General features: G+C 38.9%; 3 protein-coding genes and 1 long non-coding RNA gene across 7 annotated transcripts; 3 read left to right on the top strand and 1 right to left on the bottom strand.

Annotated features, from left to right (window-relative positions):
• Positions 1-16191: 16191 nt before the first annotated feature.
• On the bottom strand, positions 16192-18942 carry LOC311085928 (putative nuclease HARBI1; the record flags this gene model as incomplete). Its single annotated transcript, XM_084118546.1, has 5 exons — positions 16192-16466; positions 17711-18040; positions 18121-18232; positions 18314-18429; positions 18510-18942. The coding sequence occupies 5 exons, from the start codon at positions 18940-18942 to the stop codon at positions 16192-16194; spliced, it is 1266 nt and encodes a 421-aa protein (XP_083974672.1).
• A 12046-nt stretch (positions 18943-30988) lies between these two features.
• Positions 30989-35382, top strand: LOC311085250 (uncharacterized protein). Of its 2 annotated transcripts, none has more exons than XM_084117681.1 (5): positions 30989-31310; positions 32143-32223; positions 32383-32481; positions 32593-32748; positions 34736-35382. In XM_084117681.1, the coding sequence occupies exons 1-5, from the start codon at positions 31308-31310 to the stop codon at positions 34751-34753; spliced, it is 357 nt and encodes a 118-aa protein (XP_083973807.1). In that variant the 5' UTR covers positions 30989-31307; the 3' UTR covers positions 34754-35382. The 2 variants fall into 2 exon arrangements, with proteins under 2 accessions (XP_083973807.1, XP_083973806.1); XM_084117680.1 differs by lacking the exon at positions 30989-31310 and adding an exon at positions 31585-31693.
• Positions 35383-39581: 4199 nt separating this feature from the next.
• LOC311085088 (uncharacterized protein) lies at positions 39582-42948 on the top strand. The gene is made up of 2 exons (XM_084117501.1): positions 39582-40084; positions 41288-42948. Exons 1-2 carry the CDS (start codon positions 39733-39735, stop codon positions 42379-42381), a joined length of 1446 nt encoding a protein of 481 aa, XP_083973627.1. The 5' UTR covers positions 39582-39732; the 3' UTR covers positions 42382-42948.
• A 5975-nt stretch (positions 42949-48923) lies between these two features.
• On the top strand, positions 48924-52542 carry LOC311084395. 3 transcript variants are annotated; one of them, XR_014606508.1, is made up of 4 exons: positions 48924-48983; positions 49650-49746; positions 50646-50767; positions 52446-52542. It is a non-coding gene; the product is annotated as an uncharacterized lncRNA (long non-coding RNA). The 3 variants fall into 3 exon arrangements; XR_014606509.1 differs by having other exon boundaries at positions 50646-50762; positions 52446-52534; XR_014606510.1 differs by lacking the exon at positions 48924-48983 and adding an exon at positions 49282-49466.
• The last annotated feature ends 19547 nt before the right edge of the window (positions 52543-72089 follow it).

Below are 72089 nucleotides of genomic sequence, written 5' to 3' on the forward strand. Positions count from 1 at the left end.
GGCGTGGTTGGAACCGGGCGGTGAGTAAAACTGCTTCAGTGTCTCTGTGTGTTGTTAGCTCGGCGCGTTAGCACAGCTTTAGCTTCGCCCACACGGCCCGCCTCCAGCCGCTCGTTTTTTTCCGGAAAGACTCGGTACAGCCTATCTTTCTTTTAGAAATATAATAAAACTAAAGACTTTTTGGAGATATGAAGGATGCAATACTACTCTATAGGTACTCAAGATTAACATGAGATTGAGTGAAAATGAGCATTTCACCCCCCCTTTAACTGCATACTATGCATGTAATGTGTCACAGTGTGACTAATGAGAAAGGAGCGGCAGGTGTTGAAGAGGAGGAGTTAGAGCTTGATTAGAAGCATGCTCTCCAAGCTGGAGTATAAAAAGAGAGACGGAGGGGGAAACAGTGGAGTTTGGATGGAGAGTTGAGCATGGGGAGACGTGCTTTTACCAGAGAGGATTACGGGAATGAGAAGAAGTTAAGTGCCTGGTTTATGTTTAATGGTGATGGCAGTGGTACTCAGTTCTGGTTGGAGTGCATCAAGCGGGCGATCTGAGATGTGAAACTAACCCAATAATGTCTGATTTTCTCGAAGTTTGTGGTGTCCGTGGTATGCTCCTTTCCCACACAGCCTGGAGACCTTGAACCCAGCTACATGGGGGATTTCGGCAAAGAGACGAATGGAGGCTTAACTCACTGTGAGGTATCGTGGATTGCAGTGTCAAGTGTGGAAAACGAGCATCTGTGAGAGTGTGAAGTGTTTTGATGCATGCATGAGTGTGGGATTCTAAATTCTACTTCCACTCGTAGTCTTAGTTGCTGGCCTTGTCTATGTTGGGAAATGTCAAGTAATATTGATGACTGCTGTGTGTTGAGTGTTCATGAAACGGGAACCAGTTTACCACTGCTGTCTAGAGAATCAGTCTCCTCCCGACCATACTGATACGTTTGAAGAAGATCTGTTGTGAGATTGCTGACCATTGCTGTCCCGAGATTCAGTCTCCTCCCTGCCATACTGGTTTATTCAAAGAGGACCTGTTGAGAGATCACTTACCATTGTCATCCAGAGATTCAGTTTTCCTCCCTGTCATACCGGTACGTTTGAAGAGGATTTATTGTGTAATTGTCTACCACTGCTGTCCTGTGATTCAGTCTCTCTCTCGCTTCTACTGGCTTACTCGAAGAAGATCTGCTGTGAGATCGCTGACCATTGCTGTCCCGAGATTCAGTCTCTTCCTTACTGGTTTATTCAAAGAGGACCTGCTGTAAGATCGCTTACTATTGTCACCCAGAGATTCATTCTCCTCCCTGTCATATTGGTACAGTTGAAGAGTAGCTGCTGTGTGACTGTTACTTACTGTTTGTCTTGGAGAGGCGTTTCTGCACTACCCCTGCCCCTGCCCACCTTCGTCCAGTATCTACGGAGCGTCCCCTTGTCACTGTTCACCTTGAGGAGGTTTTATTGAGTGCATACTTACCATTGCCTGCCCTGGAGAGGAGCTATTGTGTGATCACTATCCACTGTTTGCCTTGGAGAGGCTTCACTGCGCTTACCTCTGCCACTGCCCACCTCCATTCAGGATCTACGAAGTGTACTCTTGTACTGTTCTCCTCGAGGAGGATTTGCTGTGCGAATACTTACCGTTGTCTGTTCTGAAGAGTAGCTGTTGTGTGGCTACTACTCACTGCCTACTCACTGCCTGTGTGGCTACTACTCACTGCCTGGCCCCGCTGTGCATCTAATTGTCCTTGTCCATTCCCAGCCGGATCTACGGAGCGACTGCTTGTTATTGTCTAACTTGAGGAGGATTTGCTGGGTGAATACCTACTATTGTCCGTCTTGCAGAAGAGTGCTTGTGCGATCATCCACTCAGCCTGTTCCTGCAGAAGAGTTCTGTTGGGGAGAGTCTTTCCCCCCCGTTGCTGGCCTGAAGAGAGGGGAGTTTGTTAGTCACACCCCGAGACTGGGCTCTGCTGTTTTAAATTTATCTTAATGGCAAAATAAAGTGAACTCTTATATTCTTATCTGGTTGTACTGACTCGTGGTGTTCTCTGGTATAGCTCCTCAGGGTGGTACTCTGTAACAGGGGGTCTGGTGTATACGTGTATACAAAGTAAAATGTATCTGGGACAGCATGAGGGTGAGTAAAATAAGAGAGAATTGTATTTTTGGGTGAACTATCCCCTCAACATTCATTAGTGATGGGAAGTTCGGATCATTTTACTGACTCTCTCGTTCGATCTCGTTCATCAAAATGAACGGATCTTTATTTGAGTCATTTCGTTCATTTAAGTGGCTTTAAATGTTATACTTTTAACAGCCAAATTCCCCGAAAACATCCACCTACGCAATCTCGATCATATTTTGAATGAAGACATCATTATAATGCAGCCAAAGATAATTTACAGGGAACATAAATATTTAATTTACCTTCCGAGTCTTTGGTTCATTTGTCATGTGACGCACGCAATGAACGGATCGTTCGCGAACGACACATCACTAACATATGCTGTTGGTATGCTAATCCAAGATCAGCATGGACTAATAAGAATAAAGTGCAACCTCTTGTGTACTTGAACTTGAACTGTGTTTGTTTTAATCTAGAGGAAATTGAAATATTTGCTAGTTTATATTAAAATAAATCATTTGTCTGAAGATCAAGATCCCAGTCATTCAAAGGTGATGTGTCTGAACAAAGTATGATTATTGTCTGACAGGGACAGTGGATCTCTGGTACTATCACTCCATCCTCTGTGTCAGCATCAGAATTTTGTTTATGGAAAAGTTGCTCCACTCCATGGAAAATGAGAGAGGAAATGTATTATAATTAACAATACAAACTGCTTTGAACTCCCACATACTGTAACAAATTGCAGACTTAAAATATTTATTATATATATATATATATATATATATATATTTAAGGGATTTTACAGTACTAAATATTTACCTCTGAGTCATACAGCATTTATCATCTGTAATACTGTTGTGTAACCAGTAGATGGCTGTATAGCAATATATATAAACATATATCCATGGCTGTGTATTCCCTAGTTGCTAGAGGTTTTCAGTCATAATTACTTGCATGTATTAAGTTTTTAATTTGGACATATATTTATTATTAAAGACTATTAAAGATTAAACATTTTTCTCAGAAATGTTCATTTGAAATGCACTTTTTTGCATTATTATTAGTCAAATATGGACACAGAAAAAACATTTTGTTACTCATACTAGCTACATATAATAGCTTTATCAGTCATATTTATCACACAAAAGAAAGCAGAATAAATATTGCATCCAGGGCGATACTTCAAAATAATTGAGTGTTTACATATTATGAGCAGAGACGTGTTCTGTGGTCAAGTCGTGTCTCTCCTCTTTCAAAAACTCTGCATCGCAAATTAATCAGCAATTGATAAATTCAGGTTTAAATAGCTTTATTGGCATGGTAAAAAAGGCTTTACATTGCCAAAGTAGAATCAGGCAGTGATTGACAGCGCTCTGGTCCTATGGCATCGGCCCAATGTTGTTTGGGGTGCAGCTAAACAAGTCATGTAATGATTGAGCTAACAGTTAAATCAAGACAACACAGCTGTATAATGTTATGGGCTCTCACTGAGCTCTAAAATGCCTCTCCACCTGAAAAAAGCCAGTACTGTATTATAAATAGTATTAGTATAATATTAATGAAAAAAAAAAAAATCAGACTTACCACGAGTAGGCTAACGTTGTGCAGTATCCTGATATAGTGACGATGACTAATGATAATGATATAATTCGTCTGTACTATTCATTCTATAAGAAGTCATCTCAACAATATAGTCTAGTGTAGCAGCAAATAAATACAGATATAAACTTAATATCACTCAAATGAAATAGAAAGCTGCGATTACATACGCTCACATCCACACATAAACACACCAATGGCGTCTTCACTTCCAGGTCAAGAAGCTGTCAATCAAAAACTCTGTAGCCAATGAGAACACACTGCTACTAGCCCCGCCCCCACGAGAGAAATGTGTCAGAACAGCTAACGAAAACCCAGGGAGTGTAAATCAAAACTTCAGAAGAGTAAATGAAAACTTCAGAAGAGTAAATAAAACACTCTGGAAGCGCATTTATAAGTTCAGATCAGCAATTGAAATATGAGAAATAGTTAGAAAAACATGCAGTGTATTCAAAACGAAGTCAAAAAAATTTGCCTGCAATTTATTCGGTAACACTTTATATTACGACCCGCAAACAACTGCGTAAGTAAACCGAAACTACGGTGTACGTTTCTGTAATTATAGTGTACTTCCGTGTAGGTATAAGGGAACAATATGTTAAGTTTTGGGTAATAAAGGGGTAACAAGCAGATATACAACCTGCAAAGAACTTCGTAAGTAAACCGAAATTACGGTGTATGTTTCTGTAATTATAGTGTACCTCCGTGTAGGTATAAGGGAACAATATGTTAAGTTTTGGGTAATAAAGGTGTACAACCAGATATACAAGCAAATTATTTATAATGTAATTATTTTAAAACTAACAGGTACCTATTCTGTTAATATATTCCAGGCAAAAATTGTACGTCTGTTGTATAAACGTTTTTATCACATTTCTGGAAAAATATGTTCTTGTGCAGGGTAATTTTGACATCTGTGGGTTGTAAATTAAACTTTTTGGCAATGCTATTTATTGGCTTTTCTTGCTAAACTACTTAACGTTAAGCCAAAAAAAAAAATAGTTTTTGCTATGTTTTTAATTTAAAACGTACCATGTAGTACTTAGTACTACCACTTACCTTATCACATTGTATTGCAATGACACTTAAATGTCAGGGCAAATATACTGTGTAATTAAAAAAAAAATTGTTTTGTTTTTTTAATAAGAGTACCTTTCTCTGTAATTACTGTGCAAATAGTGTTGTTTCGTATTGTTACATAGTAAGTAGTGTTTGTTACCCATTTCAACTGTGTAGTTACAGGGTAAGTGTAACTCCTGCGGGCTGTAAATTAAAGTGGAGCTTGTTACCCCCTTGTTCTGTGTAGTTACAGGGTAAGTGTAACTCCTGCGGGCTGTAAATTAAAGTGGCGCTTGTTACCCCCTTGTTCTGTGTAGTTACAGGGTAAGCGTAACTCCTGCGGGCTGTAAATTAAAGTGGAGCTTGTTACCCCCTTGTTCTGTGTAGTTACAGGGTAAGTGTAACTCCTGCGGGCTGTAAATTAAAGTGGAGCTTGTTACCCCCTTGTTCTGTGTAGTTACAGGGTAAGTGCAGTAAATATACAATAAAGGATCCAATTTAATTTCTGTCAAAACACTTTTTCATCTTAATAAAACATTATCTTTTCTACAGTATACTCAAACAACAAAGTAACACATTATACCCCCCCCCCCCCCCCCCCCCCCTTATTTGCGTCCCTTGCTTTTCTTCTTCTTTCTTTTCTTGCTCTTCTTTTTCTTAACTTCCACTGGGGACTCTGAAGTTGAGGAGTTGATGGAGTCCCATTGGTCTTGCTGCACTGCAAAAATATGAATATACAGTATACATGCTCTTAGCAAGCTACACCTTCAATTTTAAGTTGTCGAACAATCCTCCACTCTAAACATTTTGTGCCACCTGATATTACTGTAGTAACTGTAATTTTGAAGAAAACACATTTTGGTGAAGTTTGAGTCAGATCATGGGGGGGTTGTGATATTTTATAGTGATAATGACTGTAGTGCAGTAGAAAATGTTTTTTAAAAAGGCATAGTTGTTCTGACAGCAACAAAAAACAAACAAAAAAAGCATGAAACACAAACCTGAGGGCTGTGGCAATAGTTCAATAGTTCGGATTGAGCTGATCAACAAACGGACAGGGAACTACGTCATCACGTTGAAAGGTCACGCCTGCGCCGGCCGAAGTACCGCCCCACTGTTTACAATGCGACCGTACGTAGGAGGATAATTCAAATAGTATTGTTTGCGATTATATATAGAAATAGTATTCAGTGAATATGAATATGAATAGTATATGAATAACATTCTGATGAATATGAATAGTAGTTCAAATAGTATTGCCGGCGCAGGCGTGACCTTTCAACGTGATGACGTAGTTCCCTGTCCGTTTGTTGATCAGCTCAATCCGAACTATTGAAGGTAAAAAGTCTATAAATTATATATTTCTTTTTTTAAATGACCTATCGTTTCGCTAGATAACAACCTATTCTTCAGCTGTGATCGCGTACAGCCCGTTTAAACACTTAAAAGACTTTTGAAACTGCATTGATTTGGACTTAACGATGGTGACCAATGAAGTCCTTTGTAAATTTTCATTTTGGGGTGAACTAATCCTTTAACAAGTGCATTTATAATGTACAGTACCAGTGATGTTTAGTTCTTCAATTTGATGTTTTAAAAAATAGGAAAGTGGTCACAAGTATAAGCCCTGGAGTAGGGCAGGAGTAAAATTTAAACGTCAAACCTTTCTTTCTTTCTTTCTTTCTTTCTTTCTTTCTTTCTTTCTTTCTTTCTTTCTTTCAAAGATAAGATTATCACTCTTAAAGCAGAGATCACCTTGCTCAAAGATGAGTGTGATTTTTTGAAAAAGGAAACTGAAAAGATGAAGTCTGCTGTCCCATCTGCAATGGCACAGAGATATACTGTTACTATAGTGCCACAGCCCTCATGTTTATGTTTCATGCTTTTTTGTTTTTTTTGTTGCTGTCAGAACAACTATGCCTTTTTTAAAAACATTTTCTGCTGCACTACAGTCATTATCACTATAAAATATCACAACCCCCCCATGATCTGCCTCAAACTTCACCAAAATGTGTTTTCTTCAAAATTACAGTTACTACAGTAATATCAGGTGGCACAAAATGTTTTAGAGTGGAGGATTGTTCGACAACTTAAAATTGAAGGTGTAGCTTGCTAAGAGCATGTATACTGTATATTCATATTTTTGCAGTGCAGCAAGACCAATGGGACTCCATCAACTCCTCAACTTCAGAGTCCCCAGTGGAAGTTAAGAAAAAGAAGAGCAAGAAAAGAAAGAAGAAGAAAAGCAAGAGAAGCAAATAAAGGGGGGGGGGGGGGGGGGGTATAATGTGTTACTTTGTTGTTTGAGTATACTGTAGAAAAGACAATGTTTTATTAAGATGAAAAAGTGTTTTGAAATGTTTTTGTAAAATAAAAGTCAGAAATTAAATCGGATCCTTTATTGTATATTTACTGCACTTACCCTGTAACTACACAGAACAAGGGGGTAACAAGCGCCACTTTAATTTACAGCCCGCAGGAGTTACACTTACCCTGTAACTACACAGAACAAGGGGGTAACAAGCGCCACTTTAATTTACAGCCCGCAGGAGTTACACTTACCCTGTAACTACACAGAACAAGGGGGTAACAAGCGCCACTTTAATTTACAGCCCGCAGGAGTTACACTTACCCTGTAACTACACAGAACAAGGGAGTAACAAGCACCACTTTAATTTACAGCCCGCAGGAGTTACACCTACCCTGTAAATACACAGAACAAGGGGGAAACAAGCACCACTTTAATTTACAGCCCGCAGGAGTTACACTTACCCTGTAAATACACAGAACAAGGGGGTAACAAGCACCACTTTAATTTACAGCCCGCAGGAGTTACACTTAGCCTGTAAATTCACAGTTGAAACGGGTAACAAACACTACTTACTATGTAACAATACGAAACAACACTATTTGCACAGTAATTACAGAGAAAGGTAGGCTACTCTTATAAATTTTTTTAAAAAAACCTTTTAATTACACAGTATATTTGCCCTGACATTTAAGTGTCATTGCAATACAATGTGATAAGGTAAGTACTAAGTACTACATGGTACGTTCTAAATTAAAATCATAGCAGAAACTATTTTTTTTGGCTTAACGTTAAGTAGTTTAGTAAGAAAAGCCAATAAATAGCATTGCCAATGTTTTTCGAAATCAGCTGTTTATAAAATTGTTTCAGATAATTTTTTTATCATACTGTGCTTACATACAGCCATATATATATATATATATATATATATATATATATATATATTTAATTTACAACCCACAGATGTCAAAATTACCCTGTAACTACATTGCACAAGAACATATTTTTCCAGAAATGTGATAAAAACGTTTATACAACAGACGTACAATTTTTGCCTGGAATATATTAACAGAATAGGTACCTGTTAGTTTTAAAATAATTACATTATAAATAATTTGCTTGTATATCTGGTTGTACACCTTTATTACCCAAAACTTAACATATTGTTCCCTTATACCTACACGGAGGTACACTATAATTACAGAAACATACACCGTAATTTCGGTTTACTTACGAAGTTCTTTGCAGGTTGTATATCTGCTTGTTACCCCTTTATTACCCAAAACTTAACATATTGTTCCCTTATACCTACACGGAAGTACACTATAATTACAGAAACGTACACCGTAGTTTCGGTTTACTTACGCAGTTGTTTGCGGGTCGTAATATAAAGTGTTACCATTTATTCTTTTTCAGTTTCAGAGATAATTTTTTTAGTTTCAATTTATATTTTCATTAGTTTCTTGAAAAGCTACCTTCATTATTATTGGCACAAGAATAATTCCATATGTTGCCAGATGCCAACAAGGTTTTCCAGCCCAAAACCTTGTCAAAAACCGCAAGAATGAAAAAAAAAAAAAAACGGCCAAAATGCATCCATCCATCCATCTTCTACCGCTTATCCGGGGCCGGGTCGCGGGGGCAGCAGTCTAAGCAGGGATGCCCAGACTTCCCTCTCCCTAGACACTTCCTCCAGCTCTTCCAGGGGGACACCAAGGCGTTCCCAGGCCAGCCGGGAGACATAGTCTCTCCAGCGTGTCCTAGGTCTTCTCCGGGGTCTCCTCCCGGTGGGACATGCCCGGAACACCTTCCCGGGAAGGTGTCCAGGAGGCATCCGGAAAAGATGCCCGAGCCACCTCAACTGACCCCTCTCGATGTGGAGGAGCCGCGGCTCTACTCTGAGCTCCTCCCGAGTGACCGAGCTTCTCACCCTATCTCTAAGGGATCGCCCAGCCACCCTGCGGAGAAAGCTCATTTCGGCCGCTTGTATCCGGGATCTTGTCCTTTCGGTCATGACCCACAGCTCATGACCATAGGTGAGAGTAGGAACGTAGATTGACTGGTAAATCGAGAGCTTCGCCTTGCGGCTCAGCTCCTTCTTCACCACGACAGACCGGTACAGGGACCGCATTACTGCAGAAGCTGCACCGATCCGCACCGATCCGCCTGTCAATCTCCCGTTCCATCCTTCCCTCACTCGTGAACAAGACCCCAAGATACTTGAACTCCTCCACTTGAGGCAGGAACTCTCCACCAACCTGAAGCGGGCAAACCACCCTTTTCCGACTGAGAACCATGGCCTCGGATTTGGAGGTGCTGATTTTCATCCCAGCCGCTTCACACTCGGCTGCAAACCGTCCCAGTGCATTTGTAGGTTCATCAAATTTCAAATATTTCCCTAAAACTCACAAGGTCATAAATAACTCACATTTTCATCAGTGGATCCCCTTATACTCACATGGTCATAAATAATACCATTAACCCATTAATCAACGGTCATAGGTCATTGCCAATCCCCGAAGAATACAATGTCAAAGGTGACAATGTCAACGAGAGGGTAAGGTCAAAGCTAGGGCAGGGTCAGGGAAAGGGCAAACCCATCAATCAATCAATTTGCAGCCGAGGGGACGGCCAAAATGGTTTTGGCTTTTTTCCTGTTTAAACACATTGAAATCATAAGCAAGCAAAAGTAGGCTACACTGACCTCAGTCAGCCTATTTTACTATTAACAATAATAATAATAATACAATTTTATTTCTAATGTGCTTTTCTTAGACTCAAAGCGCTACAATACTCAAAAGAGAATAACAACAATAACATGCAATAAAGCTTGATGGCCTCTCTAATTGATTGATGGGTTTGCCCTTTCCCTGACCCTGCCCTAGCTTTGACCTTATCCGTTGACATTGTCACCTTTGACATTGTATTCTTCGGGGATTGGCAATGACCTATGACCGTTGATTAATGGGTTAATGGTATTATTTATGACCATGTGAGTATAAGGGGATCCACTGATGAAAATGTGAGTTATTTATGACCTTGTGAGTTTTAGGGAAATATTTGAAATTTGATGAACCTACAAATACTTTTCCAGATATATACACACACACACACACTTAAACAGAGGCCCGAAGTGCAGAGGACGGAAAGGACGGAATTCGGGGATCCATTGATGAAAATGTGGGTTATTTATGACCTTGTGAGTTGTAGGGAAATATTTGAATTTTGATGAACCAACAAATACACTTCCAGATATATACAGAAACACACACTTACACAGAGGCCTTGAAGCGCAGAGGACGGAAAGGACGGAATTCATGAATGCCCGTATATAGCAAAAAACAGTACCACAACAGCCGTTTTGAAAGTTTTGTATGACATTGTGGGATCAGTTGATAAGGGTGATTACTGCGCTTCCCTTTTTATCGATTTATCAAAGGCTTTCGACACAGTGGGTCATAAGATATTGCTGCATAGACTAAGGAGTGTTGGCTTAGCAAATCATGTTATTTTCTGGTTTAAATATTATTTAAGTAATAGAACTCAATGTGTTCAGGCTGAAGGTAAAAATTCAGGACTACTGGAGATTTTTAAAGGTGTTCCTCAAGGATCCATGTTGGGGCCTCTTTTATTCACTATCTACATAAACAGTATTGATTATGATATTCAAGATGTAAATTTTCACTTTTACGCAGATGATACTGTCATGTATTGTGGTGCACCTTCGAAACAGCAAGCCTTGCTTAAGCTTCAAGCGGCTTTTGATGTTATTCAGTCTCGGCTTCATACACTAAATATTGTTCTGAATGTAGATAAAACTAAAATCGAAAAAGGTGGTAGACAATTTTATATTTTATTATTTTAGACTTCACGAGGTAATGTGATTGAGTTAGTAAAAGAATAAAAAAATATTGGCATTATTATCAACGATAAATTATCTTTTGGGTCTCACATAACTCATTTAAAGAAAAAATAAAGCTTGGGTTGTTTAGAAACAAGTTTTGTTTTTCATTTAATGTAAGAAAGAGGTTAGTTTCTGCTACTTCCTTCTCTCAAAAAAATAATCTGTTGAACAAACTTAATTAAACTAAGGAAAGGTTTTCCACGAAATTGAATTACATTTTTCCAACAAAATGGAATTAGTTTGAAATAATTTGTTGTAATCTTGTTGTATGAATTTAAATTAATTTAGTCATTTCTGCTAGATAAAGTTTTGTCAGGTTAACTACATTTAATTTTTGTCCTGCCTTAAATCACCAACATTATAATTTGACTCTACAGTCACTTCTAATGATAGACACTATCATGAACATGAGGTTTAATGCACATATAGCGTAATACTGAGCCCACAGCCTAAACACAGTCGCCACTCATAACCACAAAATTCAAAAACATTACAGAAAGTCCTCTAAGTTTCTAACATAACTGAACATTAAACACTAACATTAACTAATAACATCTTTCCATTTACTGAAAAACACATAAAATAACACTTTTCCCCTAAATTGACCCTCTTAATGCAGTCCCTTGCAAAGCATGCTGGGAACTACAGATCCACTGCCCAGTTAGATGTCAACAACAATGATTCATGTAGTTTTCACACAAATGAATTAGGTTGATTGAACACAATTGAATTAAGTTGTGACAATATTAAACAGTTGTGTTACTTTTGCTTATTGTAATTAATTATTTTAACAAGAGGCCAAAATTCTTTTTTTTTGAGTGACATCCGGTTAAGATAAACGAAAAATATTCATGTTGACTCAATTTAAAAAAATTTGGTAAACCAATTTTTTTTTAAATTACATTGATTACATTTAATGAAATTAAGCTGGAATCATTTCCATGAAGGGTTGTGTCGTATATGCTTATTTTAATTAATGAAATTGAACAAAGAGCTAAAATCATTTTTTTGAGTGCCGCCTGTACACTGAAAAAAATAATTTATTGACTTAGTAGAATTTACAAAAAAAAAATTATGTTAATTGGTTCCACATAATTCATTTTAGCTACATTTAAACAAATGCATTACGTTGAACTAAGTTCAGCTTAATGCATTTGTTTAAATGTAGCTAAAATCAATTGCGTGGAACCACTTACGATAAAAACATTTAGAAAATTCAATGAATTTACTGAAATCATTGAATTTACTAAAAAAAATGATCGTAAGTGGTTCCACGCAATTGATTTTAGCTACATTTAAACAAATGCATTAAGCTGAACTTAGTTTAACGTAATGCATTTGTTTAAATGTAGCTAAAATGAATTATGTGGATCCAATTAACATAATTTCTTTTAGTAAATTCAACTAGTCAATGAATCATTTTTTTCAGTGTACTTGATTACGGTGATGTGGTGTATCAATTTGCTTCCTCTCAACTTCTTTCTTCTTTGGATGCTGTTTATCACAGCGCTTTAAGATTTATATCAGATCGTAAACCTTTAACTCATCATTGTATATTGTATAATAGAGTAGCCTGGCCATCTTTGTCTATTAGAAGGAAAATTCATTATTACCTAATTATTTATAAAACTATTCTGGGGTTGTTGCCTTTGTATCTAGGTTGTCTAATTCAAAAGAAAAGTGTTGGGAAATATTCCCTCCGGTCTGATAATTGTTTTACTCTCTCTGTTCCATTTGTAAGAACTAAACTGGGAAAAGGGGCTTTTATGTACAAAGCTCCATTTGAATGTAATTTACTCCAAACAAAATTGAAATGACAAACCCTGGTGCCTATGGAACACATCTATTATTCGGTCACTCGAAGAAGACTCATTGATTTGCAATTGTTTTTAAGTGTTTTAATTGTATATTTGTTGTTTCAATCTGTAAGTTGTGACTGTAACTGCTGTCCATTCTTGGCCAGGACTCTCCTGTGAAAGATATTTTTTAATCTCAGAGAGATTTTCCTGGTTAAATAAAGGTAAATAAAAACAAAAAACAAATATATATATATATATATATATATATATATATATATATATATATATATATATATATATATATATATATATATATATATATATATATATGGAAACAGGAAGCCTCCTTGACTGAGGCAATAGAAGGTTGATATCATATGATTCACTTCCTCTGGAAAAAAAACAAAACAAGACATTGTATAGGAACAATGTAACCCAGTTCCGTATATAAATAACTGCTTTTTGCGGCACTTTTGATTTTGATCCCTGGAGAGAAATTAGCTCTCTTCCTTTCTTTTTTGCTTATATTGCTCTGTATTCCGATGATTCATATTTGAACTTTGACATCAGGATGTGTGTGTGTGTGTGTGTGTGTGTCATATGCATGAATCAGTATGCAGTTCCCTCCCTGCTTCCCTCTGGAAGTGATACAAATATATTTTCTATTAATGATGTAGCCCACAGGTGTCAAACTCAGTTCCTGGAGGGCCACAGCCCTACAGAGTTTTGTTCCAACCCTGCTTCAACACACACACACACCTGCAGTTTTCAAATAAGCCTGAATGACTTGATTAGCTGATCAGGGGGCTGTTCCATAAAAGACGCTTAGAAAAGCGGGGATTAAACTCCAAAACCGGACTTGAATGAGCCTAACAAATGAGTTGGGGCTAAAGTGGTTCCATAAAAGGTAATTGAAGCTCACGCAATCTCACTAATTCGATCCAGGTTTATCTAGTCTAGATAATTGCGTGTGCACGCGTTTCTTAAGCAGCCCTAGAGGTCGATCGTGGATAAAATCGATCCACCATCAAACAGCGTATATTTTGTGCTGTTTTATGCGTTTGTGACATGTTTTTCCCCCCCCTCAGTTCAAAACTTACATTTTACAGTTATATTCTCCATCTATAAATGTTCGAAAGTCATGCAAATGTATCCATTTTGCTGCTAATTTTCATATTGAACGAGCGCTGCTGCGCGCAAGCGCGCCAAATAGGAGCGCAATAATTCTGACTAAAATATACATTTTGCTTGGAAAATTAATATGCGATATTTTATAACACTAGAAATATCTTCTAATTATAATAATTTATCTTTAGGATGTTGGATAAGTTGCACTGAACTTCTAGCGAACAGAAGTACTTCAGTGAAGTAGCCTATAATTCAGGGAAGATTTTTTTTTAAGAAACTAAATATAGGCTATAGAGATACAAAATATAGTTTTGGATATAGGACCTATGCTACTTAATAAAGATGATGTATACTTATTTAGAATGCTGAGAATTACAGCTTTTAATGCAATATTTTTTTGGAGAAAGCAAGAATCCCCAGTTTTAAATGAGTAGATTAAGTTTCTAAAGTACATTATGGAGAGGATAACATGAAATTAAGAGCAAATGTATACATATTGAAAAAATATGTGCAACTCTAAAATCAAAGAATATTCCATAAAATAAAGGAATATATATTAGCCTACATTAACTACATTTTTATATAACCCTCCCTCCCTTTTATTTCTAGTTATTTGTTATTTAATTTATTTACTTATTTAATATTGAATATTTGATATTCAAATAATATTACTTGAATAACTATTAGGAATTATGTGTCATTATAAGAGTTTGATATAAATATGTTAATGTTAATTTTTATTACTATTTATTTATTGTTTTTTGTCTTTTCCCCCTTAAATCATATGTAAAAGTGTCTATGTACTTTTTGGTTATTGTTCTAATCATGTGTGTTTTTAGGCTATGTGTTGGTGGGTATTATCACAAAAGAAAAAAAGAAGGAAAAATAAGGAATATTTATTGGGGGAAAATATGATGTCTTTAAAGGAACTGTCAATTTGTATAATTGTGTTAAATGTGTTTGAATTGAAAGACATAATAAAGTACATATATATATATATATATATATATATATATATATATATATATATATATATATATATATATACATACACTAAAATATTTGTTATTTGGACATTAGATGTGCCTTATTTAGAATTTTAAACCTGTGTGTATATTTTTTATGATAGCAATAACTGTAAAGGGACTATTGTAATGGGGTAAATCAAATGTAGGCTAATACTGTCAATTACTAAGCTCAGATTCATCTTACCAGTTAAAATTTATACTGTGCTTTTGTAATTATTTATTTTTAATTTTGTGATTTTAACTTCTGCTTTACAAAGCTTTTTTCAGATTGTGTTCTAATGTTCTTCTAATCATAAACATGTACTACAGCTGCCAAACAAAACCAGAGAGAAATGTATTCATACATCTTTAAAACAATCTAATTAAATCTTGGGCACAAAACATTCAGCCAGTAAAAAAAGAAAACCTGTAGTATATATATATATATATATATTGTATTTAGGCCTATCTATCTATCTATCTATCTATCTATCTATCTATCTATCTATCTATCTATCTATCTATAGGTCTATATTGTCTAATTTATCATTGTAGCCTTATTTAAGTTGATTTTCTGTATACCGTGTATTTATTTTTGGACTAATAGTGGTTAATAAAGTCCAATAATGGTATGAGAGAGTGTCAGTGGTAATATCATTGTGTTCTTGTCGGTCAGTGTTAGAGGATCTGTGTAACAGCTGAGGCTTAGCCTGACAGTTAGCCTGCCCTGGACCAGGCTAGTTTCCCAGCATAAGTTGCCAGGGTAACTGAGTTTGAACTATTTTAAGTTTGCTTTATGAAACAGAATCCACCGACAATAAGTCTGACTAACCGAAATAAGCCTGGCTTATACTCCAATCTTGTTTTATAGAACAGCCTCCAGGTGTGTTTAATTAGGGTTGAAGCTAAACTCTGCAGGGCTGTGGCCCTCCAGGAACTGAGTTTGACACCCCTGATGTAGCCTATATTTCACACTAATAATTTTTATAAAATAAATATATAAAACATAATATAAAATAAATATATTGCTAATTTAACTAAAGTTGAAAAACATTCTGATCTTTCTGACATCTGAGGGGTATTGCACAAAAGTAGAATTAAGAAAGCCAGGATAACAGAACAGTCGCGGCTTGACCTAGTTTAATCAGTGCATCCTGGCTTAATCCGTTGCACGTTTGCTGAGCCAGGATGAGAACGCGCGGATATGTCAAGCCAGGTGTATATAGTGTCACGATGTGACAAAGTATATGGAACCTATTTTTGCTGAGAAGTGTTTCCGGTGGGACACTTATGGGTGAAACTCCGTCCACAGGCCTGTGTGTACGTCTGTCGCCATGACAACCTGAACAGATTGGCAACAGGTGTGGGGAATTTACCCAGAGAGTCTGGAAGAAACCCCGCCAGCATTTGAGAGGATAAAAAGCAGGAGAGAGAGGTGGTTGGTGTTGGTTCTTTCTCCCCCGTGAGAAGTTGTTTTATTGGGCGGTTGCAGTTATTTGAGGACGGGCGAACGAAGAGGAGAGTGTGAGCTGATGAGAGACAGGAGGACAACAGAGGGAGAGTGAAATACCCCGTTTGCATTGGAGAAGAGCTAAGTAACTGAGAACTGAGTCTCGTAATTGCATGTGTTTGACACTGAATTGGATGTGGCTGGGAGTGTTTGGATCACGATCATAAATATCACTGAGTGGATTGTATGGATTCATTACCGGTCTTTTATCTCTCTCTCCATTAAAAATGGTGATGTGAACTCTGCTTGTGTATGTGAAGAAAAATATCCTAAAGCATCCCCAGCAGTATTGATGATCTCGGCCCCCCTCGCACAGAGACCCAAGGGTGAGTGCTGGCTTTAAATTGCACTTTGTGAAGTGAGTTTGCAGTGCCTAAAGATTGACGTTTCCCCCACATTATATGCTAGAAGTGGAATTGCTGTGTGTGTGGAAGATACATTCCCTTTGCCGTGCACTCTCCCTGTGCTATGCTGGTCTACTGTCAATAGTGAGTTCTGTGTCATTGATCTGTTCTAACTGTGTGGATGTTGAAGAATTATCATCTGGAATTTGAATTAACCCCTCTGTTTGAGCTAATAGGAGAGGAGATGCCCTGTTGAAGTGTTCGCGGTCTGTCTCAGTAGAAACCCCGTTCAGCCCGCTGACTTTGAGTCTGCTGTATTCCTGTAACGCAGCCGTATTGTGAGAGATGCTCGCTCCCCTCTATGCATATGAACTGTGTACCTTGTGTGAAGCATCCTTCTGTCTGTTTCAGTAGAAGTCCCGTGCAGCCTGTCGACTTCGAATCTGCTGTATCTTGGTAGCCCATCTGTGTTGGGAGGAGTGACTGTTCTTCGTCACGAACGTGAGGCTGGTATGCTCTGTCTGAAATATCCATTCTGTCTGTCTCAGTCGAAGCCCCGTTCAGCCCGCTGACTTTGAGTCTGCTGTATTCCTGCAACGCAGCCGTATTGTGAGAAGTGCTCGCTCCCTTCTATGCATATGAACTGTATACCTTGTGTGAAGCATCCTTCTGTCCGTTTCAGTAGAAGCCCCGTGCAGCCTATCGACTTCATAGTTATATACACTTTATAGTTATTGATCCAGTGAAGTGGAACTAGAATTTGGGAAGATAACCACAGTGTGTGCTACTGATGCCAAATAAAATGCATGTACACATGAAAAAGTTATATAGCCTACATTATCCTTTATTAAGGGATGGGCTAAATCAAAACTAAATTAACTGAAATAATTTGCAATGTATTGTTCTCTAACAAGTCTACCATTTCTGTTATCTGGGAATATGGCAGCATTGTCCCAATCAACATCCAAAGCAACTCTGGGATCCCTTTCTTTTCTTAGGCTGGCAATATTGTGCAGCACTGTGCAGGCAACAGTCACGTCACATGCTCTGTCTGGGGAGACCCTCAGGTGGTGCAGGCACTGAAATCGTGATTTCAGGAGGCCAAAGGTCATTTCAATTCGAGCCCTGGTTTTGGCATGGGCATGGTTGTAAGCTTGCTGTGCTGGGGTTTGGGGGTCTGTAAGGGGAGTCATCAGAAATGTCTCACAGGCATAACCTTTGTCCCCCAGCAGCACACCAGAGAACTCACCTGTGAATACAAAACATAATTCTTACAAGTACTGTACTCTTGATGTTCAAGGTGCTTAAAAAAAAAATGGGGTGGCTTACCTAGAGAGAGTCTCTGGTAAATTCTACTGGCCCGAAAGATTCTGGAGTCATGGACTGAGCCAGGCCACTTTGCCTCTAAATTTGTGATAAGACAGTCAGCATCACAGATCATCTGTAAAAATATATAGCCTATTAAGGTCATTTAATGCACAGAATAATTATGTAGCTGACAGTAACCCTAACTCATTCTTACCTGAACATTGACACTGTGGAAAGATTTCCTGTTCACATAATCACCCTCATGTGCCCCTGAGGGGCGTTGGATACGAATATGGGTGCAATCCACTGTACCAATTACATTAGGAAAAGCTGTAACACAAAATAATGAGTGTCATACTGTGACTGTGCTAATGTAACATTTTGTAGTAATCTGTTATTATTCGTGTTACCTGCAATCTTGTAGAACTCCTCCTTGATGTGGATGAATCTTCTGTGGCCAGGGAAGGTGATAAATATGTGCACAAGAGATTTCAATGCCAGACTTACATTTCTTATTGTGCGGCAAATAGTGGCTTTATTGAGGTTTTCTGCATCACCGACAGAATACAGAAACATGCCACTTGCAAAGAATCGCAGTGCTACGCAGACCATCTGTGGGACAATGAGAGCATGGCTCCGTGCTGTCCTGTGCTGTATGTTTGGACCCAGCAGCCTACACAAATATCTGATGCCATCACTTGAGAATCTGTACCTCTCAGTCAGATATTCGTCTGAAAAGGCCAATGGGTCTGCCTTATCTCGGAAGACTCTTTCATGCCTGAATGCTCGTCTGAGTATTAAAACTTCCTCATCAACTACATCATCCAACAAAGGGCAAGCCATTGTGAATAGTAAACACACAAATCTTTAGTCTATATATACTACATATTGACCTCGTTACGGACTTAATTGAAACCACATTTGCAACTTCATGAGCCATTTCTTACCTCATCAACTGCAATAAAATATAATATATTGATATTTTTTATCATTCAACAGTACATTTCTACTCTATACTTGCATATATAGATATACTTAGTCTATATTCTATTTCTCATATTGTATAGTATAGTTATTTTGCACTGTGTTGGCATTCATTGTGGACAGCAAAGTAATAATTGCTCAGGAAAATCTGCTTTATAAAATAACTAAATATACTAAATAACTAAATAACTAAAATAACAGTACGCATAATTAGATGAATGACAGTATATCTAGTTTTTTAATGCAGGACCATTAAATGACTAAAACACATTAATATGTAGTAGGATTTAGGGAGGAACTAGCCGATAAATCACTAGGATTAATCTTAGCCTGGTTGTTAGCTTGCTCCGGAGCAGGCTAGCTGCAAAGTGTAAATCTCCATAGTAACTTAATGTAGATTAATTTAGCCTCCCTTCATGCAACCGAGTCAGGGCTAAATTCAGCCAGGATAACTGGAAAATCCCAGCTTAATCCCTTATCTTGCTTTTGTGCAATACCCCCCAGGATGTGTGTGTGTGTGTGTGTGTGTGTGTGTGTACTCAGCTCCCTCTCTTCCGTGTGTGTGTGTGTACTTAGCTCCCTCCCTTCCACCCTTCCTCCCACCCTCCGTCCCACCCTCCGCATTCCAGAGCACAGTGGAAGTGAGAAAAAGAGGTTTTCTATTATCTTGCTAATTTAAAGTAACCGTATGTAAGAAATGTATTTCAATTAATCATAAAATGGCCCTGATATGTCACTAGACATTAAGAAATCATGTTAATTTCAAATACCACTGACAACAGTAGTCCGGCCAGGATACTGTCATTTAAAAAGTGATGTTGCAGCCCTCAACTGGGGCCTATACCATGAAGGTAGCTGAACAAACTCGGGGTTACAGGATTAGTTTTGAGTTGACAAAACCAAACCGATGCAATCAGGCTTTATTGGTACCATGATGCAGCTCATCGACTTTCTCTGTCAACTCAGGCTTTGATCCTTAAGCTATGATTACTCCACGCGCGCGTGCACATAAAAGAGTGACGTCGACACTGAACAACCAATCGCGGGTAAAGCGAGAGCAATATATTTTTCCGCGGAGGAGCAAGAGATAATCATTCAGAATTACGATGAATTTAAATATGTATTTCAAGCTCGAAACAATACGGTCTGCTGCCAAAGCAAGAGAAGACTGTTGGAGAAAGATTGCTGATTGTTAATGTGTAAGTTAAACAAATAGCCTACGTTCTATATTTATGTAAAATTATGTATATGTAGCCTATATGTGTAATATAGCATATAGCCTATTTTTATAATATATAAAAAATGTGCATGTATGTACTAAGAGATTAATATTCATTGGGTTTTTTTTTTTGTTTTTTTTGTTTTGTTTTTTTAGATGCAACCCCAACTCCAAATATTCTTGGCAGCAGATAAAGACAAAATATAAAAATATAATTCAAAGTGGTGAGTATTTACCACAACCTTTTATTATTTTTGTGAACATTTTATCACAAACACTTGTTTGCCGCAAACAGAAATGGAGTTAAATTCAGAAACCCAGAATACACTGGCAGAGGAGTTGGCTCTGAGTAGGCAATAAGGGAATCTGACCCTGGTGCTGGCTCCTCTAAGCAAGTAACACTGGGTACGTGTGCAATACATTACTACTTTTAAGTTTTAAATATGGCTGACTGTATGTTCTGCAGGGAAATACAGTGTCCCTGTTGAAGCCAGCACATATACACACAGAGGTCAGTGTGCAGCAGACAGAACACCAAACATAACAGTTATGCTTTACATTGGCCTACTTTTATATATTAAGGTGGAGGAAATGAAGACACTCTGTCTGTGTGTTCTCAGACAGTAGCTGATGTGAATGCACTGGGCTTTTTTTATGGCAAACATTTGAATGTGTGGCATAAAAAGGGACTGGCCCTTACACATCTCTTTTATTGTAGGATTTTTCATAACCTGCCCCAGAAACTGAGGCCTCTACCTCAATGGCCTTCAGAAGAAATGTGAACAAGGTAAGAATTTAAAACCCTTGACATAAATTACAATCAGTCCTGTGTTTGTAGGAAGTCAAGGAACTTTTTGTGATTTGATGAGCCTCCAGAAAACTTGTAAAGATCATGTTTGTGGTGGAATTATGTTTCAGGTGGAAACCGACTCAGTCAGGGCCCTGTACAAAAGGAGTCTTGAACTAGACTGCACACTAAAGGAGACTTGAACTAGACTGTTCACTAAAGGAGCTGGACTGTGAGCTGAGGAGGCTCCAAAAAAAAGAAAAAAAATTAGAGATCAAACAGCTGGATAAAACTGATCTCAGTATGTGAACTTATTTAACCAAGTAACACTTTAGCATGAATATTTATTAATGCAACTTTATCTTGCTCTCTTTCTCCCTCCCATCCCACAAAACCAATAAAACAGTGTGAGACCTCTCTGCAGTTTCAATGTGCTTTTATTAAGTGTAATTGTCACCTAGTGACCAACGTTAAATAAAATAAATCAATCAAATCAGGTCCCAGCCACAGAAACAAAACAGACAGTCAATGTGTGGATACAACAAATAGTCTTTATTAGGACAGCAAGCACTAACTAGAAATCGTATTACGTAGGGGAAAGAGTTCACTAAAATGATGTCTCTGAAGCCATTTGGAGGTTCGGTGGCTTCACGACAGTTCGCTCCAGCTGTCCTCCCTCCAAAAAGTCAAGCGGACACGTCCAGAAGGTCACGGCAGTCGTCCGACCCACAGGAGAAAGTTATTGTACTCTCGGCAGCAAACAGCAAACGCTGAGGGGGATTCCGGTGTAAGCAAGGCAGTCTTCACAGCAACACTGGGCCCAGGAGCCAAGATGGATAATCCAGAGGCTAGAAGAGAGCACCAAAAATGACCACCAACATCACAGATAGGTCAACTTTTACACTGTAGTTCGATAAAATATAATTACGGCCCTTCAGGCAGCATTAGAGAGCGTTGAAGGAGATTCGAGGATAGCCACAGTCTTCAGGAAAATGCCAGCCACTGGAACCATAAGATAGGTATTGCTGAGGCTAAAAGCAAACGACCACAATGAACACCAACACCACAGAAAATGGACACACATTCAAAAAAAAAAAAAACAGTAAGAGCATGAATTCGACGTGTTAAATTCTTTATGTGCAGCTCAAGAAGTTCACAAAGATAAGACATTCCTTCCGCGGAAAATCTGTATCTTTCATACAAATTACTATCAGGAAAGGCAAGGGGATTTTGTCTGGCTAAAAACTCTTTCTTTATGAAGTGCTCGTCTAACAATTTGCGCTGAGATGTCCACCGGATTTGGAAGAAAAGGTGAAGTCATTGTAACAGACACTGGGAATAAGTTACGTCACCTATATGTTTCTTTGCTCTCAGCTGATTGGTCAAACTTCAGTCTGAGATCTTGAATCCAGAACATAACCTGCCCCGGAGCAGGTTAGCCGTGCAGCGTAAGATACCATGGCAACGAACACCGATTAAAGCCGAGCTACTTTCATAGTACCTAAAACCCAGGGTTGGCGGAAACTAAGCTGAAACATAGCTGGCTAGCACCTAATCCGGCTTCATGGTACAGGCCCCTGATGTTGATGTTGTCATGTTTTGTTTTGGCCTGATGCGCCACCCTCCACCTATCTACCAATCACAAAGTCAGTGTTTCGGCATCCGGGTTGCCAGCTCTGCTCTAGTTACGACAGCTGCAGCTACAAACACGCCGGATAAAAAATGTCTAACGTTACGAAACCTAAAAGACCTCGTTATGAATCCGAAATACATAGTAACAAAGTCCGAAATAAAACAAGGATTTGTATAGGACATGCCTTTGAAAGATGGAGACGGCTGAAAACGGAGAAGAATTTGAAGACAGACGCCATGCAACGTTGCTAATTTTCTCATGGACAGGTAAGATTCATCTATGTTTGGCTAACTTGTACTAAATGTAAATGGACATTTCAAATATTCATGACAGTCGAACAAAGTTATGCATGTTCATGCAAAGTAATGTTGCGTTAGCGGATATATGGAGGAGGTGGGTCATCGAATTGAAAAGGCAAGGAATTGTTTTGGAAATAAAAACAGCGTGTCGTCATTGCTAACATTAGCAATGCATTATCAGAGCCCGTTTCTCTGTCATTATGCTGAGACGCTGAGGAAAACAACATTAGCACACCCGAGCGTACATCTTTATGATTATATTTGGCTAATCGCAAGTAGTAACATTTTTGCAATACATAATTACTTCGCAAAACATCTCTCATGAAGCATAAACATAATTAACAGAAAGAAAAATTACTGTGAAGTCTCGTCACTTGCCATTGGAAGCTCCTTGTAGCAGCCTATGTTCCTGCTGGAGTCAGGGGGGAGGGGATACACCGCTCTACAGTAATTTGAAAGTGATTGTAGTACCAGTTTTGGCCACAATCTTACGGTTCCTTTGACTAAAGTTGAAAAACATTCTGTTCTTTAAAAGAATATAATTGAAATGATTATAAAATAAATATCTTGCTAAAAATCTACTGAACCAATAATTTTAGTATAGATAAACAAAACAATAAATAAAATCATCTTACATTGAAGTTGAAGTAGCTCCTAACTATGGAAGCCTGTTTCTGCCACGCTGAGTAAAAAAAAAAAAGATTCTTTAAAGCTACAATATGCAAGAATTTTTTTTTTTTCGCTAGAGGGCGCTACATTCCAAACAACAACAACAACGGCGTAGCTTGATGACGATGTGAAGGAGCGTGGAATGATGGGAACTGTTGTTTTAAATTCCACCGTGGATGTAAATCAGTCAGACGGGAATCGAAAAATTTCGTGCATGAAAGGGGTTAAAGTTCTATTTTTATAAATGGTGCGTTTAATGACATGCTTTTTGTGGCGAGGGGGGCGTGGTTCAGCGCGATCTGTAACGGGAGAGAGAGAGAAACGAGACGAGCGGGACGCAAGTAGGTCAAGTGCAAATGACGAACACCTGTCTTATTGCTGCATTATTGGCGTGGAGAGACCGCTTATATGCCGCGCTGGAACGAGAGAGAGACTGGAGAGAAAATTGGACACAGAGAAAGAAAACCGGTGGATCCGAGCTCTCATTTTTGAACTGTTTTGTGCCGTCGCGGTTGCCACGGTGAATGCGCGTTGTCCGCGACTTTTGTTTGTTTTGTTTTATTTTAATAAAGTCCCAGTCACTCCGATCCCTGTCTTCTTCCTTCCTGACTCTTGAACCTTATCACACTTTTATTTCATTAAAAAAAAATTAACAGCAATAAAAGTAAGGTTTAATACTACATTGGTTATCATAGATGTTACTGTATGTCGAATTCATTGTTGTGATTACGCTGCGCAATTTTGCGTGTTCTAAACAAAAGTACATTCGAACATACCCACATCATTTGCCAAGATACTGATTAATCTTTATGTATAACACATGCTATATTTATTTACATTGCCATAAACACCAGATAAACAATGTCAATAAACTAACGTTAAACACAAATCTAAAGCAATAATACTTCCCTTACATAAACATAACTGAATGCTACATGTGGAAAATATAAAATTAAGCATGCTTTGTCGAAAGAACCAGCTGCAATCGGTAAAGAATAATTGTGTTCCATAACGACAGCACGAAACAAGCTAACGTTTGTTGCTTGATAGACGCTACAACTACAACTTCCGCATTTGTCCAGGACTCCACGCAGTACGAGCGGAAACCGAGGGTAACGCGGATATGACACAATTGACTGGCGACTCCCAGCTCCCCCCTGCTCTAACGCCCCGTTTCCTTGGTTAAAATCGCAATTTTCTCACGATTTAAAAATAGTTGGAAACATTTGGGATATTGTAAGTAATCAACTTAACAAAATATATAACACTATGGCCTTGAGATTTTGGGATATTTTAATGCAAAATTCTTACATATTGTACCTTTAAGTCATAATAATGAGAAACTTTCTCATAATATGACTTAACATTTCATAATAATGAGAAACTTTCTCGTAATAATGAGAAACTTTCTCATAATAATGACTTAATATCTCAAAATAATGAGAAACTTTCTCGTAATGACTTAAAGGTTGTCTAAGCGATCCCGGGAGACGTTTCTTCTTGTTGACATTCGAATTATTGTCAAACAAAACATAAGCTACTATCAATGAAGTGGAGTCTACGTTTTTTAATCAGTTTTATTTTGATAAACATGACACAATATAACATCGCAACTACATGAAAAGAGTGTTTACTGTTATAAAAAACTGATTTGTGCACTTTAGAGAAACTAAAGGTGTTTGAATAAACACGCAACACACGTGATCGTTGTCATGCAGTGAATCCGGCCAATCGTGAAACAGCTGTGTCGTCATCAGCCCTCCTGCAGCCGCTCTTGAGAAGCTGCGCTGGCTGAGTTCTCCGGCTACTCTCGAATCGCTCTCGCAGTACTTTGATGGCACACGTCACAGTCACGTGGCGTCTGCGCTGGATCAAGTAGGACAAAATTTCTAACCGGCATGCACTGCTTCAAGTCAGCCTCCGATCGGTCTGCGCAGAGCTGCATGAAGTCGAACAAGCCTAATGACTTAAGCCACGCATGTGCAATGTGCACATGCGTTCAGCAAGTGTTAGGGGTAAACAGTTTAAGACCCATGGACCAAATGTTTGAAAGAAGACCCGGAGTCAGAATTATAAAAAATTGAAGAAAAGTTTTACTGAAGATAGTTTGCAGTTTCATCAGCAGAAGTTCAGCTTCAAGACTCACACAGGAGTTCGTAGGCCGCCTCTCTTACAGTTACACAGATCACAACAGTTATACCATTTCCAAGGTCTAATGCCTGGTTCAGATTACACGATTTTTTTGTCTTATGCGATAGTCACTGTGTCAGATTACACGATTTTGACTCCTAAAATCTTGTCGTGTCGTGGACAAGAACCATGTCAGACTACACGTTTCTTCCAGACCAGTCATCACGTGCCGTCTTTGAAGAAGCGCGTGAAGGCGAAACTAGTAGCGCCTGACTTCCGGAAACGAACGTAAACAAACGATGGATGAAGCGTCGATTTTCGTATTGGCTGTCTTGTGTTCAGAAAAAGAAAAGAAAAGAAAGAAAACCCGACAATGGACACGTTCCTGGATTGCACGAAGAGGACAGTATGGACTGTCAATCCTTCAAAGAGAACTTGAGGTGAAATATATTTTTTTATATAACGTTAGGCCTATATTTGTACTTTTAGCCAGTAGTAAAAGTAATATAAATGTTGCTAGCTTGCCACAACAATACGATATTTCAAAAACAGACTGTAAACAATTATTTGTTCACCAATTTAATTAAATACTTCTAATGTTCAGAAGTAACCATTTATTGTTATGCCGTCACATGGGTTATTGAGCCTTTAACAATAAAAAAAAAAATCGGTTTAATGCCTTTGATCGATTCATAACACCATGCCATGCTCTATAGACTATATATTGCAATACCATTTCCATGGCATATATAATTTTTTTAATTGTTTTGAAGTTTTGCCTTATGTGTGAAGGTTTTATAAGTTAAACATTGCTATGGGTAAAGCCCTGAAAAAAAAAAGGCTGATGTTTTTTTTGTTCTTGTTTTTTACACTGAAGGACAGTGACAGGAAGGGTTTTCGTGATCTGCTTAGGATGGATGTGGAGGATTTCAGCTACTTGCTTGGCAAAGTTACACCATTTATCCAAAGAAGGGACACAAAACTCAGAAGAGCAATCAGTGCGAGAATGAGGCTGTCACTTACCCTACGATTCCTTGCTACCGGTAAAAAGTACTTTTAAAAAAAATTATATGACCCTGGTTTCACTGACAAAATTTAATCTAGTCCGGTAGTCCCAGACTAAAATGCAAGTTTGAGCTGTTTAAACAAAGTAATTTGCACTGACTTACCTTAAAATATGTCAGTGACATTTTTTAAGATAAAGATAATGTTTTTAAGGAAAGTTTATAAAAGCTATTTAAATGCTCCATCTCATTTAATGCCTAATTTGTGCTTAATCTTGCTATATCTGTAAATCCAGGCCATGGTACATTATAAACCTTATACATGCTTCCTTCCACAGGAGAGACGTTTAGATCTCTTTGCTTCCATTACCGGATCGGCCGTAGTACTATCAGTGAGATAGTAATGGAGACTTGTCAAGCCTTGTATGGCGTCTTAAAGGAGGATCATTTAAAGGTAAGTCATTTGATGTAAATAACAGACGTACATTTCAAGACAGTGGGTTTACACAAAGAGAAGCCTTTACTGAATAATTCCCAAAACGAAGCGTTTTAACCAGAGTTATGGATATGTTTTTGATTTATAATAAGTTGACTTTTTTATTAAGCATAACCTCTGTAGAAATGAGAGAAAATTACATGTATTAATTATATATGGTGTTTATTTTTTTCAGACTCCTACAACAGAGGCAGAGTGGAGAGAGGTGGCTATGGGATTTGAAACCAAATGGCAGTTTCCTAATTGCTTAGGAGCTATAGATGGAAAGCACATCTATATCCAACCACCTGCAAACTCTGGAAGTACATATCACAACTACAAGTCTAGATTTTCAGTTGTACTCATGGCAGTAGTCGACGCAGATTACAAATTTATTTATGCCAATGTTGGCGTACAAGGAAGAGTGTCAGATGGAGGAATATTTGGTCAGTCAGACCTCCGAGCTGCCATGGACAGACATCTGCTAAATGTCCCACCCCCAGAGCCACTACCAGGGAGCAACATATCTTCACCCTATGCATTTGTTGGTGATGAAGCTTTCCCTCTCCGAATCGATCTGATGAAGCCATACCCCTTCCGAAATCTGGACCATGGGCAGCGAATATTTAACTACAGGCTATCAAGGGCAAGGCGTACAGTAGAAAACACGTTTGGAATTTTAGCCAATAAACTCCGTGTCTTTCTTTCCAACATTGCACTGGAGCCTGAGAAAGTAACAACAGTTACACTGGCTGCACTCTGTGTGCACAACTTCCTGAGGAAGAAGGCATCTGATGTGTACCTGCCTTCAACCTTTGCAGATGTGGAAGATTTCCAATCACAACATGGTTCCTGGAGCTTGGAGAATGGATGGAGAACTCCCCTCTGTGGCAGCAAGCAGTGCACGGAATGCCACGACTGTCGCCAAAAATCAGAGAGACAGTTTAAAAGCATATTTTCTTTCACCAGCTGGATCTGTTTCCTGGCAGGAAAATATGATTTAAACATGGACACCAACTGATTAAATCTTTTTATATTAACCATTTTGTGATTAAAATGTGATTCTGCCATTAATTACTCTCCCTCATGTTGTTCCAAACCTGTAAAAACTTTATTCATCTTCAGAATACAAATTAAGATATTTTGAATATCTTAATTTGTGTTCCAAAGATGACAAAGGGGCTTGTGGGTCTGGAACGACATGAGGGTGAGTAATTAATGACAGAATCACATTTTTGGGTGAACTAACCCTTAACATTTTACTAAAGTTTTACTAAAGTTTTCACCCTTTGTTTTGATTGTATATTATACTAATAGTTACATAACACTAACCCTTTAAAGGCTTAATTATATGTGTTATTAAACATGTTTGAATTTGTAATGGTTAAAATTAATATGAAATACGCTTAAAAAAATACACAAGATGCATTTTCTTTAGTAAATTTTTTTATTGAAATCAAATAAGACTTGTCTTGACTCATTTCAAACGTCTTACATTTTGAACAAAGGGACAATTACTCACAAAAATGAACCCTTTTAAAATGTGCAAATATTACAGAACAGATTAAACATTAACCACTTTCAAAATGTCCAAAAAAAAAAAAAAACTTTTAAGATACAATGTGACTGCACCATCACTTACTTACCAATCAGTACTTACACCCCATTTATGTCCTGGTCATATGCCTCTTCTACTGCCCTGAGATAGCTCACTGGAGGTCAGTGGTGTAGTCTACGTGATACGCAGGTATACGCCGTATACCCACTAGAAAAGGCCAAGGATTTGCGTATACCCACTTAAAAAAAGCGTGAGGATACGTATCAACTTCGTTTTGTGTCAGAACTTTCACACTTTCATTCATAAATTCATCCCGTCTGTGTTTGCGAATCGCGGAATCCAGTCACAAATGGAACGTGCTGTATAAAGCAGAACGTCACGGAATTTGGCTATTTTTGAATGAATAAATCAAAAGTAGCTGCTGTACAATGAATAAAATCTCGATATGGACTAGTGTCTATGCATATTAAAGCTAAAAGAGACTGCAATTGTTCTACGCGTCTCTGGGAATGAGCGCTCAGTGTGTGCTCCACTACACACACACACACACACACACGGAAGCACGCGTGACTCACGCTCGTGGTGTTTTCAGCGTTTCACTGTATTGAGATGATGTAAGCTACACATGTGCATTTCATCGCAGAGCTGCTATCACTTGATGAGAATTTCACCATTTCATTTGATAAAACTATCGCCATTCATTCGTTTCATATACACATAGAAACTGAAATGTCTTTACGACAACCTGTCAAAATAAGTTCTGTATAACTTGTAGAAATTATAACAGAAATATATTACTATTGCACAGAGTATACTTCAGGCCTAATAATAATAATAATAATAGTTTATTAAAACACACAGAAACTCAAATGTCTACAACCCACCAAAATAAAAGACCATTTTCAAAAACACCATTTCTAAAAGTAAATTTGTATTTGTGCCTATAATGTTTTGAAAAAAAAATTGTTGAAAATTATCAACTGATAAAACCTGTGCTTCAGGGACCGTATTCATATAACATCTAAGGCTAAAGGTAGCTCTTAACTGACTGAGTTAGATGGTGATTAACACTAAACAGTAGAAAATCAGTCCAGTCTCCCTAGCTGTAAATGTCATTGGCTGTTAAAGTCTTGTGTTGCTTATAATAAATTGACATGTTGATATCATAATGCTCTCAATTACATGTCGATGCATACTGTATGCATTAGTGAGTGTGGTGGTGCTTATGGGGTGACGCTCTGGGATGGGTGAGTATGCGGCGGGGGGGGGGGGGGGGGGGGGGGGTTATATGAGAGTATACTCACTACAAAAAACTAGACTACACCACTGCTGGAGGTTTTACAGGGGGTACATGACTGGGTGTATTTTGGTAGAGTTGGTTAAAATTGGTGTGTCCCTGCCAAGTTGTTTGGGGGTGTAACACTCGCTGGGTGTCTGGGTGTAAAGCTAATCTGGCCTCATTTTCATGCGCATCATACAACATCATAAGGATGTTGCGACGCAGTCTCATTTTGGTCAGTGGGTCTTTAATCAGCTTAATCTCAGTCACTACCTGTTTGCCAAATGTTTGATCAACATCCTTTCCAGCATCTACCAGTGTTTCAGATAATTTTTTTAAAACAGTTACTTTCTCCATTTCAACTTCATTAAATGATTTTTCCTGTAACTTTTGTTTGGACTTATGTGCTCTTTCAGGATTAGTGATTGAAACCTGATGATGCTGGTAGGATGATGAGGCTTCAAGTGAAGTTGATGGTCCAGATGTGAGGTGGGAGATGGATGACTCAGACACATCCTCCTCTGTCTCCTGTTCTTCACCACCCTCATCTGTGATGCTCTGTTCCAAGTCATCCAACTATGATACATTTTTTTTAACATTTTTAAAAAAATATCAGGCATAATAAGTAATGACACAATACATGTTTGTATAGAAAGCTCACAAATTGTATGTAAAAGTTGGAAAGTACTGTAACAACCTTTAGCCAAAACTTACATTCAGTGTAGACTGAGACATACGTTGGACAACAAAAGGTTGTAGAAACTGAAGATTTTTTAAAATCCACTTCTGTCTGGAAGTTAATTCTTTGTCACCGCTGCCACTTGGTTTTAACCGGAGGACTTTCCCATATACACTGTAAAAAATGATTCCGCATTTTAGTTGTTTCAATGTAATTTTGTAAGTTGATACAACTTGTGGTTTCTGAATTTGTTAATTCAACTTAACATGTTAAGTTTTCACTGTCTCAACTAGTCTGCAAGTTGACATAACTAGAGTATTTGCCGCCTCAACTTAAAAACATATGCTGAACCAGTAAGGTTAGTTCTCGTTATTTATCGCGAGATGAGATCACGTGAAGCGCGAAACAAACAGGTCTCTCGCCTTGACTCCTTCATCGGCCATTGCTGGAGAGTTTATCGCAGATGATTTAATTCTTCCACTTTCATCAAATATGGTAAGTAAATATTCGTTAATATGATGTAATAACTTGTAAAATGACATATGAAGTAATCATCCATGTATTGTTCAATATCAACGTTTTTAGATCACATTGGACCGTTGCTAATCCAGTTTTGCCAGTTTAACGTTACGTATATATATATATATATATATATATATATATATATATATATATATATATATATATAGTTAAACTGGCAAAACTGGCATAGCCGTGCTGAATATATATTATGTGAGAGAGACTGATAGCCTAGAGAGCGGGAAATGCATGTCGTGAAAAATAACGTATTTCTACCATGTTTGTTCACTCTCATGTTCAAGTTATTTGCGCCAAAATCAGCAAGTCTAATCACCATTCAGGCAAAGCAGCGTCGACGCGTGAGTAACGTTACGACAACAACGAGCTGACAAATAATGTAACGTTAATTTAATGTAAAACTGTGTGAGTGGTGCGGCAGGATTATCAGAATCCTCCGGTGTTCGAGATGGACGCTCCATAACTGAAAAGTTGTTGTACAGCTGTCTAGTTTTACTTATTAAATGTCGAACTTAAAAGACTGTGGTCAGTTATGTTTAGTTTATTGTGGGAGATTATGTAACTATAGCAACCGCTTAACCGTCGCAGTGTTTTCCCCAGAACTAGTGAAATGCTTAGCAGCTAATACTGTCCTAATAAGGTCTTAATAGTAATGTCAATAAATATATATCCACAAATTTGGTGCTAAACCATTATTGATCTAGTCTTGATCTTGATTGTGTATGTGCACTCGGTTTATTAAATGTTAGTTGACTTAATTGTTCTTTTCTTTTACCCTTGACCAATAAAGTGGAGCAGCAAGTTCTGTTTTTTCAAGACAACCAATGAACGCATTGTCAGAAGGCACTACAAGCTGAAGCACTGCCATCGTGTAAGTAACTGTCTGCTTCCCTGTATCTATAAAGACTGTGTCTGTTCATTTAGAACTGAGTTTGCTCTAAAAAAAAACATTTGTCCAGGGACCATACACAATCTGTCCAGTTCTGTGCTGCAGCTTTTACGTTGAACTGTGATCTTTATGCTTTCTCAGAGACCTGTGGCATTACAGGCAGACAGGAGAGTTAAAAAAGGATCCTCCAGTATCTGCTATGGAAAAAGAGGTGGCCGGTTCTTTTTTTGTGAGAGACAGGTAAAGTCCTACACTGCTGAAAATGGTGTTTAGATGAATATGTAGATATATTATTTTGCAGTGTTTTTTAACATGCTGCTGTTATGTTTGTGTCATTTAATATTAGTTTAGATCAGTGCAGAATTCAACATGCTAATTTCACTGGACCTGAGCAAGTCCTTTTATGAGGGTCTTGACTGGCATCTACCAAAAGTGTTGTGTCTACCGTTCAAGCGCTTTGCTGACATTGCTGAAATGAGGACCATAATCCACAGCCTAGATAAAAATGTAAGTACATATATTTCTACTGTACTTTTTTCATAAACATTATGGGCACTTCCTTTCTTGCCATTTCTGTTGTCGTGCATATTTTTTTATTAGTGCTGCAAAATATTGAAGAAAAAAGTAATATGTCATATGCGTCATATGCGGCCGATAATATGCGTATTAAAAATAAATTAAAATTAGTCACCTTCTAGTCAATCATTTTATAATGACATATTAAGTTTTATCTTTGATAATCAAAATTACATTTTGGAAGAAAAAAGTCCCCTGTGAAATCAATTTCTTTAGGCCTTAAAATATTGTAGCTTGATTGTAACATTTTATAATGCTTCATTTAGTGTACAGATGCAAAATGCCTCCGTTTATTCACAGTGTATAGTATTTGACCTAAGTCTCTCAGTTTAAAGGTTTTTTACAGGATAGTTCATTAAAAAATGAAAGTTCTCTCATCAATTACTCGCCCTCATATTGTTCCAAGCCTGTAAGACCTTTAATCTTCTTCGGAACACTAAATAAGACTTGGTGTACTCATGTTGTGTTTAAGTGGTTGAGCTTCAGTCATGGCTGGACTGGCCATTGGGCATACCGGGCAAATGCCCGGTGGGCCGACGTGCTTTTTGGGCCGATATATCTCATACTCATACTTTTTTTTTTTTAACGGCCCATAAAATTTGTACATCTGCGGCCCATTCGTTTTGTTTTGTTTTGCTTAATTGGCGGCGCTGGGTTTGTGCCGGTTTAATGCATTGGTCAAAGTCAGTGTTAGTTTTTTTTCTGACAGACCAGCCCATGAAACACGTAGATCAGCGGCCCATTGGCTCTTTTCTTGATTGACACTGGGCTGGCCCAATCACAACTTTAAACGAGTGAGCGAGCGTGCAGCAGTGTCAGTGTGTATCTGTCAAAATAGTCAGCGAGATGGAGAAGAAACGCAAGGAATGTGCAGAGAAATAGCGTGAAAAAATAGAACTAGGCCATTAAAGCAGACACTGTAAACTGTGTCAAAATATATGTTTTCTGCCCTTCATCAGCTCCTGTGTGGCAGATGATGATAGTGAGGACGGAGGATCAGGAGAGAGATGAGAGAGTGTAGAGTCCGCGTTAAGCAGCATTACTTTCAAAACACTTAGGCCATGTCATGAGTGTAGATTATTTCCACATCTGCATAGTTGACGATTACCGCAATTCACTAGAAATTTAATAAGAGGCGTTTGTAAACCATGTTTTCCGCCAAAATAAAAGCTTGATGCAGTTTGCGTCAAAATAAAAGATCATGTGCTTATCTCTTTCAAATATAGAAATTGGTACAACACTAATTATGAAAGTTCCCTTTATTTTTTAGTGCATTTGTTTTACAAAATATGGCTATTACTGTCATTGGATTAATATTATAACTATTATTATGTAGTAGGTGTAATGTAAATAGACACTAATAGACCAACTAAAAGAGGTTTGAATTTTTCTTTGTTTAATTTGCACACTGAATATGGGTTGGAGCTTTTAATTTTGAACTCTCAAAGTGCACCAGATTGATGAATTTAACATTAAAATGCAAAAAAAAATCTCACGGGGGAGCATGCCCCCGAACCCCCCTAGAAGGAACGGGGTCACACCACCATAGTTTTAACAAAAAATGCTGTAAGAAACACTTGTATTGCTATGCCAGAGCCACTTATAGCTTGTTTTAGGATTCACCACTGTGGAGTTATAGTTCAACTGTATTAATAAATATCAAATTTGGACTTATTTCATCTGTTAACTCTCACTCGTTCCTATACTCACCCATTACTTGGCATTAGTGGTTTTAATTAATAGGAGTTGGTATGCATAATTAAGGTCGTGCAAAGATGGGTGGTGTTTATGATCATATAGTGGGCCGGTCTGGGCAAAAATGCCCGGGCCGATTTTTTGTCCCAGTCCAGCCCTGGCTTCAGTGTTGTATGTGTGAAAGCACATTTTGAAGTTTGTCATTTTTTAATACCGCACACAGATTCCGAAGAAGACATGATCGGGGCATGACTCTTGGAATCATCACAGTGGTGGAAGATGTGATAGACCCAATTCCATGCAACTCTAGTGATGTGGCCCTTGTAATTGAGGAAGCAGTTGTTCTGCGAGGATTTGGTGACATACAAATGACATTGCTTTATGCTCTCAACATAAACTACCCCAGAAAACACCGAATACACTTTCGAGGTGATTCATGAACATTGGAGCTGATACCTGCAGTGCAAGAGTGCACTCTCTTAAAAATACATTGTTGAATTAAAGATGTTGTTGAGGTAAGGTATGTATTTCTATAAAGAGCCTGTGTTTTCATAAGTATTTTTTTGTTTACCCATGTTTTTACAAGTTCTCTGCATCAAGGGCCTGACATCATTTTCATTGTTTAACTTTGTTTAATTTTACTTGGCTAAAACATATATTAAGATTTCATGTGGTTTAAAGTTATTTCACAGTTAAAGAGGTATTATTAATGTGAAAAATCTTAAAGTGTTAGTTTAACCTAAATTAAAATTATTTTGTTAGATGTTAGATCTCATGTTGCTCCAAACCTAAAAGACCTTTGTTTATCTTTGAAACATAAATTAAAATATTTTTTAAATGAAATCTTTGATCTTTCTGTCCCTCCTTTGACATCCTACTCAACTAGCACTTTCAAGGTCCAGAAAAGACATCCTTAAAGTAATCCAAGTGACGTCAGTGGTTTATATATTTGTTTACATGCAGCAGTGTCAGCTTTCGCGTCGACACAAGAATCATGTGCTGCTATGTTCTTGTAAACATTTGATGGAGAAAACTATTTGATAAATAAAATGGAATGAAACACTGACAGTGCTTCATAAAACTTAGGTTAAACCACTGGAGTCACTTGGATTACTTTAAGGATGTCTTTTCTGGACCTTGAAAGTGCTAGTTGCTTAGGCTGTCAAAGGAGGGCCAGAAAGCTCACCGATTTTATTAAAAAGATCTTCATTTTTCTACCAACAATGGAAAGTATTAACAGGTATTAACAGGTGAGCAACTTTTTTTTGTGTGAACTGAGACTTTAAGATTTTTCACATAAATATACCCCCTTAACTGTGAAATAACTTTAAAACACATGAAATCTTAATATATGTTTTAGCCAAGTAAAAATTAAAAAAATTAAGCAATGAGAATGCATGTCAGGCCATCAATGCTGAAAACTTGTACAAACATGAAAAAAATCCCACATTTTTCAAATACATTTTTATCTTTAAACTTCATGCAGTTGTGATATAATTGTATTCCTTTGAATATGTTAACAGTTTATTCTTAACATTTATTGATTTGTAAGGAACAATAAAACCATTTGTATGGAAAAATCTGTTATTTATTTGGTTGAGTGTGCTATATTGCAAGTTGAGAAAATATGCTAAATTAAGTTCAATGAACATACACTTTAGTACAGATAACTTGAAAATGTAAGTTATCGTATTTCAACTAATATTTAGAAGTCCAGGTAACTTGAACATGTAAGTTATTGTATTTCAACTAATCTTTACAAGTCCAGGTAACTTGAAAATGTAAGTTATCGTATTTCAACTAATATTTAGAAGTCCAGGTAACTTGAACATGTAAGTTATTGTATTTCAACTAATCTTTACAAGTCCAGGTAACTTGAAAATGTAAGTTATCGTATTTCAACTAATATTTAGAAGTCCAGGTAACTTGAACATGTAAGTTATCGTATTTCAACTAATATTTAGAAGTCCAGGTAACTTGAACATGTAAGTTATTGTATTTCAACTAATCTTTACAAGTCCAGGTAACTTGAAAATGTAAGTTATCGTATTTCAACTAATATTTAGAAGTCCAGGTAACTTGAAAATGTAAGTTATTGTATTTCAACTAATCTTTACAAGTCCAGGTAACTTGAAATAAGTTGTTGGCTCAACTATTTTAACTATGTCAACTAAACTTTTTAAGTTGAACATACTTAGTAGATTAAGTCAATAAAACTTAACTGAGTCAAAGCAAAAAAATAACTAAAAAATGTAAGTTGAGTGAACAAATTTTTTTTTACTGTGTTCGGAGGGAAGCAGCTTTTATTTGGACCTCACCGGCTGTAGGAAAGAAATCAGATTACTAATCTAGCACATGTAAAATCTAGTCTATGTAACGTTACACGCATACATACATACATACACACACCTGGGCTTGAGTCACTTTCGGGCCCTACCTTCTATACATTACTTTAAATAGAACAAAATGATACATACACAAGCTATGTATTAGAGCTACAAAATTCTGGATAAACTGAGAATAAAAATAGAGATCACGATTCTGAACAAACAACTAAACAAAATAACATAATTTATGTTAATTACTGAAGTCTATTAAAAAGTCATTTGTCGTCATCTGGTGGCATAACAATATAATCGATCCAATCGTTATTTGAAGTGCAAAGCTACTTTCAAAAGGTGACTGGTACCATAGACAGTGTTACATGTTAAAAAACGTAATAATTTATTTATATGACCACCGATTGAAGTTATTTTCCAATAAATAAATAATGATTAAAAAAGTTCAAAGTGATCATAAGTTTATTGCAATGCAGAAATGTCTTGGTCAGAATGAGAATAAAACACTTATTTACATGGAAAATATGTTTTGATCGTGGCATTTCTTTGAGATTTAGAATCCAGTATTCCTATAGGCTAATTATTGTTTCTTTTATGAATTTAATAAAGAACTCTGTCTCGTATTCTGTCCAAACGATCCATGTAGGCTACTTTTGTGTCCATTCGTTTTTCCTTTTTTAACCCGTAATTGAAAACGAAAAATGAACGGTTGTTGTCTTTTTAAAACGCAAAGTTGAACACCAACATTTTAATTTGAACTGGCTACACCAACTGCTGCGCAAAAAAGTAAATATCGACGAATTTTCAGATTTTTGTTTATGACTTTTTGCCCCTTTATTAAACATTTAAAATATTCACAAATTAATATGGAAAACATGTCGATTTTACTGGTTTTCAAAGGCCAAATTAGAACCTGGAATTGATGTTTTTCCCGCAGTGCTGAATGAGAAGAGCCATAATATTATTAATAAACTATTGCTTTGGCTAAAATCACATCTCCATCTCCGCTAAGCAGATGCGCTTTTAGAGAGAAATGCACATTTCATACGGATTAATCAGAAGGTATTAGCTTTCGATTCGAATTTGTTCGTTTTAAAGTGGACATTTCAAGCTTTAGCCTACATAGGCTATATTTTGTTTCAGTTCTCGCGCTCCAGTTTACGGAGATCATGAAAGTGCGTCTGATTGTTTTCTTTTATTTTACAAAAGCACAACGTTTTCTTGTTATTGTGAGTTTACACAAATAAAAGTAGTTGGGTATAATGTATTATTATTTTCTGTATGACCAGAAATGATAGAGTATTTTAAGTTGTTTCCACTGTTGATAGGAAAATGCAAGTGTTCGCGGCCGCGCCTCCGTGCCATGCAGTGCGCGCTCCACACTCAGCTTTGTTCCTTTCTTGCATAAACGCGTCTTCTAAATATAGCCTATTAAATGTTATAATTAAATAATATAAAATTATTATTATTTGCGTAGCTATACATGGACCTCAAACACACCGCGTCTTCTAACTGTGGTGACTGTAAATGCGCAAAAACTGTTTCCATTGCAGTTTTGCGAAATATTCCTTTTTCGAATTGCCTGAAAAACCACCTCATGTGAGCGTAAAACCTCAAGATGACTGACATTTAATTTAGCTAATTAAATTACATTTTTTCATTGCAGGGCAGGGCCAGGTAACAATGCTAGACCAATCAACAAACTTTAAATGAAAAATTAAATGACTGACATATTATTGAAAAACTCAAACGTAAACGGGCGGGGCCCCCTATTGGGCGGGGCCCATGGGCTTGAGCCCAGTCAAGCCCAATGGTAAGTCCGGCCTTGCACACACACACACACACACACACACTTACTCACTCACATAATACACACACATAAACCCACTCATTCACACACACTCACTCACTCACTCTCGTTCGCTCATTCACACACACACACACACACACACAAACACTCTCGCTCACTCATTCACACACACTCTCTCGCTCATTCACACACTCGCTCACTCATTCACACACTCTCGCTCGCTCGCTCATTCACACACACACACACACTCTCGCTCATTCACACACACTCTTGCTCGCTCGCTCATTCACACACACTCACGCATTCTCACTCGTAACACACATACATAATCACACTCACACAAACCAGTTTCTCTATAGCGAGTACAATTTAATGAATGATTAGTTAACGTTAGCTTAATGCTAATTCCAGTCAGTTACTCACCGGGTTGCTGAAGTACTTCTGCTATTTTTCGCCAGCATTTTTCTTTTTTAATTCTGTCATGGTAATCTCTCGATGAAACATCATACAGGCAGGAGTACTGTTGCCACATCTCCACGAACCTTTCCTCCATTTCATAATTCCACTTAACACCATCGTCTCTATTTCGTTTCGGCATTTTTGAAAGCTGTGTATGGAAATGCGTCTGTGCTCCTATTGGTCAATGTCACACGTGAAAGAACCCGTCGTGGAGGACCGAAAAAAAAATTAAACATGCTAGTCTTTTTGTCGTGGTGTCGTGAAGCATCGCAGACGCAACGTAGGCTGTCGCCCGCTATGACACACTATACGAGATGAAACGATCGAATCTTGCGTCCCGACGCCCGTTGTCGTATACGAATTCCCACGACACTCTAAGGTCAAACGGATCGTGGCAAAATCGTGCTAAAATCGTGTAATCTGAACCAGGCATAAGCTACATCATTGAATGATTCTGATTGGCTAAGAAATTGATAAACATAGTAATTTTCCACACATATTCACCTTTTTCCTCACTTCTCCGTGGGGGGCGCCATAGCGGTGAGCGACTTCCGGTAAGATGCTCTCAACTTCCGTTTAGTAATTGTCATCAGCTAGACGACGTTACTTGTGATGGCAAATAGTGGAGGCTCTGGGAGAATTTGTTCCGTTAAAGGCTGTCACAACAGCTACAGAAAGCTAAAAAAACTTCTGGATAATGAGTGTTACGACCACAAGCCAGCAACAAGAGCGGAATGTACATGTCCAAAACCGTTTAAATTCCACAGGATGCCATCTGACGACGAGGGCAAAAGAAAATGGCTCGCAGCACTTAATTTGAAATTTCCGCCCCGTAACATCCATGTATGCTCATTCCACTTTGTGGACAGACAACCAACAATGGAAAATCCATATCCTGAACTTTGGTTTGGATATGATCGTCCATTAAGGAAGAAGAGAAGACGACGAACTTGTCCGGACGAAGGTGAGACTAACGTTATTCATTAATGTAATTTACAAGGCTAACGTGTGGATCTGCACAATTATCGAAATGTGGTTTATGATACGGATACAGTATTTTCAGTACAAAGTTCTCATGGCTTGACGGTGTGCTTAAACGTCTTTTTGAAACCAGCGTTTCCTTCAGCACTTCAGTATGTTAAAGGAGAACTCGGCAACTCTAGCGAACTCTAGTCACTTCTTCGCTGATTTTCCCTTTTGTTGTCACATGTTTTCCCCACGAGCTCCCCCTACAGCTGTGGGGGGGCGTATATTTCACAACACAGTCGTAAAAAACTCACTTGCGGCGGCCTCCTCCCCCTCTCTACCGCTGCTCTTGTGCGTTTGTTATGATCGGAGCAAGCCAACTGTATCGTGTGGAGCTATGTCTACCGAGGTGGGTAATCTGGTAATACATCATACATGCGTGTGTGTTTATGTCGAATTGCCGAAAAGCAATTCGTGTTTCGTGCTCGTTCTCGTTCTCGCTTTCGCTTCTCACGAGACTTCCAATTTCTATCTTGCCGGGACGGTAGTCCCCAAGTTTCAAGGTTGGTTTTCCGCCTGGGAACGCTGGGGGGAGCGGGGGAAGTCACCAATATCACCAGAACAGGTTGTTTAACCATCCAAATGATTTCTAGACAGTTTTATTAAGTTAAAAAAGTTACCAAGTTCTCCTTTAACTTTTAGCATAAGTGTGTTCATTTAACAAATGACTCTTTAGCATCGGCTCTTTAAATGAACCATTCTGACTCCCACACTCGTGTGTTATAGTGTTTTGATTCATTATAACGAATCGTTCAAATGAGTCAACTTTACGCTCCACTTTAAGTGTCAATACAGCGCAGTTTAGGTGCTATATGATGTTTTTAGTCAAAGAGCAGCTGCAGCAATAAGAGATCTTAAATCTTATCACAGCTTAAATAGCAATGTTTCACAAAATAATACCTATAAGTGATTGTTTATAAGCTCATTACAGAATGTGGGAAAAACTCAGCATTTGGTACTTCATACATGCCATTTAAAAGTGTATTAGTGCCAAACTAAAATTCTGCATGATTATATTCTAAAATATATTATATTATTGATTGACTAACTTTTTTTATTGTATACATTTTTCAAAAAATCACTTGAAATATAACATGATGACCCAGCTAATCGTAGATTAAAATGGTTTGTCTGTTTAAAGGAGCTGGTGTTTACCAAGAGCACACTGAAAATGATGAAGGGAGGCCTGGAGAAGAGAGTCTTGCATCGGTCCCCACGCCCATGCAATTAAATGTTGATGACCACGCCTGTACATCTATAAACTCTGCCTCTGTTGGTACACAATGGGAAGACCACATCTTCGAGGAGCATTGTTATATCAAGAGACACAGTGTAACTTATGTAAACCAGTCAACACAGTGTGATACAGTCAAGCCTCTTACTCTGGTGAACGACTCTGACTCAAATCTGTACACCGGGCTCCCACTTCACACATTTCATACCCTTGTAGCTGTTCTGCGTCCCCATGCGAATGAGGCATACCAGACTGAAGTTGAACAGCAGATCTTGCTCACACTAATGAAGCTGAAATTAAACCTTTTGATAGAAGACCTAGCCATTCGATTTTGTATATCAGTGAGTCAAGTGAGCAGGATCATTTCTTTTTGGATTGACACCATGGCTGTAGTCTTGAAGGACCTGATACCATGGCTCCCCAAAGAAACAATAAGGGCCACAACACCAGAGGCGTTTAAGCAACATTATCATAATGTTACCTGTATCTTAGACTGCAGTGAAAGTGAAATCCAAAAACCAAGGAACCTTGACTCGAGGTCTGAATCGTACAGCCACTACTATGCATGCAACACTATCAAATACTTAGTGGCTATTGCAACTTGTGGTCTAGTAATGTTCATATCAGCAGCATATGGGGGCCGCTGTAGTGACAAATTTATCACATGTGACTCTGGCATTCTTGAAAACCTCAAACCAGGTGATGAAGTGATGGCGGATAGGGGTTTTTTGATAAGAGATTTATTGTATGAAAGACAAGTCAACTTGATAATTCCTCACTTCGCCAACCAAACACAGCTGACAGAAGAAAAAGTCACGTGCAGTCGCAGGATTGCAAATGTAAGGATACATGTTGAACCTGCAATTAGGAGACTGAAAGTATACAAGGTTTTGTCACAAACCTTGCCTATCACCCTTATGCCAAAGATTGATAAAATTCTGCGTATATGTGCAGCTTTAGTGAATTTGCATGGTGACCTGATCCGTGAAGCAGAAAATTAATGCTCACACTGCATGTAGTCAAATTTGTACATATGTATTTAATCACAATACTTCACATTTTTAATCTAAACAAATCTTCTAATCTCAATGTTTTCCATTTTTGTTTACAATGTACATATACTTGTTAATTATTTGTTTTAATTACCTTACGAAACTTAACAATGGCAAAACCAGTAAACAAGGAACTAATTTCAAATAAATTCAGAATGGTTTTGAAAACTTGCCTTGACTCATTGTCTGAATTTTTTTCCTCCTACATGTCCGGATCTATACACTTTTTGTTTTACTGTTTGTTAGTCTTTTTTACCAGTAGTTTATCATTTTCTGACATTTTGTAGGTATTTGCCATTCAGTTTGAGTCGTCCGGCATTGAATTCATCCACTACTCTAGGAAGCATCACAGAGAAGTAGAAGCCTCTGAGACGCGTAACCTGCTCTGCTAAATACTCTGCATCATATGGTACATTTATCAGAATGTGTTCCTTTGATGACCAGACAAGTAGTTTTGCCATTCTCAGCCCAGTACAAAACATGCCTAATTGTATCTGTTTGTAGTAGCCCCTGACTCCGTTTCTCTGTAATTCAGGCTTCCCATCAACTACTTTGATGTCACTATAATTCATAGTAAAATGGTCAGCTAGAGAGGTGGTGTTGTTCTCAAGGATAGGGCACTTTATTTCCAGAAGTTCCACACCATGTATTATGCCATCAGGGCTTGCAGACAGCCATGGCTCTGTCAGGCTGACTCTGGTACCTGAAAGGGGCACCTGTAGACCTTGTTCGACAAGAAGGTTTCGAGCTATTACCTCTTTCTCACTCCCATACTTTGTAGCTGCATTACCCCGAAAGGTAGGGAAGAGATGCTCTCTCATGAATTTATCAGGATTTGTTGTTGCTCGTACTGGTACACCTTTAGCTGAACTAGCAGTGATCCGTATCTGTCTTGCACTATACCAAACCTCTGACAAGCTCTGATTTTGTGTTTGAATCTCCAATACAGCAGCCTGGTCGCTGTTCATCTCTATGTAGTTGCTGTAAAATGCTTTACATTTACTGCAAGTCAAAGTCTCCCCATGTGGCTGGTGGAGTTCTATGCTATCAATGTCATCTGCTTGCTCTGGTACATTTGCATTGTAGCACTTTTCTAAAAGACTATTTTTTAGTTCAAACAGAGCTTTTGTATCTGAAGAACTGACTCTATCTCTGAAGTCATGATGTGTCATAGCATGGTGTAGATGCTAGCCTTTCTCCCTCCTTTGCTGATGACGCACCATATACTTCCTCAGCTCTGTGATGTTTAAATGTTATCTGGCTGATTCGTTTCTGTTCATGATTTCTTCTGGTCCCTGCATTCCATCTACGCTGCTCATCAGTGCAAGATATCCCTGTCATACCACTGACCACTGCATTCTGCACCTTTCAAAAATCACAAAATAGTACTGTGCAATAAGTGAAAAAGTTAATATCACAGTACTACCACATTAGCACTAAAAGCTAAATAATTGTAATGTAATTTCATTTATTATTGTTTAAATATTGTGTAAAAATAAATTATTTACGTTGAATCACGCTGCACATACAGACTATTTAAATGTATTTACTGTACTAGCAATGTTGCTCTATTTATTTTATTTGATTCAACTTTATTGTCATACTCATTACACAAGTACAGGTACAAGGCAATGAAATGCAGTTAGGATCCAACCAGAAGTGCAATAGCAGCAAGTGCAAAAGGTTGCATAAGTGCAAGACATAGATATGTACTGAATATATTCATAAACAATGAACATAATATACAGACGGCTATTACTATAAACAAAATTTTACAAATAGATATATACTATATTTACCTTCCACAACACAGCAGCAGCATGGCTACAAGACCTACCAGGGCCAGCAACGCAAGAGCATCCAGCTGTTTCCACTACTCCGTTATTTTGTATCATAACCCACGCAATGTGATTGGATTTATTTATGGTCTGACTCGGCTCTACCTCCGCTTTTAAGAATGTGAACTGCTGATGAGTATGGCAAAGAATTCGACCAATTTTGTTACTGTGTAAATAGTTGTATGCTTCCGTGCTTTTATAATTTCTAAGCTCCTCGCCGTCGACACCCTCAGACAAAACAAGATAATTGAATATGTCAACATATGTGACTGCTGGCCATTGTTTCATATCATCAATCCAGGAGGCGGCGCTTGTCAGCTTCTTAGGATGAGGGACAGACAAAGTTTCGTTTTTTACGGTCTTCGTTAAGTAGTCTAGTCCGTGCTGCCACCGCGAACTAATGTTGACATTGCTTGTTGCCATTATGTAAAAAAAATGATGTAAAACAGTTTATAACTTTCGTTTGGGATCTGTCCAATAACGGCTACTTAAACGCGTCAAGCCGCAAACCGGAAGTTCCGAGCATCCTGCCTACGCGCACGCGCAAAGCCTAACGGGTATTTTCGCGTTCCGTGAAAAAGGTGAATACAGATAGACAGAAGCATATCTCCATAGATTATGCCGCTGACACTCAGACCCTGAAGTCAGGCACGTCATGACCTTCCAGGTCGCAGATTTTGGGTGGCTGGGTGCCAGCATGTCTCGAACAACAACTCTGTCAATCTCCAATAATGCCAGTGGTTCCTTAACCTGTAAGCAAGAAGACTAACACACACACCGACACACATCTTTTCCAAGGTTGGATTTGGCCAGGCTCTAACTATAAACAGGAGTCTTGTCTCAAAACATTAAGATAACAAGTTCTTTCTCTCAGGATAGGACACTTTAGTCTAAATGGAAAATACAGGCTTTAACTTACAAATGGTCCCTTAAACTATAGACTTCAATGACCCCTATATGTTTTAACACATTGAAGACCTTTCTCAAACACAAAACCAGTCCCTATTTAATTTCTGGAAGCCAGGATAAATAGGCAAGCAATGTTACTGCATTCAAATATCAAATACAGACATTAAAGAATACATGAAAAGAACATTTCAGTAATCACACTGGTAACTTCTATAACAAAGTAGAATCTCCAGAGAAGTCATTCAACTCATGTGATATTTAGAAGGAAAAGTATTGATTAATACCTTGATTATCACTCATTACATTGAAGCAGCAGTGGATTCCAATTCCAATCCGGCGCGAGCTAACTAATGAGCATGTTTTCACCTGCAGAGCAGGTGAGTTTAATCATGGAATGTAATGAACAGCATAGTGCAGAACCAAACATTTTAAACACTGCCCGAGCTAAGGGACTGTCCCTAAACTCTCGATACAGACCCCAGTGAGCCAGTTTTGAAGCAAGTTCAAAACCATTTCAAAACAGCAACATTCTAAACAACGTTTTCACAGAAAACAGGACAAAGCATCCTTTTATGTGCAAATATAATTTACGACTTAAATCTACACATCACCAGCCATACAAAACTGACCATGAGTTTACTGTAGTAACTATGGTTTTGATATACTTGTAATGTGTGTTCTTTAAATACAATACTTGTCATGTGGGTAAAGGCCTAGAGAGGATAAAAACTGGCATATGTATTATATGTCTACAGGATGGATGATCTAATTGAGTGTCTGGGAATGAGGAATGTTCTAGAGGAAACCGTTGAGAACCTGAAACAACAAAAGGTGAGACAATGCAGCTGGACAAAAATGTGGTACAGATGGACTGCAGGGCAAGGGTTCAGGATTATAAAAAAAGGTTTCGTAAACTGGTAATTTATACTTTCTTTAGTTACATTTAGTATTTAGTACACTTAGGCCCTGTTTCACAGACAGGGCTTAGACTAAGCCAGAATTCGGCCTTATTGGTGCATTCATGTCCTCCTGGAAAGTTCGTATTTACAAGATGGGAAGTCGTTTCGTTCAAGTCACTTTCGTCCGTGTAAGATGGCAGAGTACTTTCTCTTAATTACACAAAAATACAGCAAGGTTTTTAAAATCTATTTCCAGAAAATGAAGAATACGTTATGTGCATCAGGTGTTTTTTATGTTTTTAATTAATTTACGAAGATGCTGTAAACTTTGTATATTATATTGTTATATTATAATGTTATCATATTCTGTGCAGGCAATAAGCTTACTTTGCTGTAAATAGAACATTTTAGCTATATATTTTAGCTAAATACCTTTAAGTATTGTGCGTATTGGTAACTTGTTTCAGTCAAAACAGCTCAACATGCATTTTAGTCTGTCACAAAGTTGTTTTTAAATATTAAGTATAGTCAACACTTTAATTATTCTATACAAATTGGTTTATGGGTACGATATTTCATTTGCACGTGGGCGGCGCTGAAATGCCCCTTTCATCTGATTGGTCAAACCGCTCCGCCTTCAGTAAACTACGAGCTTTTCTTTCTGTCAGGCAGAATAAGAGTCAGTACGAGTGTGGGACGGACAAATCATACACTATAATAAAATAATGTCTGAAACCACCACTCACTGTTAAATACGCACAATATTTAAAGGGGTCATATAATGTCATTTTTGTACAAGCTAATATGATTCTTTAGGGTCTAAATTAAAAGTTTGTAATATACTTTAATTAAAAATTCTCATTAGTATTGTAAGAAAACACTAATTTTACCTGGTCAAAAACAGCTCTGTTTTCAGCACGCCGTTTAAGTGCATGTGTCTTTAAATGAAAATGATCTTTGCTCACCCCGCCCCTCTGTTCTGTGCGTACACGTTTGTAACACAATAACCATAACGCCGCGTTGTTCATTATAAACGTGGGATTATGAATTATATTGAGAACGTCGTACATAGAAAACATGCCGTAATGTACCTGAGTGTAAAAACAGCCGCATTCATCGTGAAGCGTGAAAGCGATTTGCAAAGATTAATATAAAGATTAATATAGCCTAAAGGTCAATAAAACGTTACACTCACTTCAGTTCTTCTGGAGGTGCAGCAGGAACACGAATAGTTGGTACCGATCCTTTTTTCAGGAGCAGCTTCTTAGCAAATAATCAGCTTTTTACTGATCCTCGTTTGTAAAGCAGTCTGGTGTGTGAAATGATTCGCGCAAACATGAAAGCATTGACGTTGATCGTGGGGAATATTCCCTTCGAAAACAAACTCAGCCACTGCGTCTTCAGCGGTTCGGATTTAGGAACATCAAATGCTGTGATGCTGTGTTCCTTATTACACCCAAGAACAGAACACCACAATCGCTTAGACGCCATTCTACTCAGTGCTCCAGCTATCAACAATGAATGCGCCTGTCGGCGCGTGCTATGATTGACAGCTCGCTCACGAGGGCGTGAGGGCGGGTCTGTGTTGAAACGCTGCTGTCAATCAACCATCGTGGGAGGGGCGTCGATTTTGTGACGTCACTTGATTTGAGATGGGAGGAAACATAAGATAAAAAAAAACACTGGATGGATTTTTATCATTTTATGATGGTTGTGTACAGGCACTGCCAACACACATTTCAGTACAATCAACTTGTAAAAGTGCATGTACCATTATATGACCCCTTTAAAGCAGAATATGTTGCTGCTCACGTAATTTGACAGTAAACAGTAACAGTGAACACTAACAGTAAACGTAACAGTAAACAGTGACAGAAACACTAACAGTAAACAGTAACAGAAACACTAACAGTAAACAGTAACAGTGAACACTAACAGTAAACGTAACAGTAAACAGTAACAGTGAACACTAACAAACAGTAACAGTGAACACTAACAGTAAACGTAACAGTAACAGTAAACAGTAACAGTGAACACTAACAGTAACAGTAAACAGTAACAGTGAACACTAACAGTAAACAGTAACAGAAACACTAACAGTAAACAGTAACAGATAGCACACGTACGTCTGGCCGACATTGGCCCAACATCGAGCGTCGGCCTCCCTCCCTATAACATCGCAAAGGCGTCGGCTAAGCGTAGGCAGATCTCTTGTCAGTCAGTGCTCTATTTCCCAGCTCCGTTACGTCGGCTTTTGGTCGGCCCACTATACGGGAGGCCGATGTCGCGTTGTGCGCGTGAACTTGCTTTCAAACACTGGAGCGGCCGCGGCGCAGATTTGCCATGGAAACGCCGCGGGACCACTGCGACTGGTAAGCAGGAAAACTCCCTCTCTCGCTGTTGTTTTCACTGCTTTCAGGTGATACTAGTCTCTAAAATCACACGGATAATACACACAACTGTTCTTGACACTTCTCTTACTTGTAATTGATACGCTTATGTTGAATATTTGCTTTTATAGACATGGTTTTGTGTCTTCGGAAAAAGTCCGTTAGCATCTCAACCGTTTTCAGAAGAGGTAAGTTAAGCTAAGTTAACGTTAACTCGGTTGAGCTTTTGTTTATGAAAGTTTGGGCTTTTAATCACCTCTTATGTGTATATGAGAGGTTTTGTAAAGGTTTTACTTGAAAGTGAGCTAAACATAAACGTATGTAATCGGTGACGTTACTTACATGGAGTGAGAAAATAGTTTGAAACTAACGTTAGCTCAATGGTAAACAAATATTGATAAAAAAAAAAAAATTTCTGTGATTTCAGCAGCAATAAAATAACCTATAACAGAGGGAAAGCTCCACGACTTCAAGATTTCTGAAGAAAGCTGCTGCAGGAGAAGTAGGAAATACAGGTAGGAAATCCAAAACTAAAGAATTAATTATTGATTTTAGGAAACAGAGCCCCCCTCTTCCCCTCACTATCATTGATGGCCAACCTATTGAGATAGTACAAGAATACAAGTACCTTGGCAGTTGGCACAATAATTGATAGTAAGCTATGTTTTGAATCACACACTGATGCTGTTTGTGCCAAAGCCCAGCAGCGAATGTATTTTTACCGTAGACTGAGGAAGCTTAACATTGACCCCACTTTGATGAGAATGTTTTATTCTTGTTTTATTGAGTCTGTTTTAACCTTCTGTTTTATCTGCTGGTTTGGTTCCTTGTCTACAAAAAACAAAAAAAATGATTAGAGAGTATTGTTAGGACGTGTAGCAAGATTGCAGGCATTAACTTTCCCCCTCTCTCACACATTTACTCCAACAGAGTGGCAAAGAAGGCAGCTGACCCTAGTCATCCTTTGTCCTGCCAGTTCAAGCTACTTCCCTCAGGCCGTAGTAGGTACTCCATGCCCATATGCAGGTCAAATAGATTCAGAAACTCATCTCAGAAAAGCATTTCACCTCTGCTGTAGCTTATATATAATATAGCTTAGCTATAGCTTCTTACTTGTAATAAACCTGGCATTATATAATAATATTGTTGGCTCTGTGACAAATGGTTTGTTGTGTTCCTAGATCCTTCAATGTTGATGCCCTGGCCTCCACCGTAGCAGAGTTGGGCGGATCATCATCTCGGATCATCATCTCTAAGGCGCTATGAACCATATGATTAGTAAGTAAAACTTCAAACATACACTAATGTCAAACATACACTAATTGTGTTGGTAAAAAAATTATGTTTTGAAAGAAGCCTCTTATGTTCACCAAGACACAATAATATTGTGAAATAATATAACAAATTTTAAATAACTGTTTTCTATGTGAATATATTGTAAAATGTAATTAATTCCTGTGATCAAAACTGAATTTTCAGCATCACAGCTTCATATGATCCTTCAGAAATCATTCTAATATGATGATTTGACGCTCAAGAAACATTTATGATTATTACCAGCTTTCATTTTCTCAAAGGCGTAGCAGGATACCCAGGGCTTGGTTTACACCTATCACAATTTCTAGCCACTGGGGGACCATAGACAGGCTAGGGGAACTCATGTTAAAAAACCTCATAAAGTGAAATTTTCATGCCATGGGACCTTTAAGCGTTTTCTACCAGTTTTCTATGTGAGGAAAACGCTTAACTGTACATAGTAGTCTATTTTTAATTAGTATGGTGTTTACAGAGTTATCATTTATTTATTTTAATATCACTGTCTATGCGTTCAGTCACGTTCTGCGAGTGCAAATCTCTAAATTCAACTTTGGACTTGTATTTTACAGGGGACAAGTTCTTAAATTCACATCTTTATGCTCTCGAGTTTTGCTACTCTTTTACTTTCATAAATAACCTTCCTGATAATGTTCGGGGCTCAGACACACTCTCCCAATTTAAATCTAGACTAAAGACACAACTCTTTTAGCCAAACATTCAATTAACACATCTCATAATCTTGTTTTACAGTTAATATGTGATGAAAAAGTAAAAAGTGCACATGATCATCTTTTGCCTGAAATAATATGAACTGCAGCTATGCTAATCTTTCTCCTGTTGCTTCCCTGTTTCTATCTCAGGATGCTCAGCAAGTTCACTAGAGATTATAGCAGCTCCAGTTTGGATCCAGCCTCACTTGTGAAGACTTCAGATGATGGCAACTATAAATGGACATAAAAAAACTGCCAGATATTAAGGTGGGGTAAGCGATATTTCAAAAACGCTGTTGGACATAGTTGATATTTGGAATGAACCCAAACAAACACACCCCTCTCTTCAATGCTCCACCTCCAAAACTCACCAGATTGCCCAGCAGCCGCATCACATTATTGGTGTAAATAACTAATTTATGTTATTGCATGACCTGCTCAATAAAAGCGCAACAGTAAGAACGTTTCAGGAAACACGTTATTAATTATGATAAGGGCTGGATTTCCCCAAACCTTCTTAACGCTACGTCGTTCCTAAGTTATACCTTAAGCTGTACCTTATCGTTAATACGTGTTTCCTGAAAACGTTCTTAGTTAATTGTACCTTCTGTAAGTCATACGTTCGGATATTTCCCCACCAGTTAATCAAGTGTGACAACACCGGTAATACCATAATAGAAGTGACGCGCATGCAATGCGGCGTGCTCGTTTTTGTAGGCGCTCATATGCCACAGCGAGATGAAAACATCTCAACTTTTCAGAATGCCACAAGCGCACCGCAGGTCATGTGACAAAAACCAACCGATCAGCTTCGGCCTTTCCGTAACATGGAAAACTCGGCCGAACAGCTGATCATAGCTGTACAGGGCGAGTTTTTATTTCTCATCTCCATAAATATATCTAGTAGTAAAGCTAATGCAAGAAATCAATTAATCCTTTGCTGATACTTCCTCGTCATCATGGAGAGCGCAGTTCATGGTTGCATAGCAACGACAGACGCCACGGGAGCGCAAGTGCTTGTAGAAAGAGAGCGCTTTCCACACGTTTTTAGATGCGATATGTGAACAGCCCCTAATTCAGGATAAACTGAGAATCTATTTGGTTTAAAATCGTTTTTGTTTTGTTTAAACTGGAGATCACGATAACATACATCAGAATAACATGTTCCAGTTTATTTAAAAAAAAGATACTCAATTGAATCATTAATTCAAACACTTTTAAAACCAATTCATTCAGTGTCTCATTCATAAACACCTGGGCTGGGTTTCCCGATAACGTTGTCTCTTAGCGTGCTACGAAGACTCTTAAGGTATAACTTAACTAAAGGTATACCATTTATAGGCGTGTTCCCCGAACCATACCTTAGAAAGCTGCTAAAGATATTCCTTCTTACGTGTGACGTTACCCAGTGCTGCCCGTGGCGATACTGCTGAATCTGCTGATATCGATGGCTCGAGAATCAATTATTCACTCGTGCAGGGGCTGCTTCACTGCGTTATGTGAGAAAGCGGTGTTCTTTATAAAAGCAATTAAGAAATGTACGCGGGTTGGGTGAAAATAAACACTGACATTATGGATTCGGATGGCAATAAAATCACAGACTTACACCTGTAAATGTTTAAAATACCATACGAACCCATGAGAAACAGTTAGCATCTACTTACAACTTAACTGACAGTATGCTTTCACTGGCCTTTGAAAGCGCACCGCGGACGGCGCCGTCTTTTAGAACATCTATTCGCTGTATCGCTGCCATAGTTTGAGCAAACTCCCCACAACAATCATTCCCTTTAAATAGACTATTAAACCTATTCAACTTTTAAATGGTTTGCCAGCTGATGTACCTTTGATTGTTGTTAGATTTTTAATTATATTATCCAGTGTAATGACAATTTTATTCTTAGCTTTAGTCCTAACTGCTTTTTCTCAATGTTTTTCACTCTGTTGCAGGTTGCCAGGAAGAATCCTTCTCTACATTGTTGCTGTTCCTTTTTGATCCCTTTTCTCCTGGAGTTCTTTCTGGTGTCATTAAAATGTCTTAACTTGAATTGTGTCTGTTCATTATACTAGAGACAGTTGCACACAAAATTAAGAAGATATTTTTCAATGTCAGTATAGCATACTTTTTTCATATTAGATGCTCCAGGTACTATCAAGTAGCTCCAGGGCTGTATATATGTACATAGACATTGAGGGGGATAAGTCCTATAATTATACGTCAATAATAACAATATATGCCAATAGTTAGAAATGGCCAAACTGGAAATTCAATATTGGAAATTCTTGCTCCGCTCTGTTTTTAGGATAGCAAAAAGGTTTAAAAGTTACATTTTAGGCTGGTCTACCTTACAGCGACCATTCAAATAGATAGCCAATCAAATCATAGAAGGTGGGGTTTACTGTTCACAGAAGCAGAGCATGTATTCCATCAGTTTAACATTGAAAGAGTGCGAGGTAAGATGGAAGTGTAAAACTACTCCACTTTTTTTCTTGAATATGGCCATTTTGAGGGATGAAAGTTGCATGTGTTCATTATCAAAGCTATTTTATCAATTTAAGTCTCGGGGCAATGTTGACTACAGCTTATGTGCTGCTGAGTGAGTGTTGCAGCGCGATCTCCGCTGTGTGTGTGTGTTGTGCGTGCGTGTGTGTTCGTGCGTGCGTCAATGAAAGTAGCGCATGGTGTCTAATGTAAGGAGTAGCCCGAAAGGTCCGACCTATATAAATAAAGGTCCTATAAAACCCATGCAGAGCTGCCAAAGATTTACAGCTTTGCATCGTTCAAACATCGGCCGGAGATCATTTGCGATCAAAGGCCGACGTCGAGGCGACATATTGCCAATGAGCAAACGATCTCTGAGCGACATCGTGCCGATGGAACTTTGTACATCGGGCCAACGTCGGCCCAACGTACGTGTGCTATCTGCTGTTGGTGATATGGCGCGCGCGATATCAGCATTTCAAGATCGCAGAGCTTGATGTAACAGTCTTCTCTAAACTATTACTGATATAGATGCATATACAGCTTTAAAATCAGAGCAACATGAAAAGACAACAGTATTTTAGCAACAGTAAGTTAGCTAAGTTACATAATAATAACAACTGTAACAGCATACGTAAACCATCCGAATATAGCCTACAGTATCCAGACATAATATTTTACCTATAAATATCTTTAGGTATATTTTACCTATAACTAACGATTCTGAGACGTCCTGCTGGAGCCGCTGAGTTGCAACTTCTTCATCTGTTGCTTCTCCATCCGGATCAGATTCTGGGTCAAACCAGCCCGTCTACGGACCTATTAGACATTCTCTGGTCAAACTGAAATGCTTGAACGACTGCCTGTCTGCGTGCCAATGCAATATATCTAATCATAAACATGCATGGTACCGTTGCCACCATTCTTGAGGTCGGACATCTGGGACATGTACTCCCATAATGCACTGCGCGCGCATTGCAACGCGGCGAAGGGTAAAACAAACAAGCACCCGCCATTAAGCAACACGAAGCGAAAGACAAACGAGCACTGAGCTCTTTTCCTTTGGTTGCAAATCATGCCGAAAAACTGTTGTGTTGTTGGTTGCACCAACAACAGCGTAAAAAGCAGTGACCTCTCCTTTTATTTGATAGGCCTACCTAGTGAGGCAACTGAGCCAGAAAGGAGAGAGAAATGGCTCCAGGCGATTAGAAGTGTTAGTTCACACAGCACTTGAAGCTTTTAGTATTTCACAACTTATACAATGTCTAAGAAACAATTTCTCATTACAAATGTTAAAGTCTAGCTGTTGTCGTTAGACACTACATTCAATAAAATTGAATCTGATGACTGGTTAATTCAGAGCTACATTCACCGTGAGACTCACGCAATTGACACTTTTCACACGCTCTCACGCCACACATTCATTTTCTCATGCACAGAAAAATCGCAAAGCAAAGAGGACACGGAGACCGACAGACTAGACAGAGCAGGTTTACTTATGATATAAAAAATCTCAGCTCTCAGATTCTGTCAATTTTATTACGAAATTCAAACAATAAATGCCGTTTTGGCGCTGTAAATGTGACGCGACAGATCCCTAGCTGCACGTGAACTGATCACCTCTAGGCTAGCTAATGGTAAATAGACACGAATGAACACTGTTGAAAGATACAGTACAACTTACCGAAATGTATATTCTTTATACATAATATCGACCAATCAATCAAACAAAGGGGTCAATAAAACAGCTGGAGTCTGGAGAACAATTATGTCACATAACATTTACCTCAGGAAAGCCATTTGATGACCATAATGTAGGCTGCTAGTTGGCTAGAAAAAAAGCTATAGAGAGTATTTTGCTAAATATGTGTACTATATTACATATTTATTATATTTTTACTTATATCATTAAATTAAAAAAACGCATTATATTTAATTTGAGTTATTTTTAACCTTAAATAATAGGGGGAGACCGGGTATGGTTGTAACAATTTTGCTTCAGTAACTATAACTCACTGAATTTTGTAGCTAGAGTTCTCAAACTTATACAAAGTACCCACATGTATTCACTACAAATGGCACCAATTCAATCCTCTACAAGAATATCACAGACCTTGTGAGTTGGTGTCACATGAAGTACCTTCGTTACAACCTACCCCAATACCGGGGTAGGTTGTAACACATGCGGGGTAAGTTGTAACAATTACACAAAAGAAGCAAAAATGGATGCCACACTACAAGATATGCTTCAAAAACAGGTTTATTGACATAAAAGAACAATGTCTCAATCCCTCTCTGGAACAGACTGTCTGATTAACACTGTGTGTGTGTGTGTGTGTGTGTAAATGTGTCTACTTGAACGAACTTAACAGTATAGTTGATAAACTACAATTTCTAACAAAAAAACAAAGTTCTGTGAGTGTGTGTGTGTGTGTGTGTGTGTGTGTGTGTGTGTGTGAGTGTGTGTGTGTGTGTGTGTGTGTGTGTGTGTGTCTTCTTAATCAGAGTCACAGTGCTGACAAATGAATGCCGGTAACCCAGGAGTGCAGGCTTTGTGGGCCCAGAGATTGCAGAGGGCACATTTTTCCCAGACCTCATTCAGCTTTGAGTTGCCATATGGCTCCATGCAAACAACACAAAGTTTTCCTCATCTGAGATGTCAGAATCCTCAAAGTTCAACATTTTCTTGGTGGGCTTTCTCTCCTTTTTCTGTTTCTTGCCTTTATTCTTACCAACGATGCTCTGTCTTTTCTTTCCTCTTCCCTGTTGTTCTTCCATCAGTGCTTGTTTCACTGGTGTATCAGTGAGGATTTCAGACCGCCTCTTCTTTCTGATCCTGCCAGTTGTTTTTCTTGGCCCTGCTTTTGGAAAAGGCTGCATGGCTGAAGGACTGAATGCCTGACCTGGAGACAACCCTGAGGTGCCTGGCTCATCTGGAGCACAGGATATGGTGACATTGTGAATTGCAGAGGAGCCAGACATAACCAGGTAGGTTGGAGGAGAGGAGGCCGTCCCCAGGTGAGTTTTGGAGGAGAGGAGGCCGTCCCCAGGTGAGTTGGAGGAGGAGAGGAGGCCGTCCCCAGGTGAGTTGGAGGAGGAGAGGAGGCCGTCCCCAGGTGAGCTGGAGGAGAGGAGGCCGTCCCCAGGTGAGTTGGAGGAGGAGAGGAGGCCGTCCCCAGGTGAGTTGGAGGAGGAGAGGAGGCCGTCCCCAGGTGAGCTGGAGGAGAGGAGGCCGTCCCCAGGTGAGTTGGAGGAGGAGAGGAGGCCGTCCCCAGGTGAGCTGGAGGAGGAGAGGAGGCCGTCCCCAGGTGAGTTGGAGGAGAGGAGGCCGTCCCCAGGTGAGTTGGAGGAGGAGAGGAGGTCGTTCCCAGGTAGGTTGGAGGAGAGGAGGTCGTCCCAGAGTGAGTTGGAGGAGAGGAGGTCGTCCCAGAGTGAGTTGGAGGAGAGGAGGTCGTCCCAGTGGGAGTTTCGAGGAGAGTCCAGCTGTGAAGCTCCTGATGTCAATGACGTACCTGGGTCTGGCCGGTCAGTGACCTGTGAGGGTGCATAGTCACACTCCTGAAAAATGTCAGGGTTGAAGGGCCAAATACCTGTGGATACAAAACCAGCTGTAATGTTTTTGGGTGTTGCAGCTGTGGGCATGGCAGTCTTCACAATACTTGGAATGTCATATATCGTAATCGTCTTGGCAGGATTCATCTTCATCCACGCATCACTTGCAGTGTTCACCATTTTCTTAAATGGGCCATAGACACTGCGATCCAGTGGCTGAAGTTTGTGGCTGCAGTGTGGGGGGAAGGTAAGTAGCACAATCCCCTTTTTTTGCAGAAGTCGATAGCTTTCACTGATATATGAGAACAGTGGTTATCCATCAAAAGCAAAACCTTCTTGTCTAGGCTGAGCTTTGTGTGTTTTGCAAAGTGATCAAGGAATAACAGGAAGTCTTCGTCTTGCATCCATCCTGAAGCGTTTCTGCTTCCAGCACTCCCAGTTGGGCCACTCTGAATAAAGTATTCCTTATAACGTTTACGGGGGAATACAAAGAAGGGGGGAATTGCATTTCCCAGTGCTTGCACAGCGCATGCTACTGTCACAAGCACACCTCTCTCACCCGATGTCATCGCACCCACCTGTTTGACTCCACGACGTGCAACAACACGTTCTGGTGACTGAACTGTTGTTACACCAGTTTCGTCCATGTTCCATATGTCACTCCCATCAAAGTTGTACGTCCTAATGACCTGTCCGAGGCTGTTGAAGAAACATTCCACATTCATGTGATTAAAACTTGTGGCCCGTGTAAGGCTGGTTGCCTCTGGACTCCTCATGGACAGGTTGGGGTTCCGCTTCATGAAGAATGTGAACCAGTCAGGCCTTGCCATCTGCTTCTCACCCCATGTTTGTGGGTATTTGAGGTTATACTTTACAGCCAGTTCATATGCAAACGTTCTGACCTAAAAGAAAGTGAAATAGAAAACATGATCATATAGAAAAAAAATCTATTTATCTGGAACCTATGCTAGTATTCAATTATACTCTGGTCTCCAGTAGCTAACCTTTCATATGGCTTACCTCACGTGGAGCCAATCCATAATACAGATTTGCTGCCTGAGTCAAATATTCTGGCAACACTTTCTCCTGCTCCTCAGAGAAAACTCTATTGCTGCTCCGGTAACCTACGCTGGGAAGATCACTGGACCCCTTGTCTCTCAGCTTCTGCAGTGATTTGCAGTATCTGCTCAGTGTTACATGACAGATCCCATGTGCCTTCGCAGCTGATCTGACTGACTTGCCCTGCTTTGTGACCTCATTTGATGCTTTTTTAAAAGACTGGCAGTCACACCTCTGTTTGTCTTTCTTTTCCACTGCCTAGCCATTCTATAAAAATATTAAAATCAATCAGTTGTATGATAGGGGATGGTTGTAACACTTTTTCAAGAAGTGTTACAACCCACCCCACCCCTGTCAGTCACTGTTTAGCTAGCTGTATTAGCATACTGGTTTGAAATTAGCAGGGGAAAACTGCATCACATTTTGCCTAAGAAACTACATTTTAATCTAATATAAGTCAAACTTATTTATCTGCAATAGTTTAGATACTAGACAAAAAATAGTCTTATTTCTATTCTATACCTCAAAGTCAGTTTTTTCTTGATAATTTCAGATTGTGTCCGTTTTCAGACCTGACGAACATGCGTTGTCAAGGAGACAGTATGTAAACATTGAAATGATCACATGACTCCTATCTTATCCCCAATTCGTGGAAATGGTGGTGTTACAACCATACCCGGTCTCCCCCTACTGCCAGCTGATAGTCCTCACTGTATGTTTACAGCATTAGGTGAGTTGTTTTTTTCTTGAAATAATAATTAATAGGTCGGTCTGCACCATCTAGTCCGTTAGTATCCATAACTGACATAATCCACAGCAAAACTTCTGTGAATAGATACCTTTTTGATTTGCCTCGGGCTTTGCCTTCGGTTTGTTTTACCCTTCAAACATGGTACGCAGGTTACATGATTTGTGACGTAACGCTGACCAAGAGAATATGGTTGTGGCAAGCTGGTCAAGGCCACACCCACCCTCGCCCCGCCTTTCTTCACCTCATTAGCATTTAAAGCTACAGACACCGAAATGGCACGTCTGAAGAAAAGCTCATTGTGAGACTGGCTTGTTGTGGCTATAATTCTACACCAAGGCTGAATTTTGGGAAAGGGATTTCAGATACAACACTAAGGCCTATATCAAAGCCTACAAAAAGAAGCATGTTATGGGACCTTTAAATGTTGATAGTATTTGATATAATACAGCACCTTGGTCAACAATTGTTGTTTTTTGCGGTGCTAAATAAATAAAAAGTGGGTTGAGTTGAATACACAGGCGTTCGAAGCATGCACAGTTTTGAGCAATCTCTCACAACGAGTTTCAACCCATGTAAATAGCTATGTTGTACAAACAAGGGTACTTATAGTCAGAATCTGACCCAGATAGCTTTCATCTGATGCGGCAAAACAGTTTGAGGAACTGTATTCATCATTATACACTGATGCTGTTTGACCATCATGTATACACTGCATATAATATAAGCTATGTGTGATTCAAAAAGAGTCTATTAAAGTGACAGAGAAATAATAATATGTCAAACATCTCAGATCAAACTAGACCAACAGTGATACATAATGAACACATTATTTAATATTTTTAGAATAGCTGAGCAGAGAGGTAAAAGTACTTTAAACATTTAGTTTTCTTAAAAAAATATCATTTTATTGTAGTATTGTTAATAAACAATAAAATAAAACTCTCATACCTTAAACTAACAGATAATTTTAGCAATAAAAGTTTTACATCAAAGTTCTCAGATCCTTCAGAAAAGTTGAAGTTGACATAATGTGAATGTTTTTAAAGTGTGTTTCTAGATTGTTCCAGAAGTGACTGTTAAAGTCTCTCATATTTACAGTCTTAAATCACACACTGTGTCAAATTAGTGAGTATTAGTGTGAAACAGTAAACATAATGTGAAGATAAGCTTTGAAATGTTTAAAGCTTGAGGGTTTGAACATTTCAAAGAATTTAAGACATAAATATTATTAACTTTAAAAAAAAGTAATTATTTATAAATAAATTCTATAAATAAATAATTATTTTAATTAAAAAAAAATATTATTACAATAATCAAATCATTTATTTTACGCTACAATTGCCCTTTACAACTTTTTACATTATAATCAGAAATGCACTAAAACTGTATATATAAAAAAATTAAACTATGGACATATAAAAGTATAAAATATAAAGAGGACAAAATCAAAATTACTAAAATTTTAACTCAAATTAAAATGACAACAGAAAATTTAGCGATCACGGGGGCCTGTACCATGAAGCCGGTTTAGGTGGCTAGCCAGCTATGTTTCAGTTTAGTTTCCGCCAACCCTGGGTTTTAGGTACTATTAAAGTAGCTTGGCTTTAATCGGTGTTCGTCGCCATGGTATCTTACGCTGTACGGTTAACCTGCTCCGGGGCAGGTTATGTTCTGGATTCAAGATCTCAGACTGAAGTTTGACCAATCAGCTGAGAGCAAAGAAACATAGGTGACGTAACTTATTCCCAGTGTCTGTTACAATGACTTCACCTTTTCTTCCAAATCCGGTGGACATCTCAGCGCAAATTGTTAGACGAGCACTTCGTAGAGAAAGAGTTTTTAGCCAGACAAAATCCCCTTGCCTTTCCTGATAGTAATTTGTATGAAAGATACAGATTTTCCGCGGAAGGAATGTCTTATCTTTGCAAACTTCTTGAGCCGCACATAAAGAATTTTACACGTCGAATTCATGCACTTACTGTACCGCAAATGGTATTGCGTTGCGTTTTTTTTGCAAGTGGTACATACTTGCACGGTGGGTGACGCACAGAAGCTAGGGGAAAACACGGTTTGTCGAACCATTCGCAAGGTGGTCCTCGCTCTGCAGGAGTACATGAATAGTTTCATTAATAGTGTTTCCCGGACATTTATCGACCATGTCCATAAAGGAGGGCTTTTATAAAATTGCCGGTAAGATATATTGATAGGGTGATATCACATGATCAGATTTTTTTTTTTTTTTAAAGCAAATTTCACAAATGTAGCCTACTATACAATACATGTTTAGAATTATTTAAATCTTTTTTTATTATTATTCTGTTAATCTTATGATAGGATTCCCTAGAGTCATTGAAACATGTTTGCAGTCTATTGCTCCAATCTCCACTGCTCTAGGGGAACATGAGGCAGATTATGTTAATAGGAAGTCCTATCACAGCCTTAATGTTCAGGCAGAGATGATGTGAATATGTGAGATGATTATTTTCTGTCAGATGAATCTTTAAATTAATAGTAACATTAACAGATATAACAATGATCTACTAAACATTTCATCTGCAGACGACTTGTGGTCATGAACGTATGATCACAAGTTTGGATGCCAAATGGCCTGGCTCCAGTGCTTGACTCACAAATTTTCCATGAGTCTGTGTTGTGTCAGTGCTTTGAGGAAAGCAAGTTAAATTTGGTACAGTACAAAACACTGTTAATTTGAACAGAGATAGAAAAACCTACAATAACCCCCTATCATGACCCTCAGCCAGGGCCACAGCACTGCTTCAATGTGGCCCTCAGCCTCAGTAAAACCAGAGTGAAGATAGAGATGACCTTTGGCCTCCTAAAGGCACATTTCAACTCTGTTTGGCGCTTAAGAATCACCAGAGCGGGCGTCACAGATAGTGGCTGCATGTGCCATTCTGCACAATATAGCCACCATTAGAAAGGAGCGAGAAACACCACAAAACCAGCTTCTCCCCGATGAAACTGACCCGATCACACTTGACCACCCAGCTGATGCAGATGTAGATGCAATCACCATACAATATTACACTTAAAAAAGCACATTGAAACTGCAAATAGGCCTCAAACTGTTTTATTGGTTTTGTGGGATGGGAGGGAGAAAGAGAAAGTTGCATTAATAAATATTCATACTAAAGTGTTACTTTGTTAAATAAGTTCAAATACTGAGATCAGTTTTATCCAGCTGTTTGATCTCCCTGTACTTTTTTTTTTGGAGCCTCCTCAGCTCACAGTCCAGCTCCTTTAGTGTGCAGTCTAGTTCAAGACTCCTTTAGTGAACAGTCTAGTTCAAGTCTCCTTTAGTGAACAGTCTAATTCAAGTCTCCTTTAGTGTGCAGTCTAGTTCGAGACTCCTTTAGTGTGCAGTCTAATTCAAGACTCCTTTAGTGAACAGTCTAGTTCAAGACTCCTTTAGTGAACAGTCTAGTTCAAGACTCCTTTAGTGTGCAGTCTAATTCAAGACTCCTTTAGTGAACAGTCTAGTTCGAGACTCCTTTAGTGTGCAGTCTAGTCCGAGACTCCTTTAGTGTGCAGTCCAGTTCTGTCACAGAATGGATGAATGTGAGACGAGGATTCAAATGCAGAGGAATTTATTAGACACTGGCAGACAAGATACAAAAACTCCGGTAGCAAGCAGGAAGGAAACTCCTGGCAGAAAACCAGGGCGGCTTAGACAGTCCATCGGGCGGCCAGGGCGGAGACGACCCCTCGGGCGGCCAGGGCACAGGAACAGACACCACCGGCTCAGGAACTGGAACAGACACCACCGGCGCAGGAACTGGAACAGACACCACCGGCGCAGGAACTGGAACAGACACCACCGGCTCAGGCTCAGGAACAGGCACCGGCTCAAGTTCAGGAACAGACACCACCGGCTCGTGAACTGGAACAGACACCACCGGCTCGGGAACTGGAACAGACACCACCGGCTCGGGAACTGGAACAGGAACAGACACCGGCTCAAGTGTGTGCGCAGCCTACACACACCACATGGCTGTGGTCATAATGGCCAGTGTCGCGGTCACTGAGGGCTCAGGTGGCGCATACATGTCGTGAACAGTCTCTGGCTGGGCAGACGTGACGTGAACAGTCTCTGGCTGGGCAGACGTGACGTGAACAGTCTCTGGCTGGGCAGACGTGACGTGAACAGTCTCTGGCTGGGCAGACGTGACGTGAACAGTCTCTGTGGCGGCCATCTTGTCCGAAGACACAGGCTCGGCAGACGTGACGTGAACAGTCTCTGGATCAGCAGACGTGATGGATCGCTGGGGTGGCGCAGGCAGTGCGAGCAGCTCGGGCGGGGCCGGCAGAGCAGGACGCCTGGGCGGCACGGGCAGAGCAGGACGCCTGGGCGGTGCAGGCAAAGCAAGACGCCTGGGTGGCGCGGGCAGAACAAGACGCCTGGGCGGTGCGTCAGGGACGGCAGTCACCTCCGGGATGGCCTCGTGTTATGAGCCACCGGACTTGGGATCACCGGACTCGGGACCACCGGAACTGGGACCACCGGAACAAGGTCCACCAGAACAAGGTTCACCGGGACAGTCACGGAGGCAGTCTTCCTTCTCCTCCTCCGTTTCGGAACCACCGGAACGCGGACCACCGGACTCGGGACCACCGGAACTGGGACTACCGGACTCGGGACCACCAGAACTGGGACCACCAGACTCGGGACCACCTCCCTGGCAATTCTCTCCCGATCGCGAATGAAATCATCCACCATCGCCCCAAAACTGACCCAATCAAATTCTTCTCTCTGCTGAGTCCTCATGTGGCTGGTTCGTTCTGTCACGGAATGGATGAATGTGAGACGAGGATTCAAATGCAGAGGAATTTATTAGACACTGGCAGACAAGATACAAAAACTCCGGTAGCAAGCAGGAAGGAAACACCAGGAACAGGTAACTTGGACAAACGAACCAGCACAGGACTACAAACACAGGGAGGCTAAATAGGGGAACAAACAAAGGAGGGTAACGAGAAGGACAGGTGGGACAAATTAACCAATAATCGGATAACAAGATGGGAGGGGCTAGACAATAGACAGGAGAGCACATGGCACAAGGAATAACATGACAGCCATGTGCTCACAACAGACCAAACAACACAAACACATGACAATCCGGGAGTGTCACAGCTCTGTCACAAACCAAGAGAAAACCCAGAACAAGGGTGACAGAACTGTGACAAGTTCGAGACTCCTTTAGTGTGGAGTCTAGATTGAGACTCTTTTAGTGTGGAGTCTAGATTGAGACTCCTTTTGTACAGGGCCCTGACTGAGTCTGTTTCCACCTGAAACATAATTCCACCACAAACATGATCATTACAAGTTTTCTGGAGGCTCATCAAATCACAAAAAGTTCCTTGACTTCCTACAAACACAGGCCTGACTGTAATTTATGTCAAGGGTTTTAAATCCTTACACTTTTCTTCTGAAGCCCATTGAGGTAGAGGCCTCAGTTTCTGGGTCAGGTTGTGAAAAATCCTACAATAAAAGAGATGTGTAAGGGCCAGTCCCTTTTTATGCCACACATTCAAATGTTTGCCATAATAAAAAGCCCAGTGCATTCACATCAGCAACTGTCTGAGAACACACAGACAGAGTGTCTTCATTTCCTCCACCCTAATAAAAAAAAATAGGCCAATGTAAAGCATAACTGTTGTAAAGCAGGTTATGTTTGGTGTTCTGTCTGCTGCATACTGACCTCTGTGTGGGAGACTGTGTATGTGTGTTGGCTTCAACAGGGACACTGTATTTCCCTCTACTGCAGAACATACAGTCAGCCATATTTAAAACTTTAAAAAAGTAGTAATGTATTGCACACGTACCCAGTGTTAGTTGCTTAGAGGAGCCAGCACCAGGGTCAGATTGTACAGCACCTGTAATCCCATCCATAATCGGCCGTCCCTTATTGCCTACTCAGAGCCAACTCCTCCACCACAGTGTATTCTGAATTTAACTCTTTATTTCTGTTTGCTGCAAACAAGTGTTTGTGATAAAATGTTCACAAAAGTAATAAAAGGTTGTGGTAAATACTCACCACTTTGAATTATATTTTTATATTTTGTCTTTATCTGCTGCCAAGAACATTTGGAGTTGGGGTTGCATCTAAAAATCAATGAATATTAATCTTTCTTAGTACATGCACATTTTTATATATTATAAAAATAGGCTATAAGCTATATTACACATATAGGCTACACATACATATATACATAGCCTACATAATTTTACATAAATATAGAACGTATTTGTTTAACTTACACATTAACCAGCAGCAATCTTTCTCCAACAGTCTTCTCTTGCTTTGGCAGCAGAGACCGTATTGTTTCGAGCTTGAAATACATATTTAAATTCATCGTAATTCTGAATGATTATCTCTTGCTCCTCCACGGAAAAATATATCGCTCTCGCTCTACCCGCGATTGGTTGTTCAGTGTCGACGTCACTCTTTTATGTGCACGCGCACGTGGAGTAATCATAGCTTAAGATCAAAGCCTGATTGCATCGGTTTGGTTTTGTCAACTCAAAACTAATCCTGTAACCCCTAGTTTGTTCAGCTACCATCATGGTACAGGCAGAGCCGGATTAAATAAACGGACTACACTAGGCAGGCTGCATTTTTTGGGCCCCCCTCCATCGATGTTATTTATGAATTGAAATCTGAAACTTACCAAAGCTACTAATAAAAGTTAATTCACATTTTACATAGCCTAGTCTTTGGTTACAAATTGGTTGTTTGTATGCCAAAATAAGTCATGTGTTGTATATTAAACAGTCAATCAGACTATTTTTTTATATTCATTATTTATACGTTATTACACGGCTCTATTAAATGCTATTAAATTATCCTCATCTTATCCATTGGGAGTGTCATTGTTAAGGCAGTAGTACCAGTAAATAACCAATAAGTGTCAGTAAACTATGTAAACAGAGAGAATAAGTTTATCTTATTTGCTCTGTTTACATTTAATCAACATTTAATTAAGATTTTCTGCAAAATGCAATAGTTTACAACATTTATAAATGCTGTAATTAAGAACAAGAAGGCAAACATGACCCCTTCACATTCATCAAGACCATTTAGAAACTGTCTAACAATAAATAATAATAAATATAAGGATGGAGGATTTAAACTATGGGAAACTAAAGGTATTCAGACTATTAAAGACTTGTATGGATGGAATACTTCTTACATTTCAAGAGTTGTGTGATAAACACCAGATTCCCTCAAAACATTTTTTTAAAATATTCACAGCTTAAAAGTTTTATGTCTTCCAGGTCTACAGATATTATGTACATTCCCAAACTGTCATCAATTGAGGAAATAATTGGAAAAAGAGTTGAAAAGGGCCAATTGTCAAAATATTATAATTTAATAATGTCTAACTCTAAAGAGTCTGCTGTAGACAAATTAAACGCATGGAGGAAAGACATTCAAGAAGAAATAGAGGAATTTGAATGGACTGAAGCATGTTTAGAAATCTCCAATATTTTGACAGGGATGGTTTAGTGCAAAGTACTCACGCATCCTGTCATCAATTTGGTCCCACTTTTTTTCAGGATCAGATGGGTAGCTTGTTAATACCCTTTCTGGGTCTAGAGGCTCCTGCTGCAAAACGATATTGGGCTCACTTCTGGCTGGCTGCTGTTCTTCCATCAGTTTGTCCTTCTGTGACGGCGCTGATGTTGACGGCGCCACAGCGTCTTACGCCGCATTTCCCAGTAGCACCTCAATGCAGTACACAAGATCCGAGGGGAGGAGTCGGATTTTATATAAGGGGTGGAGATGGGTAGGTTTAGGGGTGGAGATGGGTAGGTTTAGGGGTGGGTTTAGGGATCAGGGGGTGGAGATTGGTAGGTTTAGGTATGTAAGGTATATGCCTCCCCCCGGATTTTATGCTCTGCAGTGAGGACCATCTCGCATTTCCCGCCGCGTCTTCGGGCCGTGTCTCCGGGCCTGGCTCGGCCTCTGGCTCTGCTGACTCGAGCAGGTTCACAGCTGTCGGACGGCTGCCCGACAGAAACTTCTGTAAAGCCCCCCGCTGTCTCTTCTTTTGTTCCTCTTCATTTTTTTTCTTTTTACGTTTTGCCGCACCCGAAAGCATCTTGACTTGAACGTTAGCCTACTCAAAACACACCTGCCTGCTAGCTTTGTTGTCCCGCTCTGACCTCTGACCGCCGCTGACGTCCCCTCGGACTTAACTGGCTCTGGCTGACGCCTTTATACAGTCATGGGCTGGCGTTAATGTGACGTAATGTAACAGTCTATGGTTAAGATAAACATCGTCACTATTTTTAGTTAATTAATAAATATTGAAATAAATTGTAGATAGGACATTTGTACATTTTATTTATATTTATATAAATATTTGACACGCACTGTCAAACAGCGCCAAACTGGATTGTTGTTGGGTCAGACGCATCTGATAGCGGGGGGCCGAGACCGCGAGAGCTACATCCCAGCAAACACATTTACGTTGTGGCAACGTCTGTGGCACGTTGCATTTCTGCTAGGGCAACGTCGCTGTCTACGTGCTTGCAACATAGTAACAACGTAGAATTGTAAGACGCCACAGGGCTGTAGCAACGTTGTTGCGCGACATTCAGTAACTGAGAGACGACGTTCTGACAATATTTGTATATGCTGCTATATCCCCCATTTAGCATTTTGTTAGATAATTATATACTTTTTATAGTTTATTGTTTATCTATATTATTATTTATTGGGGCTATCAACACCCGCAAGTGTACACTTTGAAGAGTAAAAATGATAGAAGGTTTAGTTAATTCAACTTTATTAAAACTGCATATGGTAATCAAATTGCACTTCCAAAAGTAATACATTTGTGAAAAAAGAAAAAAACGAATATACACATTTATTTTAAGTATAATAAATAAAATATAAAAAGCAAAGGCAGAAGAACATTTAATGATCAAAACCGGGTCTGTGGCAGACAATAGCCGAAAGCCGGCCGATAAAGGTCGGTATAACCGGGGAAACATCCACAAATCCAGAGGAGCAAAGAAACGAATGAGAGAGCGGAAAAATCAAATGACAAACTAAACAGTGCAAGCGAGGCTACATATCACATTAGAAATGAAAGGTTGTGTTTAATAGCTGAGGAAGGCTAAATTAAACGCAATACTCACGTATCCTTGCTCGATGAAGAACGAGACAACACAATGAGCCCAACAATAGGTGGTTGGAATTTAAAAGGCTGATTTTCCCGCTTCCTGGCAGTGACGAGTACATTAGCCTATGTAGTCCAGTGGTTGTCCAGACACCCTAGGCACAACCTTAAGCAATGGCCCTGAACGGTGGTTTAATGTCAATATTGTGACAACGCTGTAACAACCTTCACCACACAACGTATTTATAGTAACCTTTTGGCCATGTTGATAAAACGTTGTTAGAAGGTTGGCTACGTTGTGCCAACGTTCTGTGTTTGCTGGGATGGAGCTACATGTAAAAAAATATGCACCAAACAAGCCACTTTGAAATGTTGCTGTTTTAACAAAAGTTGGGTGACCCTCCTTCCTAGACTAAAAAATGTTGGGTGACCCTCCTTCCTAGACTAAAAAAAGTTGGGTGGCCCTCCACTCAACAAAGAATAAAAATACATGACCCTCCCCTATTTTCCTCCAGTGGCCCCTTCCATAAATACCGAATGGTATTTCCCTAACTTTCCCAGCTTCCAGAGGAGATCAGACGTGCTCCTACAATAGTCACTTTCAAATCCAGACTCAAAACACATCTGTTTAGCTATGCATTTAATGAATGAGCACTGTGCCAATGTTCGTCCGACTGTTTGTACTGTACTGTATTTTATTTTTTATTTTTCTAAACTGTTTTAATTATTCTTATTTCTTTTTATTATTTTAATTTCTTCTGTGTAAAGCACTTTGAATTGCCATTGTGTATGAAATGTGCTATATAAATAAACTTGCCTTGCCTTGCCTTGCCTAACTGAACTTCCCTAACTATATCCCTAACTGAACATTAAAAATTAACAGATGTTTCCTTTAATCGAAAATTTCAATATTGACACTCTATTTCCAGCCATGTGCAACTCTTTGAGTGCCATGGCTCCCCTCTCTCTCGCCTGACTGGTTAAAAATTGTAGGGCTGTGGTCCATAAAGAATTTGAAGAATTCATAAAAACTTCTTTTCCAAATTTGTTTAAACTTTATTTATATATCAATACATAATTAAAATGTAAGTACTCTGAAAAAGAAAGTATAAAAATCGAGTGTCTGTAGACCTCTCACGACCGTTTTAAAGACAGCTCATTATTTCCATTCACTCCACCCCCTCCCTTCTGGGCTCCTTCCAAAGCCACGCCCCCAAAACACATGAACGCGCGACTCCGACCGCTGAGCTGGAAGACGCATTATTTACCTGAGACGAGCGGAGAGGAAGGAGCACAGTGCATGTAGTGACATCATGTCAGAATCACATGTAATGAAAAAATCTAACTTTATCATTATAATAAAAGCAAAGAAGATGTATTTTAGTACTCACTATCAAGCTAGCATATTGATATTGGTAAAGTTTAAAATATATATTTTTTGATTCGCTAACGAGCTAGCTATATCTATAAGGCAAAGCTAAAAACAGGTTGCATTGATACACGTTTTTCCATTACCATCAGTTACACTGTGATGAAGGTGAATTTCGTGTAAGATTCATAACATATATGTGTTCTGCATGTAAGAGTTTCCATGATGAAAGCATTGTTGACTCTGATGAGGACTACACTCCAGAGACAAGTACCGCATCGTCAGCTCGAGGACAGGTCCGGGGTCGAGGGCGAAGCAGAGGAGGCCGTGCAACTAGGGTCCGAGGATATTGACACGCGTTTTATTTCTTTGTTTATCCAAAAACTTTTTTTTCATTACCTTTTCTAGTACTGTCTTCCTTTTTTTTTGCCTTGTTTGCCTTCGCTAACTGCATATGCCGGTAATGTGAATTTTGATTGCTCTTTCTCTGCCATTGTTTTGCTATTCCTAGGTTCCGTGCCTCTTGAATTCCTCAAATCAAACGGGTTCGCGCAAGTGGGCAGATTCTGTGGCAAAAGGGTGGTTGCCATGGTTGCGAGAGAGTGACAGTCGCCTAAGCCAATCCTTTGTTGTTTAATGCAGATTAAACGGTCTAGAGACACTCGATTTTTATACTCTTTTTTTCAGAGTACTTACATTTTAATTATGTATTGATATATATAGAAAGTTTAAACAAGTTTTTTATAAAATTCCTACCTACCCTACCTTTAATACAGTAGGAATCTGGCGGAGTATGGGTTGCGAGTTCCTCTTGTGACGTCATCACCCAGTAACTGAAAAAACACGCTACCTTTGAAGAAACCCCAATAAATGTTATTTTAACGCATTTTAAGACAGAAATATTTAAATATATACATATAGAGCACTTTAATTTACACATTAATTGGCTGTGGTGGTTAACCTGCAACTTACACTTTAAATCTGCATATAGCGCAGGAATTGGAGATCGGATTTAAATCCGTTTCACAAAAACACATTTATGTGGCCAGGTGTAAATGGAATCGTTTTGATAAATCAGATAGCTATCCGATCTGAGAAAACGCATGAACCCAGCCAGCACAGCCATGTGGGGCCCAAATGGGTTTGACCTGGGCTATCTAACTGGGACCCAGCCAGTTTTGTCCTCGGTTTCCATGTAGGCCCCACATGGGTTTGCCCAGATGAAATGAACACTGCTTAGTGTGCACAGTACAGGCTGTTAAATGTAACACTGAATCAGTGTTGGAGGTAATGAGATAATTAAGTGATTGAATAATGATTTTGTATTAGTGAAGAACACCTGCTGTTAACAAGCATAATCACTGAAGGAAAGAGAAACACAAGAACTACTTCCAGCCACAACCTTGGATGAAATCACCTGAAGATAAAATACATTACATCTCTCAAGATCTGATTAAACAACTCCACAAACAGCTTTACCAGCTTCACTTATTACTAACCAGACTGACTTTATTTATGTCAGACATCTACAGAAAAGAATTAAGAAGAGGTTTAGATGTTGATTACTTATTTGAAAGTAATAGTTTGATTTGATGTTACCATTGTGGCGATCAGTGTGTGCTTTAGTTAGGCTCTTGACTTTTTAACATTAGTTTTTCTCAGGCAGCTGTGTCTGTTTGTTATGATGAGAACAGCAAGAGACAATATAATCAGATGTTGTAAGCTGATTGATGATAAGAGTATAATCATCATGTAGTGGCTTAGCTCATTGATTATGTGTGAGGATTATACTGGTAGTATGTTATTCAATTTGTTTTATTGTTGTGATTCAAATGATTTTCTGGGATGCATTCTGGGAGCCATGGATAAGTTTCGTATGATGCACCCAGAATGCATTGCAGCATGAAGCATGTCACCATTGTTGAGATTCATATGCTGATTCTTGATGTCTGTGTGCGAGTAAATTTCACAGGAGCCCAAAATATGTAAATGGTGTGTTAAAAATCATTTGACGTTCTGATTAAATTATATTATTATATTGCTGTAGAATCACAACAATAAAACAAAATGAATAACATACTACCCATATAAACCTCACACATAATCAATGAGCTAAGTCACTACATGATGACTCTTATCATCAATCAGCTTACAGCATCTGATTATAGTTTCTCTTGCTGTTCTCACCATAACAAACAGACACAGCTGCCAGAGAATATCTAATGTTAAAAAGTCAAGAGCCTGACTAAAGCACACACTGATCGCCACAATGGTAACATCAAATCAAACTATTACTTTCAAATAAGTAATCAACATCTAAGCCTCTTCTTAATTCTTTTCTGTAGATGTCTGACATAAATAAAGTCAGTCTGGTTACTAATAAGTGAAGCTGGTAATGCTGTTTGTGGAGTTGTTTAATCAGATCTTGAGAGATGTAATGTATTTTATCTTCAGTTGATTTCATCCAAGGTTGTGGCTGGAAGTAGTTCTTGTGTTTCTCTTTCCTTCAGTGATTCTGCTTGTTAACAGCAGGTGTTCTTCACTAATATAAAATCATTATTCAATCACTTAATTATCTCATTACCTCCATGAAGACTAAAAAATTTACTGTTTAATGTTATGTATTTGTATTATTTTTCTTTATTCATAATTTCATAATGTATTTTGTCAAGCCAGAGTTATGCATGTGTTCAGTGCATGAGGAGACTATAGATAGAATGAAACCATGTGAAGATCATGTCACATGAGACAGGTGGTTGAGCTATATTTTGTAGAGGGTGTGTACAATGTAACATGTTTTCAACTGATGCAGATGTAAACAACAGAGATAAGTTTCTTAATATGGAAGTGAATTGTGCCATGTGTCGCATGACATATACGTTCCATTTTTAAAGCTATATGTGTTTGTTACCTTAAAAGGAAGCTGCTCTGTAATGTATATAAGCTCTATCATACTGTACCACCTCAGAGAAACAAAGGCATATGAGAAACAAAGGCATATGAGAAACAAAGGCATATGAGAAACAGAGGCATGAGAAACAGAGAAACATAAAGCCAGAGAAATCATTTACATCTAACATGATGGGATGAGAAGATTAAGAATGGGGAACAGAGAAATCTGGAATGAAGACCTCTCGTGTAGCCTTGTTCTCATATGTTGTTTCTCTCTGTCTGACACATGATACATAATAAATTAAATCTCTTGGCAAAGGTAACTGGTGTAGCTTCCGT

The sequence above is a fragment of the Abramis brama genome (genome assembly GCF_963993115.1).
Source record: "Abramis brama genome assembly, chromosome: 6".
Taxonomy (NCBI): Eukaryota; Metazoa; Chordata; class Actinopteri; order Cypriniformes; family Leuciscidae; genus Abramis; species Abramis brama.

What these genes read in the sequence shown, in the direction of transcription:
- LOC311085088 (XM_084117501.1), top strand. Translation starts at nt 39,733, where the DNA reads ATGGCAAATAGTGGAGGCTCTGGGAGAATTTGTTCCGTTAAAGGCTGT. An exon ending in ACGAACTTGTCCGGACGAAG is followed by an intron (nt 40,085 to 41,287) that starts GTGAGACTAACG and finishes GTCTGTTTAAAG; the next exon opens with GAGCTGGTGTTTACCAAGAG.
- LOC311085250 (XM_084117680.1), top strand. Translation starts at nt 31,628, where the DNA reads ATGTTCAAGTTATTTGCGCCAAAATCAGCAAGTCTAATCACCATTCAG. An exon ending in AGGCAAAGCAGCGTCGACGC is followed by an intron (nt 31,694 to 32,142) that starts GTGAGTAACGTT and finishes TGACCAATAAAG; the next exon opens with TGGAGCAGCAAGTTCTGTTT. An exon ending in AGCTGAAGCACTGCCATCGT is followed by an intron (nt 32,224 to 32,382) that starts GTAAGTAACTGT and finishes ATGCTTTCTCAG; the next exon opens with AGACCTGTGGCATTACAGGC.